At 36.3% G+C, this 72,089-nt stretch overlaps 4 protein-coding genes across 4 annotated transcripts; all 4 read right to left on the bottom strand.

The window, feature by feature from the left end:
- Positions 1–25,468: 25,468 nt before the first annotated feature.
- LOC122278811 (zinc finger protein ZAT5-like) lies at positions 25,469–26,892 on the bottom strand. Its single transcript, XM_043089013.1, has 2 exons — positions 26,620–26,892; positions 25,469–26,571 (listed from the first exon to the last, which is right to left on the bottom strand). The coding sequence occupies exon 2, from the start codon at positions 26,504–26,506 to the stop codon at positions 25,667–25,669; it is 840 nt and encodes a 279-aa protein (XP_042944947.1). The 5' UTR covers positions 26,507–26,571; positions 26,620–26,892; the 3' UTR covers positions 25,469–25,666.
- A 9,508-nt stretch (positions 26,893–36,400) lies between these two features.
- LOC122278602 lies at positions 36,401–37,513 on the bottom strand. Its single transcript, XM_043088782.1, has 3 exons — positions 36,968–37,513; positions 36,763–36,870; positions 36,401–36,604 (listed from the first exon to the last, which is right to left on the bottom strand). The coding sequence occupies exons 1-3, from the start codon at positions 37,511–37,513 to the stop codon at positions 36,401–36,403; spliced, it is 858 nt and encodes a 285-aa protein (XP_042944716.1).
- Positions 37,514–37,591: 78 nt separating this feature from the next.
- Positions 37,592–38,857, bottom strand: LOC122278601. Its single transcript, XM_043088781.1, has one exon. It carries the CDS (start codon positions 38,855–38,857, stop codon positions 37,592–37,594), a length of 1,266 nt encoding a protein of 421 aa, XP_042944715.1.
- Positions 38,858–44,666: 5,809 nt separating this feature from the next.
- LOC122278600 lies at positions 44,667–46,969 on the bottom strand. Its single transcript, XM_043088780.1, has 4 exons — positions 46,145–46,969; positions 45,849–46,016; positions 45,463–45,739; positions 44,667–45,304 (listed from the first exon to the last, which is right to left on the bottom strand). Exons 1-4 carry the CDS (start codon positions 46,967–46,969, stop codon positions 44,667–44,669), a joined length of 1,908 nt encoding a protein of 635 aa, XP_042944714.1.
- Between the last annotated feature and the right edge of the window lie 25,120 nt (positions 46,970–72,089).

Genomic DNA, 72,089 nt, shown 5'->3' with positions numbered 1-72,089 from the left:
CAGAGAATCACTTTACCCATGTGAAACTTGTGACAATGTGCTGCAGGAGTGACAGGGGGGACTCCTCAACCCATCCATGATGATCGACATACGGTAAGACTCAATACATGGAAACCACAATATCATCAATTTGCATTACTCAAACTCATCGTCTCAAAATCACAACATATAGGTAACCAAGAAACATGATAAAGAAGATAAACTATTTTCATGTAGAAAGAGGTAAGTTACATAATATTCAAAGTCTAATCTACGACATACTCATGAACATTTCGTAACGTCCTAAAAGAAATTTGACATACTTAGATGAATTTCTTTAAAGCATAGAAATGTCATGAAATCCCTAAAAGATTTTATGAATCGGGTGATCGATTAGGTCTTAGTTGGTTAGCATATTCAGATTTTTGATCCATTATGAAGACAAAATTACCTTTTTATTTAATTGAGGCATTTATGTCTATCATTTTATGAAATAAGTTGCACCATAAGAGTCATATGAATATTTAGGATTTTAAGGTGCAATAAAATTTTTAAAAGTTTTTGGTTGAATGATAACCCTTCGTAAGAGCGCCATGTGACATCTAATTCAAAAAACTCTCAAATCGCCATGTAGGATGTTCAAATCCACTTAGAATTACTAGAAAATATTTTAAACACATGGAAAATCTTAGCCATCAACTCAGAAATCATATGGACACTTGTCAAAAGGAGTACAAGTGTGTAAGTGATGGAGTGTAAATCAAGCCTTGTCATCATGATCTCTTATACTATTCATTATACCATCCACTCAAACACTATTTGGCCAACCAAAAGAGAATTTCAAGCCTAATAAAACCCCAAACCTAGTGGTGAAAATTGAAACCCCAAATGATTAAGTGAGTCGAAACCCTAAAAAACTATACACTCGATCTTGATCATATGATTCACTCTTGGTTTAAGCCACTTCCACAAGCAACAACCACTCAAGTACACACTATTACACCCTCATCTAATCCTTTACACCTTTTTACTTTTATTTTACTAATAAAAATTAGATTTGGACAAAACCGTAACCGAAACCCTCTTTAAATCCCAAATGGAGTGCATTTGGTCACACCTGCTTAGTCGAACTGAAACCATCTATTTGCATCAAGCTTCTTCAACAAACCTTTCACCCACTTGGTTGAACACACGAGGACTGACATTGTCCCTTCATTTCAGCCCAAATACTTCCACTTGTGGCAAGTCAAACACTCAAGATCAGCCCCCTCAATTTTACCCCACTTTGAAGCCAAGGTTCTAGCCTAATTTAGTAGATTTTCCTTCTCCCTTATGCAAGAAACCCTAACCTCAATGTGTCATAGATTCAACCACCAAATCAGCCCTCTATATACCTCCACTCCAACCTAACTTTTCCTTGCTTTCCTATAGAGAAATTGAGAGAGCTAGAGGTGAACATTTCTAGGCAGCTTGTGTTTCTTTGTTCCAGCCCTTTGTAAGTTATTTTCCTTAGCTCAAGCCTTTTCTATTTTTTTAAGTATTGAGTATAGTTTACTTGGGAGAGTATTGGTTAAAATTTCTTGGAGGTTTGATGGATGAAAGTTGGTGTTGATGTTGGAAGGGTTCAGTTTGGATGTTTGTTGATGAACCTTGGAAGTTTTCTGATGTTTGAATGAAAAATTTTGTTGATCTCTATTGTATGAAGTGTTGACATGATTTTTGTGTAATTTATGGTTTAATTTATAGCATGTTATGTTTTTATAAAATGGTTTTTACATGATCTATTAAGTGATAGAAACCAATGGATCAAAATGAGCTTTTTTTTGGTTTAGTTTGTCACTTTAGCCTTAGGATCTTGACTCTATGGTTTTATTTTTTTTCAATCTTGTTTTTAAAGCCAAACTATGGATTAAATTGGATTTTTGAATATTTATAATGTAGGTCTTCGTTGGATTGTTGATAAACATGCAAGAGTATGTTTTTAAGCATGGTTTTGTAGACTCTAGGATTTGATGTTTGTTTTGATGGATTATATGCTATGGAATGCTAGATTTTGTGCTTAGATCAAGTTAGAACTTGAATTTTTGATATATGGTTATATTATTCCAAGATTTATTGCATATAAATCAAGGATTTAGTCACTATGACTCAAGTCAAAAGCATGCATGTATTAGTTTCTAAGTTTTCCTTGTAAACTGATTTTAAGTTGTTCAGTCTTGTGATTTTTGTTATCAATCAAGCATGCTATTAACTAGCTTTGATAGATGAACATGTTATAAGTGAAATTTGTGGACTTTTAGAGTCGTTGGAGTTGAAATGAAAGCATTAGACCAAGACCACCAAGATTAGGTTCGATTTGAACTAATCTTGATATTTTTGGTACTATTCTTTGAAGTGGTGAGTATGAGATTTTGTAAAATGTATGATTTAGTGTCTTAGCATGATTTTAAACTAAGGATGTGGTATTTGAGGGTTGTTACTGGTTAAGCATGTTAGTGTGTTAAATGGTTAAGTAGCAAGCAAAATCATGGTTTTTAGCCTTTATATGAATGTGCCAAAAGGAGTTCTCATAGTAAGGATTAGTTTTTGAAAATTCCCATATTTGAATTTAAGATGAAATTTTCATGAGGTATATAAATTTTGGTAAGTTTCGGGATCCATTTGCAATTTCTCTAAGTTTGGGGGCTAATTTACAATTTCTCAAAATTTAAGGAGTAAATTTGCAAATTTAGCCCAAAGTTAGTAATTTTGTTTTTTTATAAGGATTAAGTGAGAAATTCTAACAATAGAACGGTTCCCATTTCAGCTTACACTACACTTACGTTACACGACATTCTGTAAGTTACTTGTAGCTTATGTATGTATGGTGTTAAGAGTCATGCAAATGTTATTCATATTTTTAATTATGTTTATTTAATTGAATCATATTATGTCAAGCCATGTTGTTATGTATATCAATCAAGAATATATGTTACATTTCATGACCATCATGTCATGAAGTATGCAAACATCTCACGAGATACTTTTACAAGTCAAGCATGAAGAGTCAAGTTTACACTATGGCAACCCCACAGGTTAAGACACCAGGGCAACCCCATGGAACAAGACACCATGGTAATCCTATGAGATAATATATTATGTGTAAGTCTATCTTAGTAGCAAGCATGCAATATTCTTCATAAGCAAGTCCATGTGTATCAAGCATTCATGTTATGTTATTATCAATTATGCTTATTTATGCTATTAGTAGTTTAGAAGTCATGAAGCTTATTTATACTATTAGTAGCTTAGAAGCATTACTTACTAATATTATAAATCTCATTATGGTAGTCTCAACTATCATTTCCCCTGATTTGTAGTGATGTGTCAGGGATCGAAGAACCCGTGCACCCCTAGCTAGATGACATCGAATAGTTAGAGAAGGATCCTCATCATAGATTTACCCCGCATTCCCAATATGGTCATAGGAGTTAATCTACCTGAATACTATTTCTATCACTATGGTAGCTGATGTGAACCCCACTCGACTTGCTTTGAGATCCAACAATAATACTGGAAAAACAACCCCAAGAAAGCCAAACTCAAGTCTATGGATGAGAATCTAGACCCGATGAGAACTCGTTCAAAGAACCTAGATTATATTAAAATCTAGACCTGTTGAAGAACCCATCTTAAGAACCTAGATTATAAAGGAGGAACGCCACAAAAGTTTTGATTTAGCTTTAATAAGTTCAAAAGTTCAATAAGAACAAGAGGAGATAACTCTACTCTCAATGACAATTCCATAGAGTCTGTCTCTCAAATGAGACTACAAGTGATTTAAATAGACAATCCCCAAAAATCCTAAGTAAACAATGCCTCAGGTACTGTAGAGTGAACAGTGCCACGAGCTACGCTATAGTAACTTCTGAAACCCTAGTGAGACATAAAATTATAACTTTCCAAATAAACCCTTGGCCAAAATACAAGGCCTTCCAAAAAAAAAAAAAAAAACCCTAGTCCATTAGAAATAAGACATATGTGGGCCAAGCATCCTCAAACCCACTTCTTCTAAACTAATAATAAAATACCTTTAAACAAATTGAAAACCTTAACAATAATAGGCACAATCTTTAAGTCATGTCTTCCATAGCTTGTATCAAGTGGATCAAAACTGGTTCTTCTACCTTCAAGCTTATCTTAAGTGTTGGGCTCTTCCTAGCTTCATCTCAACTGGATTGTACCAATCCTTACATTACTTGCTTGATCTTCTTGGCTCTTGATCTTGTAATTGGCCCATTGATTGAGCTGAATTATTGCATGTTTAATGCTTTTGAAACCAATATATATTAATTCTTTCATTACTTTATAATTGGTTTTATATGGAAAAATGAATAAATCAAAGTTGTGATTTTAATTGATTAAAAGCATAAATTTCTGCTCTAATTTTATCAACTGTTGATTAATATGGTTTATGGTACATATCGCTCGAGCGGCGGTTTCTGGCCGCTCGAGGAAACCGCCGCTCGAGCGAAGTCAGGCAGATTCAAAAGCTCGACTTCCGTTCGACAGTGGGTTCGAGCGAGTTGCTGGAAAAGAGATCGCTCGAGCGGAGGCATTTGGTCGCTCGAGCGAACTTAGGTAGAGTCGAATGCTCGATGTTCGCTCGATAGGCCGCTCAAGCGAACTTAGGCAGAGTCGAATGCTCGATGTTCGCTCGACACTCCGCTCGAGCGAATATCGGATTTTACAGATCAGAGTTTATTCCGCCGTTAGAGTATATAAATGATTTTTTACATCTTATGGCCGACCCTTGGCTAGGAAAAACTCGGTTTTGAGTAGAGAAACACTGAGAATTCATTTTTTCCATTGATTTTCATTCAGATTCAGAGAGGAGGATTCATACAATTAATCATTCACGCAGCTACACAATTTCCACTGGATCATTCGCTCACACTGCAGCAGATTGAAGAACTCCTTGAGGGGTCCAGTTGCCACCGCAGCTCAGGCTTCTCCATCGCTTCGAATCTTCATCTCCATTCAATTGGCTTGATCTTTTCAATTCCCTACTTGCTATTTCATTTCAGTTTTGAGTTTCTGAATTATTTTGGAGAATTTTGATTTAGACGTTTGAGTAATTTATTTGTTATTCATTTAATTCATGTTATTTATTTTTATCATTTCGTTAAGCTTTCATTTTAATAGTGATTACAATTACGGTGGTTTAATTTGAGAATTTGTGATTTGAATACAATGATGAAGCCTAGAACATTGATTTTGGGGCTTTTCAATTTTCAGTGCATGTTTTGTCAATTACTTCCTAATTTAGTTTAATTCTTAATTTAGTTTTATTAATTTATGAGTTTAATCTATTAGTCCTTTACATTCCGATCCGACAATCAAAATCCAAAAATATGAATCTAGTCCAAGACTAGTGTCCTCTCCCATCCATTGCACATACCATCATTTTATTTTCTCTTTGTGAAGTTTTTCACCTTTTTCAACGAGTTTGATTTCTAAGTAACTTTTCCTGAGGAGACGATCTAGGAATTTATTCCTAATTATTACACGACATCTTCCTACACTAGGGATAGCTTTAGTGCTACTCATTTTTGAGTGAGTCAAGTTTTTAGCACTGTTGCCGGGGAAAGTATTTTAGCTTAAATTTAAACTCGTTATTTTTGTTATGCTCTTTAAACTGAAGTTTCATGTCATGGGTGAGGGACAGTTCAAATAGGTTGCATAGAGTCACATCGAGTGTTGAGAGTAGTATACACAGTTTGGAGATAGATAACTCTTCTATCTTTTCTATTAGTGAGCCAGGTGAGGAAATTGAAATTGAACCAGAAAACATGGCTGCACCTACACCACGCACTCTTAAGGATTATTTGCAAACCACTCGCACCACTATACCTTCATGCATTGTTTTACCTGAAAATGCATCTAATTTCTCTATTAAGCATGGCATGATGTCAGTGATACCTCAGTTCCATGGGATGGATTTTGAGAGTCCTTACCAACACTTGACAGATTTTAAGTTGGCTTGCACTACTTTTATCACTAGGGCTATTACTGATGAATTCATTAGACTTCGTTTATTTCCTTTCTCTTTAAAGGATAAAGCGAAGATTTGGTTTAATTCTTTGAGGCCTAATTCTATTTCTAGTTGGTCTGATATGCAGTGTGAATTCTTACAAAAATTTTTTCCTTTTCAGAGAACTCAGTTTTTGCAAGAGCAAATCAGTCAGTTTAATTAGAGACCTGATGAGACCTTTCAGGCCAGTTCGAAAAAATTTAAGGATTTGATGAACATCTGTCCACATCATGGTTTTGAATCTTGGAGGTTGGTGAGCTATTTTTACACTGGTCTCACTCCAGAATGCAAGCAATTTGTTCAGACAATGTGCAATGGGGAGTTCTTCAATAAAGAACCTGATGAAGCACTATCATTTTTTGACTACCTTGCTGAGAGCGCACAACAGTGGAACACTCGTACTGATCGAGTTCCATTAGCAGCACAACCACTGAGGGCTATTTCTGGAGGGGGTAGATATGAGCTTAAAGAAGACACTGATGTTCAAGCCCAAATAGCTGCATTGACTAGAAGACTAGAGGTCATGGAAATAGAAAAAGTGAAGGCTGTGAAAGTAGTAGAGGCATGTTCTATATGTGTTGATTCAAACCATAAGACCCAAGACTGCCCGATTATGCCAGTATTTCAAGAAGGTGGGTCTGAGCAGATGCTTTTACTAGAATGCCTTTTGGTTTGTGTAATGCTCCAGCTACTTTTCAGAGATGCATGATTAGTATTTTTTCTGACATGATTGATGATATTTGTGAAATATTCATGGATGATTTCTTTGTTTTTGGAAAATCCTTTGAGAGTTGTTTGCATAATTTGGCACGTATTCTCGAGAGATGTGAGAAAAAAATCTTTTACTTAATTGGGAGAAATGCCAATTTATGGTTACTCAGGGCATTGTATTGGGGCATATTGTTTCTTCTGAGGGTATAAAGGTTGACAAGGCAAAGATTGAATTAATATCTAAACTTCCTATTCCTAGGACAGTTAGGGATATTCGTTCTTTTCTTGGTCATGCTGGCTTTTATAGGCGGTTTATTCAAGGGTTTAGTTCTATTGCAAAATCTTTGTGCACTCTTTTACAAAATGATATTGAATTTATTTGGACTGATGAGTGCAAAAAATCTTTTGATACCCTTAAGAAATTGCTTACCACTGCACCTATTGTGTAACCTCCGCAATGGGACCTTCCCTTTGAGATTATGACAGATGCTAGTGACTATGCCTTAGGAGCTGTTTTGGGGCAGCGGGTGGATAATAGGCCATTTGTGATTTATTATGCTAGTAGAACTTTGAATGATGCCCAGAAAAATTATACCACTACTGAAAAAGAATTGCTTGCAGTGGTTTTTGCATTTGATAAATTTCGAACTTATATTCTTGGTTCTCCTGTTACTATTTTCACTCACCACTCTGCTCTTAAGTATTTGTTGGCTAAGAAAGATGCAAAGCCACGCTTGATTCGCTGGATTCTATTACTTTAAGAGTTCAACATCAACATTAAGGACAAGAAAGGAGTTGAGAACGTGGTAGCTGACCACCTCTCTAGATTGTCATCATCTCCTTCTTCAAATGTCAGCCTTCCTCTTGATGATAGTTTCCTGGATGAGCAGCTGTTTGTGATTGATAGAGCTCCCTGGTATTCTGACATAGTAAATTATCTGGTGACTGAGCGAATGCCTTCTGAATGGTCCACCCAAGATAAGCGTCGGTTTCTCTTTGAGGTACGACACTTCTATTTTGATGATCCATATCTTTTTAAATATTGTTCGGACCAATTGATTCGAAGATGCATTCCTGATGATGAGTTTTCTTCGGTTTTGAGATTTTGTCATATGGGTGCATGTGGTGGTAATTTTTCAGCAAAGAAAACAGTTTCAAAATTTTGCAAAACGGTTTTTACTGGCCTTCCATGTTTAAAGATGCTTATAATTTTTGCAAGACTTGTGAGCCTTGTCAAAAATTGGGATCCATTAGCAAAATAGACATGATGCCTCTTTCCCCTATTCTTACTTTAGAAATTTTTGATTGTTGGGGAATAGACTTCATGGGACATTTTTCAGTTCCTTTTGAAAACACATATATTCTATTGGCAGTGGATTATGTTTCAAAATGGGTGGAGGTCATTGCTTGCAAAACAAATGACCATCATGTTGTCCTGAAATTTTTGCAATCTTTGTTTGCTCGTTTTGACATGCCAAAAGTTATTATAAGTGATGGGGGTTCTCATTTTTGCAATAAACCATTTTCTACATTTGTGAAGAAATATGGTATCACACACAGAGTTTCTACCCCTTATCACTCTCAAACAAATGGGCAAGTTGAATTGGCAAACAGAGAGATAAAAATTATTTTAGAGAAAACCATCAAGCCTAATAGGAAAGATTGGTCGGTTAAACTTTTTGATGCTTTGTGGGCTTATAGGACAGCTTTTAAAACAAATCTAGGGATGTCTTCTTATCGACTAGTTTATGGTAAAGTTTGTCATTTACCTGTTGATATTCAGCATCGAGCTCTTTGGGCCATAAAACATGTTAACATGTCGCTTGATGAAGCTTCAGGGTTGAGAACATTGCAGATCAATGAATTGGATGAAGCTCGTTGGAATGCTTATGACAACGCTCAGCTTGCAAGGGAACGCATGAAAATTCTGCATGATCAGAAAATTCATCCAAAGCATTTCACACTTGGCCAGGATGTTCTTCTTTACAACTCTCGCTTGCATATTTTTCCTGGATAATTGAAATCCCGATGGAGTGGGCCGTACATTGTAAAGATCGTTCATCCTCATGGTGCGGTAGACATTGTCAATCCGAAGAATGGTAATAGCTTCATTGTCAACGGACAACTCCTAAAGTCATTTCTGAAGGTCTTTGATCTACATGAAGAGATCTTGCTTGTGCAAGACCCCAGGGAAGTGTTTTGATTTGCTTCTCCTTCTTTACAGTTTTCTTTACTTGCTTTGTTTTTATTTGATCTTTTGCTTTGATTTTATATTTCATGTTGATTGTTTGTTTTGCTTGCTTAGTTCTGTGCACTTTCTTTTCTTTCGTTCGACTCATTGAGGACTATGTCTCTCACTAGTTGGGGGGTAGCATGTGTGCACAGTTTAAAATAAAAATAAAAATAAATAAATAAATAAATAAATAAGATTTGCGAAATTTGAGCATCTTGGTGGAGTAGTTGAGCGGGATCATTTGTGAAGATTTATTTTCAAGCTTAAACATAGAGCATGATTTTTGATGCATCATATTTTGTTGATATGTGGCTTGAAACACGGGGATGTTATGCTTATTGAGATGAAACTTGATAAAATTTTTGTAAAACGAAAGGCAAATTTTGAAGGACATTTTGCACATGCTTACGCTTGTAGTGTTCCTTATTTACCATTTATTAATTTAACACTGGAGAAGTAAACTGCAGGACTACCGAGCTATATCAAAAAGGAAAAACGAAAAAAGAGAAAAAAAAAAGAGAAAAAGAAAAGAAAAGAAAAGAAGAAAAAGAAAAACGAAAAAAGAGAAAAAAAAAAGAGAAAAAGAAAAGAAAAGAAAAGAAGAAAAAGAAAAAAAAAAGAGAGAGAAAAGGAATAAAGGCAACTTAGTGAACTTTCCTAAGTAAAAAGGGCTAGAAACAGTTACCCAAGACTTTGGGAGTTGAGTGTCCAACCTTTAAAAACAGAGCTAGCGTGAAAACTGCTAGTCCCTTGGGCTTTGAGGTAGTTAGAATCATCAATGATTAATCTTAAGGTTGAAAAATCCTATGGCAAATCATGGCTAGTAATGAGGAACACACAACCGGTCTAGCTCCACACACACATTTGAGTTCTGAGACATTTGCCTTAATTCTATGTGAAAGATTGTTGAGATAGTCTTGGTGGGTATAACCCTTGGGGGTTGAGTAGTAACGTGTCACTTTTGTGAGAATTCAGAATTGTGTTTGATTGTTTTTGTTTGAATTTCGATCTTTATGCAATATTTATCTCAATTAATTTTTACTATTTTGCTCAAGGATTAGCAAAATGCTAGTTGGGGGGTGTGATTGAGCTGAATTATTGCATGTTTAATGCTTTTGAAACCAATATATATTAATTCTTTCATTACTTTATCATTGGTTTTATATGAAAAAATGAATAAATCAAAGTTGTGATTTTCATTGATTAAAAGCATGAATTTATGCTCTAATTTTATCAACTGTATTAATATGGTTTATGGTACATATCGCTCGAGCGGCGGCTTCTGGTCGCTCAAGCAAAGTCAGGCAGATTCAAACGCTCGACTTCCGCTCGACAGTGGGCTCGAGCGAGTTGCTGGAAAAGAGATCGCTCGAGCAGAGGCATTTGGCCGCTCGAGCGAACTTAGGTAGAGTCGAAAGCTCGATGTTCACTCGATAGGCAGCTCGAACGAACTTAGGCAGAGTCGAACACTCGATGTTCGCTCGACACTCCGCTCGAGCGAATATCGTATTTTACAAATCTGGGTTTATTTCGCCGTCAAAGTATATAAATGATTTTTTACATCTTATGGCCGACCCTTGGCTGGGGAAAACTCGGTTTTGAGTAGAGAAACACTGAGAATTCATTTTTTCCATTGATTTTCATTCAGATTCGGAGAGGAGGATTTATATAATCAATTATTCATGCAGCTACACAATTTCTACTGGATCATTCGCTCACTCTGCAACAGATTGAAGAACTCCTTGAGGGGTCCAATTGCCACAGCAGCTCAGCCTCCTCCACTGCTTTGAATCTTCATCTCCATTCAATTGGCTTGATCTTTTCAATTCCTTACTTGCTGTTTCATTTCAGTTTTGAGTTTCTGAATTATTTTAGAGAATTTTGATTTAGACGTTTGAGTAATTTATTTGTTATTCATTTAATTCATGTTATTTATTTTTATCGTTTCGTTAAGATTTCATTTTAATAGTGATTACAATTACGGTGGTTTAATTTGAGAATTTGTGATTTGAATACAATGATGAACCCTAAAACATTGATTTTGGGGCTTTTTAATTTTCAGTGCATGTTTTGTCAATTACTTCCTAATTTAGTTTAATTCTTAACTTAGTTTTATTAATTTCTGAGTTTAATCTATTAGTCCTTTACATTCCGATCTGACAATCAAAATCCAAAAATATGAATCTAGTCCAAGACTAGTGTACTCTCCCATTCATTGCACATACCATCATTTTATTTTCTCTTTGTGAAGTTTTTCACCCTTTTCAATGAGTTTGATTTCTAAGTAACTTTCCCTGAGGAGACGATCTAGGAATTTATTCCTAATTATTACACGACATCCTCCTGCACTTGGGATAGCTTTAGTGCTACTCATTTTTGAGTGAGTCACCCATCGACCTTGAATCTTCACCTACATCAAAAGGAGAAAAATAAAAAATATTGAAAGTAGCAGAAACATTATATTCACTTGAAAGATCCACTTTATATGCATTGTCATTAATTTTCTCAAGAATTTGGAAAGGTCCATCTCCTCGAGGATGCAACTTAGTCCGTCTATGGGCTGGGAATCTTTCTTTGCACATGTGAACCCAAACCCAATCTCCTGGTTCAAAGATGACACACCGTTGCGCTTTATTGGCTTGGGAAGTAACCCTTTCATTCTTTTGGGCAATTTGAAGATGTACCCTCTCATGAAGTGACTTCACCAACTCCACCTTCTTTTCTCTATCCAAGCTACTCCTGCTATCAATAGGTAAAGGCATCAAATCTAAAGGAGTAAGTGGATTAAAACCATAAACAATTTCAAAAGGAGTAATCCATCCTCTCATAAGGGTCTCCCATGTGGCATTGGACCATACTTCTGAGATGAGACAATATGACCTGTAGGTTTGTAATCTTTTTTTCATAGGCTTAGTCCAAATGTGATATGTCTTATGGAGTATGGGCCTCTGTGTGGCATTGGACCACACATCTGAGATGAGACAATATGACCTGTAGGTTTGTAATCTTTTTTTCATAGGCTTAGTCCAGATGTGATATGTCTTATGGAGTATGGGCCTTTGTGTATAACACCTGATGCCTTTGAGCACCTTTGTGTCATCTTGGAGAGCTCTTAAGTTCGTATCGGTTTTGTCCTTCACCGTTGCTCACCCTTATACTGCGAGTCATCCTTTTCCAAAACTACTTACCTTTTTAACTCTTTGTTCTAGTCCTTGTACGATTGGCAAAGTGCCCACTTGGGGCATGGTGAAAAGTCCCTTATCACGCGGGGCTGGACCGTGCCAGCCAAGTACTTTACAACGTTCTGCTCGCCTTACTCTTAGTTTGTCCACACGTTGTCTACCCAATTGCCTCTTCTTTGATAGTCCTTTGTCTTTGTGAGAGGATTTCTTCACGTGCTTCGATGCAATCCTCAAGAGCTATAGCATAAATAAATGCATGTACAGTCATAGCATAAACAATGAAATTGAGAGGAGGAAGTGATGGTCTTTTAGACCCGAAGCAGTTCAAGCCTTCAAAAATGTGGGTGTTGTATAAATAGAGTATGAGGAGAGAAATAGAGTTTCAGTAGGATGGAAAAGGAGATAGTGTTTGAGAAACAAACAACCAAACCATTTAAGAGACTTTCTTGATGCATCAAGGAAGAGTTAAACTGATTTATTTGAAGGAGGTGTCATGCTTGGAGTGATTCGTGCCTATACAAAAGAGAAAAGGAAAAAACTTGTAATTATTTAAAATTTGTATAGGTATTTTCTCTCATTAATAGTCCTCTTTAAAATTGGGATTATGTTCCATACTCTTCGTGTAACAGCCTACTAAAAATTAAGTTGTAGAATTTCTATAGACTTTAAAAACCTCGTGAAAACTTCGTAAGTTTTCATGAGTCGACTAATCACAAAGGTTTTAGTTTGTCAAGATACATTCATTATAGTGTCAGAAATGCGATTTTAATTGTTTGAGGTAGTTAGAAGTGTCAGAATACGTTATGGTCTGTGCCACTAGACTCAGTTGAATATTTAAGATTTTATGGCTTAATAACTCATTTTCATAATTTTGGACGAAACGCCTGTTTAAAACTGTAAATTTATTTTTAGAGGCATTTCGGGGTTGAGTTTTAGTAAACGATTTTCACTGTAGGTTAATATGAATATTTAGGATTTTCCAATACTAAGTTTATTATGCATTTTTTTGGAGTGAATAGTAATCTCGATAAGCGTACTAATTGCAATATTTTCAAAATCAATGTGGATGTCCAAATTAGGTTAGAGAAGTTTTATTTGGACACTTGGCAAGATCTTAGCCATACATAGTAGAAAGTATTAGACACTTGGCACAAAGAGGAACCATTAGATGGATTTGTAAACGAAATCAAGGTGTAAGATCATGCCACCTAAGCAAAACGTTTTTCATCTGATCAACCAAATTGAGCCAAATCAAAGAGGGTTTCAACCCTAGTGAAACCCTAAATGGTTGGAATCCAATTGAAATCTCAAAATCTTGGTTGAAACCAAAACCTAAATAGTTTCCCCAAACCGGAAATTGGCTTTCAAACCCTTTTTGATCCAATTTCTAGCATTGTATTTAATCACTTAATTAAATCACTTTTACATACTATTATTTTCTCAGATCCTTGTTATGACATCATTATCCAACTTTTTAAACTTTGAAAATTTGATTGGGCCAAGAAAAATTGGATTTGGACTTGATAGCATATCAAACCCTAACCAAACCTCCTTTGAACCCCAAATTGAAGCCTACTTGGTTGAGGCCCACCAAGGCCCACGAATTTGGCCACGTTGGCAAAGATTTTTGAAGAAGTTTCCTCCCCCACATGGCAGACCATCCACTACCCTTGGCTACATCAAATAGTGTCTTGATGTGAGGAAGAAAACCACCTCATCAACCTCCATACCTCATAGCTTCTGCAAGCAGTCCTTGCCCCTCACTATTCTCCACTTTATGTCACATAGCTACCTCCAATCAAGGGTCATTCAAGCCCATATCTTCCCCCTCTAGAAGTCTAGAATTGTACAAGACACACTTCTTTCCCTTTAATCACTTCTTCATCCCGTTCTTAGAGAGAAACCCAAAAGAGTTTTCTCGGGCAGATTTATGAGTCTTTTTATGTGGAGATTTTTGACCATTTGTAAGTATTTTCACACGATGACTCCTTCATAAATGTTGTTTCTCTTTGAATATAGTTTCTGTAGATAGTATTATTCCATTGTCAATTTTTTGGTCAAAAGTATTTTTAAACATGGAAAGGTCATTCTGGACGTGAAACTGGAGAGTATGTTATGTTTTGGAGTTTTTGACCAAGTTATTGGACATATCTTGGTCCGAAAATTTTATATAGTGTTGTTAGCATATGTTTATGAGTTTCCATTAAGATATTGTTGTATGAATAAAATTTTTGATGACAGATTTTCTTAGAATAGAAACTTGAAAACTGGAAGTGGAAAAACAGTTTTTGTTTGGAGAAAGTTTGAATATTTTGTAGTTTTGTCTTACTCTAAAGGTTTTTATATTTTTATATGATGATCCTAAGTCTCTTATTTTTATGTTAGGATGTTATTTTGAAAATATTTAGTATTATTTTCAAAGATATGATTTTTCTCTGCAAGAGGATTTTGGTTAGGCCTAAGATTTGATGTTTTTGCATTAGATCCATGTTTTATTGATTTTTAGCCATGTGATTTTAATTTTTATGGTTTTATATTCTTTATTACACCTTTTTAAACCATTTGATGCTTTATTTAGAAGATTTCACATTCTTAAGCTATTGATAAAGAGATTTATCAAAGCTGGTTGGGAAAAAGTTTCTGTTTTTAGACTAAGTGTAAAACTAAAAACTCCAAGTGTTATTTTGTGATGTTGGTGACTTTAGTTTGATGATATAAAGTATGGTTGATCTTAGGATGATGTTATAAATATTTTAGAAATAAGATTTGATTTTTTGGAATTCTTGGAGATTTTTTGAACTAAGGTTAAAGCTTGTGATTCAAGTGGTTGGATCTTTTTACAAAAGGTTTGGTGTTGATTATTAGCCTTTTCTAAATGGATGTTTTAAGTATGGTTTTAAACTTAGAATAGGAAGATCCTTGTTGCAAAATTTTGGGTTAAGTATGAGTTTTGAAGTTTGATGGAATTGCAACAAAAATAAGAGAAATGTCCTATAAATGTTTTGGCTATAGTGTATGTTTTTATAGTTGTGATTTGTTTTAAATTTTTCTGAGTTGATTTTAGGACAAAATTTACATGAGGAATATAAATATTGAAATTTTTTGGAGTTAGGATGTGAAATCCTTAAGTTAGAGATAAAATGAACATTTTCTCACATGTAGAGGGTAAAATGGTAATTTTACTCTAAGTTATCTTGCTTTGATGTTTCTAATTGTTAGTAATTAAATTTTTAACTTTTAGAATACACTCTTACAGTTTCTCATGTTTCACATTTTATTCTCATAGAACGTGACGATTTTAGGTAAGTTAGCTCTTAACTTACAATTAGTTTATTATGTATGTGTGATGGGTAAGGGAACTATAGTTTATATATGTATGTTACCATATATGTCATGCCATGCCACGTCATTACATGTTTATCTGTTATGCATGATTTATTCTGTCATGAATATTTATCTGTTACACATTCTATTCTGTCATGTATTGATATATGTCATAAGTATGCCAAGTTAAGTATTTCATATGTTACATGTATGTTATATAATGTAATATTCACTATTGCAAGTATGTCATGTTAAGTATGATATCTGTTACATGTTTGATCATGTTACGAAATGTTTCCATCTCAAATAAGTCATGTCTTTCGAGTTATGTTCAAATCAGTTATATCTAAGATACTCGCGATGTAATCATTATGATTGTCCAATCTTCTCCATTTGTAATTCACACAAGGTACTTTTGGCAAAATTATTTTGATTGTCAGAATGCAGTTCAATTTCAGTTATGCAGATACTCCTAGTGTAATCATTCTGATTGCTAGGGTATGTGTTTTAAAATATTCGAGATAGAATCATTCTGATTATCAGAGTATTACTAGGTACTCCTGGTGTAATCATTCTAATTGCTAGGGTACGTATTTTAAAATACTCTTAATGGAATCATTCTGATTATCAGAATATTAATAGGTATTCTTGGTGTAATCATTCTGATTGCTAGGGTACGTGATTTTTTAAAATACTCATGATGGAATCATTTTGATTGTCTGAATATTTCTAATGGAATATGTTGGGCAGAATCATTCTGATTGTTCACTATTCCTGACGAAATGACTGATGGAATCATTTTGATTGTCAAAATTCAAGTCAAAGTTTATGTCAAGAAGTTAAGAATAAGCAATCATAATAACCTCATGAGATAAGAATACACCATCATGGTAATCCCATGAGGTAAGAATAAGCAATCATGGTGACCCCATGAGATAAAAATAAGCAATCATGGTGACCCAATGAGAGAAGAATAAGTTTCAGATCAAGTCCACGTTAAGTCAAGTTTTAGATCAAGTTCATGTTATGTTATGTTATGTTCACATACATGTTATGTTCATGTTTACGTTAAGTTTCAAGTTCATGTTCATATCATGTTATGTTCACATTTATGTTATGTTCAAGCTCACATTCATGTTATGTTATATTCATGTTCACGTTACGTTTCAAGTTTACATTCATGTCATGTTATGTTCAAGTTCACATTCATGTTATGTTATGTTCACGTTCATATTATGTCTCAAGTTCACGTTTATGTTAGGTCATGCTCAGGTTTATATTAAGTTCAAGTTCATGTTTATGTTATGTATGTTCATGTTTTTGCTATGTTTCAAGTCCATGTTATGTTTCAAGTTCACATTCATGTTATGTTGCTAATCCATGTTATGTTTTAAGTTCAAGTTAATGTCATGTTAAGTCAAGTTCAATTCACGTTTCAGTTCAAGTTATGTCAGTTACGCCATGCTATATGTCAAGTTATGATATGCTTACTTATAACTTCAAGCTTACTTATAACTTTAATTATACATTCATGCTTTTACTGTCATGCATGTATCATTAACCTGTGTGGGAATTTCCTGTTAACTTACTGAGATTTATAAACAAATCTCGTTATGGTAGTCTCAACTACCATTCCTCCCAAATGTTAGGCGGATGTGTCAGGATCAGAGCACAGAGTAGACACTGGTAGATTGACAGAGGTTGACTAGACGGCGTAGATACGATGCATAGCTTACATCTTTCATAGTTAGTTTTTGGACAGTATTCTGGCTTCATTAGTCGAGTTACATGAGTTACTTGACGAACTTCCTCAATAGTGTGTTTTGGTAATGTAAATATGGAATCTAGTCTCCCATGTTTTTGAGATTACAGTCTTCTAAGACTCATTTTGAAATCGTAGTTGTTTATTTTGTTAAGTATGCTTGGATTATGATTTAACTATTTGAGATATTATAAGTTTGATGCATAATATTACTTAAAAAAAATTATTCCTTAGGAATATTGCATAATGCTATATGCATGTTAGGAACATTGCATCTTATATGTCATGAACGGGGGTAGGTAACCTTGTGTTGCATGTCTCAACGCTTCAAATGTTCATCCGATCCCAAATAGAAATCTAGGGGTGTCACACTTCGGGATGACACATTTGAGAAAAAAAAACATCAAAATAATATATATATTTTTTTGAAATTTACACTAACAAATTTATTTTGGTTAGAATTTATACCCTATTTTCCGTGATTACTTTTTGTGGATAATGACTTTTCGTGACAACTTTTTCTTGATGTCAGAAAAGTAGTTTTTTTTGGAGTCGTATTTTCCATGATCTTGTCGTGACTAACTTTTGTGTAAAAAGACTTTTTTGCTACAATTTTAGGCATATGTTGTATTGGAATTTTTTAACTATTTAATATTAAAAAACACTTTAATATGTAACAGTAAAGCAAACTAATTTTATTGTAGAGCTTTTGAGATTATTTAAATATTTTTTAAGACACTTACCCCAAAACCAAACATGCTAATCTTTGTGGTTTTGGACTTCTTTGTTGTATGTAATGATTCATTTACTACTGTGTCAATATTGGTGACCACCTTCTCTTGTACTCTAAAATAGAAATGGCATTTTGAAGCATCCTTGACAAATCCATCTGCACAATGCCCACACAAACCTAGAAAGCTAGCCCAAAATCCTCATTGAAGAAATCTCCAAACAAACAATAATCAAAACAAGCTCCCAAATGGCAAAAAAAGACAACTTAAAAGAAAACCAAGAAAACACACCGTCAAAAGAACAAAACACAAAAATCCTCTGCCAAACTATAGATGAACACAAAAGAAGACATCCTTCAATGCAGATCAGGGCCTTGGTCGCAAGTGGAGATAAACCAAGGAAAATGACCTCTATCCATAGTTTTTTTAGAAAGAGAAAAAAGATGGAGAGTGAAATGAAGAAAGAGAGGTGCGAGAGAGATCGAGGAGAGAGACAAAGACTGAAATTGAAATACCCAAATTGAATTTGAAAATAAAACAAAGTCGAAAAGAAAAAAAAAGGCCAACGAATAAAACCATTCTAAGAAGGGAAAGGACGGCTTACCAATGTGTTGGAGCACGATGGTGGCATACGAGAGAGAGAATGTCGGGATGGAATTTGAACTACAAAATGAGGGAGAGAGAAAAAGAAACTGAGAAATGGACCCTGGGGCGGGGGGAAAGAAGAAGGATTTTTTGCATTTTTGTTTTTAAAATCTACCTTTTTGAGATGGTATAATATCATTTCAAATACTTAAATAGTTGTTGCAAATAGTTAAATACCATATAAACCATTTAGTGACAAATTGACATTGCCGTAAAACAAATCAAGGCGTTCGAATTAATTTTTCTATCCAAATTATTCTCGACAATAATTTTAATTTGGTTGCAAAAAGTTATTTTTAGCAACAACTTTTACTTGTCGGAAATAAAACGACGAGAAAACAAAAAAGTTGACCCTTTGTGATCAAATTAAAACTGTTGCAAGAAAACCAATTTTCTTGTTGTGGTTTTTGTGGCTATAAAAAAATGTTGTAAAAACTTAAAATTTCACTACAATAAAAAAATATACCATTGGAATCGCCTTATGGGCACACCATTTACGATGAAATTTAGTGTCAAGTTTAATTTCGCTGCAAATGATAATTTTTCGTATAATTTTAGGATAAAAAAAACTAATGTGGATGCAAAGGATTTCTATTGTAGTGCATGTATTGCTATGTGTCACGCAAAGTTGAAATTAACCTACTCGGGTTTTTCGATACCCAACCAAATGTGCACATAACAAACACAGGAAATTTTGGTTATGTATAAATATATTTATATACTAATCATAGCTTGTTCCACCTCGGCCTAGAAGAAATTGCTAAAAGGATGAAAGAACAATTAAGACAAATAAAACAAATAAAAAATGTTGAAATCCCCCTGATTATGCATACCCATGCGCAGTTACATCCTCATGTGTAGCCACCCACCCACCGAAAGTCCTTTGTACATATTAGGACACCCAAGTCTTTGACAACAATTTATAGTTATAAATTACTACATCTATTCTCTTGATCAACAATTGTTGGTGTTTGTCCCCTATGGCTTCTCCTATAAAAGGAGAGTTCTGATATGTAAGAGATGTGGGCAAAACAGAGAGATAGTGGACGTGAGAGAGAAATTATTGAGTGTTTGTAATCTCATACAAATTTAATGAATTTTGGCTCCAGTGGAAGTAGGCAATTTGCTGAACTACTTAAATATCGTCTTGTGTGATTTTAGACAGGCTAGAGAAACCATAATTGGTATCAGAGCTTTTTTTTGTGCTGTCCAAAAATCAAATTGATCGAAATCAACTTTTGACAACTCCAAGGTGTTCCTCACATCAAGAAGAATCTGTTCCCTCAAACGGAATCGAAAATGGAGGTTAGAGGAGCTCACACGCTCCCTAAGAAGCCGGAGAGTGAGTCCACGCGCCTCACTCGCTGGTGGAGATTGAAGACAATTGAGAAGCACACTCCCACATACCACATGCCAAGAGGTTGAAGACGCGTGAAGGACACACTCCCCACATGCCTTTGAGGCTCACTACGCGTGTAAGTCATGCACCTCACTAGCCTTGCTGCAGCACATGTATCTCACGCGCCTGACGATCAGCACCATCCATTTTTTAAATCCTTGTTGGGCTTGATCTAAGCTATTTGGAGTTCGATTTCAATGATCAAATAGTGCTTTCCAACTGTTTGGATCATTCCGAACTCATCTGTATGGTTAGAATTTTGAAATTTTTTATCCAAATTTTTTAAATTCATATGGAAGGTTCTAGAAGAGATAGAAGTTCTGGAAATGCCAGTAGCTTTGGGTGTCGGTCCACAGTTTCAAATGCTAAGTTTGAAGTTGAGAAGTTCGATGGAATAAGCAATTTCAGTATGTGGGAGTACGAAGTTATGGACGTTTTGATCCAACAAAAGTTGGATATTACGTTAGAAGAAAAACTAGATAATATGACTGAAAAGGATTGGAAGAAGCTTAATACCCAAGCTTGGAGTACAATCTGGTTATGTCTTACCAAAGAACAAAAGTACTTTGTCATGAAAGAGACAAATGCAAAGGAAATTCGGCAGAAATTGGAAGATAAGTTCATGAAAAAAAGCATTGAGAGCCGTTTTCACTTGAAAAAAAAGATCTTCAGATTCTAGTTTTGTGAAGGTATTTCTATGTCTGAACATCTAAATAGTTACAATCAAATTCTTGCTGTTTATTAAACTTGGATGTTCAAATCCAACATGAAGATAAGGCTTTACTTTTATTAAATTCATTGCCTGATACATACAAGCATTTAATTACTACACTATTTTATGGGAAAGGAAAGATCAGTTTTGACGATGTATCTAGTTCTTTAATTAGCAATGAGTACTGCAGAAAAGATAAGCAGGTATAACTAGATACATCAAGTAAAGCATTAACAGCAAGGAGGAGACTACAGTCAAGGTATCCGGGAAAGAAGAAAGGTTTTCAATAAAAAAAAACTCAGGCCACATCACGTGGTTCATCGGTCAGGAGAAAACTCACTATAGACGAATGTTCCTTTTGTTGCAACAAACGAAAATGGAAGAAGGATTGTTCCAAGCTGAAGGGATAACAACAGAATCAACCCACCACAGCCAATGTCGCGTACATAGATGAAGATTCAGATTTTGTCTTGACAAGTTCATCATCCATTTGTTATTCTGATGAATGGATTATATATTATGAATGTACCTATCACATGTGTCCCAATCAGGACTGGTTTGCTGACTTCACAAAGATTGAGGGTGGAACAGTACTTATGGGCAACGACAGTGCTTGTAAGACTTAGGAAATAGGAAGCATTCGGTTGAAACTACACGATGGTAGTGTCAAGACTCTGACAGAAGTTCGGTACGTTTCAGACTTATAGAAGAATCCCATCTCACTTGTATTTCTGGATTTAAAGGGATTCAAAATCACCATTGAAGATGGAACTCTCAAAGTCATGATGGAAGTTCAAGTGTCTATGAAGGATTTAAGACAAGGAAACTTATACTTCTTGCAATGAAGTATTGTTGATGGAAGAGCTTCCACATGCTGTGAGAAGCTTGATGAGACTAATGCTGACACCACCAGTCTTTGGCATATGCTTATGGGACACGCTGGAGAAAAAGTTTTGCAAACACTAGTGAAGCAAGGTTTACTCAAATTTGCCAAGACTAGTAAATTGTTTTTCTGTTTTCACTGTGTATTGAGGAAGCAGAGGCAGATTAAGTTTGGAACCGCTGTACACAATACACAATAGATAATTAACTATGTACACTTCAATGTTTGGAGACCTACCAAAAATGTATCTTTGAGAGGTAAGCATTGGTTTGTAACTTTTGTATATGATTATTCTCGTTGTGTGTAGGTATATACGATGAAGAATAAAGATGAAGTATTGAACATCTTCCTTGTTTGGAAGAAAATGATTGAGACTCAGACCGGCAGAAAAATCAAGCGGCTCAGATCTAATAATGGAGGTGAGTACACTTCAGACTCTTTCATGGAAGTATGCAGGAGAGAGGTAATTGTCAGACACTTTATGATACGAGGAATACCACAACAAAACAATGTGGCTGAATGGATGAATCATACTTTATTAGAGAAAGTGCGATGTATGTTACTAGATGCTGGATTCAGTAAATAATTTTGAGCTAAAGCTGTGACATATACTTGTCATCTCATCAACCGACTACCCGTAGCTGCTAATAACGGGAAGACACCCATTGAAATGTGGAAAGGTATACATGCTACTGATTATGACTCTTTACAGATTTTTAAAGGTACACATGCTACTGATTATGACTCTTTACACGTTTTCAAATGTCCTGCTTACTATCATGCTAAAGAAAGTAAGCTTGATCGTAGAGCCAAGAAAGCAAAATTCTTAGGTTTTAGTATTGGTGTAAAAGGGTATAAACTCTGGTACATAGAGTGTAAAAAGGTAATCATCAGTAGAGATGTTACATTCAACGAATCTGAGATACTTAAGTTACATAAGTATAAAGATTCCAATGAAGGCAGCCATGATGGTGAAATACTAGATGATTCATAGAATGTGAAGTTTACTACTGCAAAGAATTTGGGAGAGCATGGTCAAGATAAGGTTGATAGTTCAGTCAAAGTACCTCCACGTCAACCTGAATCAATAGCAGCCAATAGTTGGGATGAGAGAAACGTGTACCGACATGTTTTGTAGAGTATATGACATATGCACTGCAAGCTAAAGGGGGTGAGATCCCAACCACTTACAAAAAAGCCATATAGTCCAGTGAACAAGTTGAATGGACAAATGTAATGAATGAAGAGATGCAGTCTCATCACAAAAGCCAGACTTGGGAGCTTATGCTGCTTCCATGAAAAAAGAAGTTAATTGGTTGTAAGTGAGTCTTTAATCAAAAAGATGATCAAGCTGCTAAAAATGGAGTACTATACAAAGCTAGATTGGTAGCCAAGGGCTACGCTCAGACAAAGGGAATTGACTGCAGTGAAGTATTGTCTCTTGTTGTGAAGCATTCATCCATTTAGATATTGTTAGCTTTGGTTGCACAATATAATCTTGAGTTAATGTGGAGACAACTTTCTTACATGGTAATTCAGAGGAGGAGATCTATCTGCCTCAACTAGAAGGTTTTAAAGAAGCTAGAAAAGAAAATTGGGTCTACAGTCTTAAGAAGTCACTTTATGGCTTGAAGCAGTCACTTCGGCAATTGTACAAGCGTTTCGATCACTTTATGATGAATCGGAAATAGACTCGTTGCCAATACGATCACTGTGTATATTTAAGAAAACTTGCAAATGAATCTTTTATTTATGTGCTTTTATATGTAGATGATATGTTAATTGCATGTAAAAGTAAGGGGGAGATAAATCGTTTAAAAACTTAGTTGAGTCATGAGTTTGAAGTGAAAGATCTGGAAGAAGCACGAAGAATATTGGGGATGGAGATCAGTAGAGATAGGGTGAAAAGTATAGTTCACCTTACTCAGAAGCAATATCTGAAGAGAATACCGCAATGCTTTAACATGGACTCGAAGACAAAGCTGGTGAGTACTACAATGGCCCCATATTTCAAACTCAGTGCATTGCAGTCTTCTAAAGATGATGAAGAGCGGGAATACATGAGGAATGTCCCATATGCAAGTATTGTTGGAAGTTTAATATATGCCATGGTGTGTACATGACTTGATATCTCCCAGGCCGTTAGCTTAGTTAGTCGCTATATGCATAATCCAGGAAAGGCCCATTGGCATGTGGCTAAATGGATTCTACGGTATATTTTAAGAAACGTAGATATTAGTTTGAAGTTTGAAAAGAGTAGAAATAGTCTAGTAACTGGATATGTTGACTCAGACTGTGCAGGTGATCTTAACAGATGCCGATCGACAATTGGATATGTGTTCACTATGGCTGGAGGACCAGTTAGTTAGAGATCAAATTTGTAATTTATAATTGCACTATCATCCACTGTGGCTGAATATATGGTTGTAACAGAAGTTGTGAAAGAAGCCATTTGGTTATAGGAACTGGTAACAGACTTGGGGTTTAAGCAGTAAGAGGTTACCGTTTATTGTGACAGTTAAAGTACAATTCATTTGGCCAAAAATCAAGTGTATCACTCTCGAACAAAATACACAGATGCCCGATTTCACTTTATACGTGACATATTAGAAGAAGAGGACATCAAACTTCAGAAGATTGGAGCTGAAGATAATCCATTAAATATATTGACGAAAGTCGTCATAGGTATTAAGTTTCAATACTGTTTGGACTTGATCAATATTGTACACTGCTGAACAGTCTCGGGTGCATTGAAGCACATTCGATAGTGGAAGTCTCTCATATCAAAGAAGGATATGTATTCATTTGAAGAATGAATCAGTTTATAAGGAGCCTAGTATGACATACTTGGGTGGAGGGGGTGATTATTGAAATCCCCCCAAGTATGCATACCCATGCACAGCTACCTCCTCATATGTAGCCACCCACCCACCGAAAGTCCTTTGTCCATATTAGGACACTCAATTCTCTGGCAGCAATTTATATTGCACCGATTCACTTGGTAAAGAATTGTGGGTGTTTGTTCCCTATGACTTCTCCTATAAAATGAGAGTTCTGATATGTAAGAGATGGGGCAAAAAAGAGAGATAATGGATGTGAGATAGAAATTATTGAGTGTATGTAATCTCAAACAAACTTAATGAATTTTGGCTCCAGTGGATATAGGCAATTTGCTGAACCACTTAAATATCGTTTTATGTGATTTTGGACAGGTTAGAGGCGCAACAAAAATAGGTATATATATATATATATGAGATTCTAGCTTGTTTCCTCTTTCATCTCATGCATACATATAAGATTGAAATGAAATCGATCATTTCTTATACGAGTATACCACTAAATAAAAGAAGTCGATATTCTGTAACTTTTTATAAGCAGTAATGAAAGATTCGTACGATCGAAGACATGCACGAGGATTATAGTGACATCATGAGATTATTATAAAGTTGAGAAATAAAAAGTCTCCCAAAAACAAAACGGATGCGTGCAGCATATCACTTTCTAAACAAATATAAAGCTGATCCATAAAAGAAGGCCGTTAGCTTCCGGCATTGCTTGCCACCCGTTTGTTTTTGTCAGTTTAATGAAACAGACAGAAAGAGAGAGACTTACTTTTCTTGCAAACGAAACAAGCTAGGGAACTTTGCTAACCCATGCATCACTTTCGGTTGGGGTTTCCGTGGTGGCAATCTCGTGCCAAGTCCCTGCCCTCTTTTGCACGCCTTGCACACGTACGTAAATACAGTGTCTCCGTCTTTCAAATTTCTCATATGCCTCTAATTACGTACACATGAAGAAAAGGAACCGCATGTTTACAGGAACAAAGAAAAAGGCTTGAAGTGAAAATAATTAAGCCTTTTGTAAACCAAATTCAACCGGAAAATGCACAAGCCAGTTACCCAAAGATGGGAAATATTTCGAGTATTTTGTCAACATATACAGTAGGATAGAATTTGAAGAATGATAAGTCACAATTGTACTAGGGTGAGATTATATATAACTAAATCCATAAAAAGAAGATGGACTTGCACTTTAGTAATGGCAATCCACCAAAGCAGAAGTACTGGAGAAGAAGAGCACTGGCTCTTTTGAAACCAAGGAAAAACTACTGGAATCTCTGTGCAGATGATCATGGTCTTCGGGGGCTGGAAGATTAAGATCCAATTGTAGAATGTTTCTTTTTTTGCTGGCTTTGTGCGACTCAGGAGGATTACTCAAAGTATTTCCCGCACTAGGGACAGTTGTTGCAGTGCTCATAAACGTTCTGTGCCGCCTCATATGTCCCCCCAAGGCTTGGCCGGACGAGAACTCAGCGCCACATATCGAACAGTCATGAACCTTGGATTTGTTGTTACTACTATACAGATGATCCCTATTACCTAATTGCAATGAAAGGGTTGTGCTAGTGTTGTCAAATCGATAATCCTGTACGCCGAGAAGAGTTAAGGGTTTCTTCTCATCAGTATTAATATCAGCCCTAGGTTTCTTGTGACTGGCTCTGTGTCCACCCAGCGCTTGGAACGAAGCGAAGCGCCGGCTACAGGTCTTGCACTGGTACGCCGTTGATAACGCAGCCTGTTCTTGTACTTTTCGGCTATGGCGGCCTTGAGCCAAGAGAATCAAACAGTTGGCCATGTCCTCCTCCTCTTCTTCTTCTGCAATAGTACTGTCCGTGAGTTCTGCCGAGGGTGTAGGAGAGGGCGCTGCACGATGAGGATCAGGTGCGCCAGAATGATCACTAGATGAGGTAGAAGCCAGAGTTAGCCCTAGCTGTGACTGCAGCCCATGACGCTTTGTGCGTTTGGCTCTTGTTATCTCTGTGTGATCTTTATTATAATGCCCCACGACTTCCTCTTTCGATGGTTTCATCATCTTCTATCGATCTCAGCAGCGCCAAAAGGGAATAATGAGAGAGAGAGAGAGAGAGAGAGAGAGAGAGAGAGAGAGAGAGAGAGAGAGAGAGAGAGAGAGAGAGAGAGAGAGAGGTATGGCGGAAGAAGCGATTGCAAAGAGATGGAGTGGGAGCAAATAATATAGTGAATGGTGTGAGGGTTTTGGAGTAGTACTAGAGTTAAAAAGCTGTAAAGAATATGGCCCCGTGAACAGTAACCGTGAATTTAATTTGCTGTGCCAGTCTTGCGTTTCCAACCTTAGAAGTTATGGACACATATACATATAGTGTTATAAAATTCAGGTGTGCGCTGTAAGAGATCAGAGGGAGAGAGAAAGAATTAAGCAATATTATTGCAAGTATGAGGAGGCGAGCAAACGAGTGAGATTCGGTTGGCTTTGAAGCAAACCCATTACTTTTCCCCAACGATTCCTCCTGGCCTGGAGATTGATCAGGATTGGTTTGCAAGTCTGGAACCACAGATATTGCGCTACCTTCTCTCCATCCTTTTCTGTTTTTGGCTACTTTATTTGCTTTCCTTGCTGGTCTGGTTTAGGAAGCTAGAATTGGATCTAATTTAAATTTTTAATTTTTTTTTTTTAAATTCATGTAGATTATATAAAAGTTACTAAGTACCATTTGGTCCCATAATTTAAAAAAAAAAAATTCGGTGTCTAAAAATTATCTGTATAGTCATTTTTATGTATTTTTTTACACTATATTAATGTGATTAGTCGCATTATTTTTTTAATATAAAATAACTGCTTTAACCAATCACATTAATGAAGTGCGCGCGTAAAAAGTATGTAAAAGTGACTGTATGTAGTATAATTTTTTGGAGTCAGGTTTTGAACTCATCTCAACCTATTTTATACATTTTGATACATATTTCACTATAAAAAAAATGATCATTTATAAATTATATGCGACAAAAATGATTATTTGCGATCCAAACAGATTTATTTTGACATAAAATAATCATTTTCACAATAAATAATTAAACGCAATTGAGCAATTTTATGTAATGTTTCAATTCATTTATATCCAAAACATTTTAATAAAATTTATAAAATATTATGTATAGCATCCAAACGCAACTTAAGCGTCTGTTGGGCACGTAAGAACTCACTCCGGATTTCATGGGCAGTTGATCCACATGCACACTCCACGATCACATTAATTATGTGCTGTTCACTTTTTCGATGGAGAATAATTAACCCATAATATATGCGGACAATATGATTATCTAATTATTTGATGAGAAAATCCAAAAATTCTCTTGCTAATAATTAATCACGTCGCTCCTAGCTAGCTAAGGGTTGGCAGGGTTGCGGACTGCTCAATTCAGTTCTAATTTGATAAGGGATTAAATATAGTGCATGATGCAATATATGGATCAGATTAGATCCCCAAGTTCCAACATCCCAACTAGCTCGATCGTTAGACTTTAGAGAATATGAATATATTACGGGTGCTACCAGCACCATACGGTGCGGGGTAGGCACCCCCCCGCCCCCCCCCCCCCCCCCCCCGCATGGGGCGGATGGAAAAAATCCCCCCCGTCCCCCGCCTCCGGTGTGCGGGGGCGGGGTACCCCGTCCAGCATGACGGGGTACGGGATGGGGGGGCAGTTCGTCCGGCCCCCCGCACCCCCCTTCTGGGCGTGCGTCCGGCGTGGCAGAGAGAGGAGGGACGGCGTGGCAGAGGGAGGAGGGACGGCGTGCGTCCGGCGTGGCAGAGGCAGAGCACGGCGTGGGGAGGGACTCGGGAGAAACTTTCTGGGTATGGGTTTCGGGGTCTCGGACGCGGGGGGGGGGGGGGGGGGGGGAAGGGGTATAAGTCACTTGCCGGCGTGGCAGAGCACGGCGAGTTCGCGAGCCTTCTTCATCAGCCCGCCCTTCCGCTTCGAGAACGTCACTTGCCGGATGGACTGGGGGGCAGTCCTCGTTTCTTCGTTTCTGATATTCCTCTGTGATGCGGGATGGGGTGGGGGGGCAGTCCTCGTTTCTTCGTTTCATCTTCATAAGAAACAAAGCCTAAACTTGAGAGTGGCACACAGATCGAAGAGTGTTGAGAGATTAACCGAGAAAGAGAGGAGTCAAATGGGCAGAGTGTTTATTCGAATCTGAAATCGTTTACAGAGGAACTTACGGGGGAACGGAGGCGATGGAATAGGCGGGGGGCCGGTTGTTGGTCCAAGATGCAGCTCGGAGATCCAACGAGGAAGAACTGCTGTGAGGGGCAATTGGGGACGAACCCGCCTACTTTCCCTTCACCTATCTCCGGCTTAAATAGTTAAACTTATATATATATAATATATATTATATATTATATATATTATATATGATACGGGGCGGGGGAAAAACGGACCGGGGGGGGTCCGTCCCCATCCCCCGCCCCTGCTGGATTACAGCTTACGGGCCGGGGGGCTCCGCCCCGGCCCTGACGGTGTGGATGCCCCGTCCCCGCATAGTCGGGGCGGGGCAGCGGGTAACGGGGCCCCGCTGCCCACCCCTAGAATATATCGAATGGTACCATCGCTGGACTTGGATTCATGCATGCATGTATGGTCACTGCATATATATATATACACACTAGTGGAGGCCAAACGTGCTTTGCACGTTTGCTTAGTTGTGTTTTTTAATTGTCTTATAAAAAAATTTATTCATAGTAAATTTGAACAACAAAATAGAAATACAAACAGAATTTTATTTTTTATTTATTTTTTGTTCATGATCATTGTAATTCTCAGTTATATTGCACATGGCCAATAGAGAGAACATTGAAATTTTTGTGTTGTTGCTGATTGAATATTTCTGAATCTACAGCAAGTTGAATCATCTACTTTTTTTTTGAAACTTGTACTGCAATAGTCTCTATAAACTTACTCCTATATGTTAAGTATTTAATGAAATTAGAGAATGAATAAATTTGTAAATAATTAATTTACAAAAAAAGCAAAATAAAAAAATAATTAGTATGCTCCTATATGATATATATTTAATGAGATTAGAGAATGAATAAATGTGTAAATAATTAATTTACAAAAAAAGTAAAATAAAAAATAATTAGTATTTTATTATAATTTAAAGTTGAAATGTTTCATGTATACTATAGAAACTGTATGAATGAAAAAATTTATTTTATGAATTTTAAGTTGTGAAATTTATTTTGATGTGTTTTATTGATATTAATTATTGTTTTGCATTTAAATTGATCTTTACTTTAAATTAGTTTAATGTTGAACTTTAATTATTTTATTTTATTAACATTGAGTCATAGTATTTTTATTTGGCTCTTATTTATTTTTTTATTGTGCATTTTTCTTTTGTTGAACTCTTCTATTTTCGGATTAGGCTTGGAGAGTGTATTTTATTTTTCTTTTAGGCGCAGCCTAACCCGTGAGCCTTCAACCCAGCCCACTAAATTCCTCCCAAACGGAGTCGTTTGATCCAGCCATAGGGCTTCTTCTTTTCTTCTCCTTCTTTCTGCTGCGCGCCGTTGTTCTTCTCCACCTCATTTCCGTTAAAATTAAAACAAGTTTGTTGTTTTAATTTTAACGTGTTTTTCATTGTATTATTTTATAATTGATAAGTTATACAATTTATTTTAATGTTCTTTCTTGATATTAATTATTATTTTGTATTTAAATTACTCTTTACATTAAATTATTTTATTATTGGGTTTAATTATTTTATTTTATTAATATTGAGTTGTAGTGTTTTTATTTAATTTTTATTTATTATTTTGTATTTAAATTACTCTTTAATTTAAATTATTTTATTATTGGGTTTAATTATTTTATTTTATTAATATTAAGCTGTAGTGTTTTATTTAATTTTTATTTATTTTTATTATACTTTTTTACCTTATCAGACTTATATTTTCGGATGGGCTCTGCTTTAGTGGATTTTTCCTTTATTTTTGGGTCAAGCCCTTTCAGTTTTCGGGCCCAACCCTTGTACCTTAAGTCCAGGCCCTTATTCCCTTAAACGGCGCCGTTTTGGTCCATGCCCCTTAGGGTTTAATTCTTTCTTCTTCCTCCTCCTGGCGCTGACTGCTTCTCCTCCATTTTTATTTTTTCTTCCTCTCTTTTCTATGTGCTGCTACTTCTGCTTCTCTTCGGTTCTTCTTCCTCTCATTTTCTAGCAATTAGCCGTGCGCGCCCAGCTACCCAACCTCCACTGAAAGCCACAGCAGCCCAGCAACGCCGCACAGCTCTCCACACGGCAACAAACATGCTTGTTGCTAGCTGCTCCATTCTTCTTCTTCATCTGGTATGGTTTTTTTTCTCTCTCTATCTTTGATTTTCTTCTTCTTCTAATACGAAACCTTGCCTTCTCTTCTTTTCTATTATTTTATTTTTCATTTCTTTTTTCTCCATTTGTAGGTCTGATGTGAGCCTCCATGCCTGCCTCGTTTTGTCTTCATCGTTCCCTTAGCATTTCCGAATGCAAGCTTGTGAAACTCCCTTTGTATTTCCACTTTTTCTTCCCCAAATCCGGCTGCCTTGAGTTCAGTTTTGCTCTATTTTTCAGCCCCTAAACCATGAGGTTCGTTTGATTTGCTTGGTTCTGGGCTGTGATTTTGAGCAACCAAACAGAGGCTTTGAGGAGGTGAGGCTGTGACGATGAAAATGGGTCTGGGTGGAGGTGAAGCTTGGCTTCGGTCTTGGTTGAGCTTGGTGGCAGCAACTTTCGGTTTGCCTTTTGGTTTGAGTAGGCCACAAGTGTGAAGCTCTACAACCGAGCAACTACCAAGCGTATGATCTTGCACGGACAGCTTGCATAAAAAAAAAAATAAACACTGAAACGGAATTAGAAAGTACTGTTCATTACTATAACTGTGTTATAGCCACTTATTATTATAGATAGATATTATATATATTTCTGGTATACTTATGAATATATAGTAGTAAGATTGTGATGACCCGCTTTCGCTTGTATTTTCGCTGAAATGGTTGTTTTTATTTTAATTAATATATTAGTTATTTATTTTAATTTACTGAGTTTTAAAATTAGTTTTTAATTTAATTGATGTTGTGTTTTATTTCTTTTAGTTGTTTTGTGGTTTTTAATCTCGTTTCGGTGGTTTAGTTTTGTTTTCCGGAATGAGGATTAGACCTCATCTTTTTTCCCTACACCTCTTTTCCTTTTTCCTTTTCTTTTTCCTTTTTTTCTCTTTTTTTTCTTCTTTCTTTTTCCTTTCTTTTTCTCTTTTTTCTTTCTTTTCTTTTTTTTCCTCTCTCCCCGCGTCGACCCCCCCGGTCTCTCTCTCTCTCTCTTCTCTCTCTCTCTCTCTCTCTCTCTCTCTCTCTCTCTCTCTCTCTCTCTCTCTCTCTCTCTCTCACGCCGGAGCCTTCAACCCTTCGAACCGCCACCGTCCGGCCACCGTGCGGCTCACCGCCGGCACCGTTCGACTCCCCTCCCTCCGGCGCACCTTCCCACCAAAACCCACCCCCATCCGGTCGGCCGTTTGGCCGGAAAAGCCATCCAAAGGCTGCACGGTTTTTGCTCCGATCCGCCGCCGTCGCTCCACCTCCGGCTACCATTTCTTCACCACTTCATCACCGGTCCCTTGCCGTCCTAACCCACCTATTTTCGGCCTCCAACGACCACCGAAACAGCTCCCACGAGCTAGCTTTCCTTTTTGGGAGATCCGGCCTCTTTCCGGCGTTTTCGCCGCCACCCACGGCCAACCACCACTTCCAATAACTTCACAATCATCCCTAGACCATTCCCTATCGATCCCAAGCCCTGGTTTGTCCCCGTTCAAAAGTGGGTATTTCACAACCCACGGCCACAGTGATTTTTCACTGTAACGTTGCTTTTTCTTCGCCGTTTGCAACGCCGGGTGTTTTCTAAAATTACCGTATAGCGCTGTAAGTATTTTTCAAACCCTATTTTCAGATTTAAATATATATCGCTCTTTCAATAATTTATCTACTGATTGGTTGATTCCGGACTGAGTCCGAGGAGTTTGGAGGTCGGATGGATGGAGGACGGAGTTGCTTGATTTATTGTTTTATGATTTATTGTTTTATGGTTGATTGTTTGTTTTGTGCATTGATAATTGCATTTGCATGGTGCATGCACGTGTATTTTATTTTTATTTGAGAAATCCTGTTTTGCTGGCGTGAATGGATTTTCGGGTGCGTGTGTCTCACGAGCCCAAGCCGGGATGGGTTATTATCTCAGTGGAGCTCCTCTGGTCATTCGGGAGTGGATAATACTGAGTGACGTCCCCTGAGTTGTCGCTGGGCGACGACGGGAACGGCGCTAGAGGATGGCCCAGCCAGGTACGCGCGGGGCGCGAGTCTGGGCATCGCTCTACTCACCAACTCCGTGGCCCTTCGCTGGCGAGGGCTAGAGGATGGCCTGGCCAGGTACGCACGGGGCGCGAGTCTGGGCATCGCTCGTTTAGGTGTCACATGCGTAGTCGTTACCTGCGGTGTGGCACAGAGCCAGGGTGTGCGGATGATCCCTAGGGGAGATCATGGTGCATGCATAACCGGTTTGTTTTTATGGTTTTCGGATGTGGCCATTTTCTGGGAAAATGGCGATGTTGGTTTTTCGAGGCTTTTGATCCATTTTCTGAGAAAATGGTGGTTTGGGCCATTATCTGGGATAATGGCGAGGCGTGGTTTTTAATGATATGTTTTTATTGGGCCAAATGGGTTTTTGGCGTGCGTGGTAAAAATGTGGTTTTGCGGGACATGTGCATTGGCTTTTCTTGCATCCATGTTGTTTGAGTTCTATATGTTTTTATCTGGTGGTGTTTGGTTTTGCTTACCTGCGGTACCATTTTTGGTTCCGTAGCTTTTGGTGCAGAGTTCGAGGATGAGGAGGAGGAGGCTGAGCCCGAGGATGCGGCTCCGCCGGGTTGCTGATATTATGCTTTGTATTTGATATTATATTATATGCGTGTTAAATAATATTTTATTTATGTGTGTTTTGGAATAGCTTTGTATTAAACAAGAAAAATTCTGGTACTTAGTTATTGACTTGCTTTTCGCTGCGTTCTTCTCGTGCACTTTGTTGGCTTTGCACACACTTGGCACACGTCGTTAGGGTGGTGACCCGTGATGTCATCATCCGGACGTCTCGATTTTCCCATGTCCATGCGTGGGGATTTGGAGGCGTCACAAAGATAGTTTATGAATAGTAATGAAATAGTTTGAGTTAAAATATTTTATGGAATTTTGAAAAATAAGAGAGAAAATATTTAATAAAAATATTAGAAAAATTAAAATATTGTTATAATATTATTTTTATTTTAAAATTTAGAAAAGTTGATTTTTTTTTTTTTTGTGTTTTGTTTGGAAGTTTGTAATAATTAAATAATAATTAGATGAATAAGTTGAAAATTTGAAATTAAAAAATATTTATATTTATGATATTTAAATATTAAAAACAAACGGGATGAGATGGAATTAAGATGAAAGCATCTCTATATCCCATAATCCATCTATACGAATCATGAATTGACCTTTTAAGTTTGTATAGTAAAATTTTAATATATTTATAAATACCTTTTTTTTTAATTAATATTGGACGATGATCAAAGATCAGATCACCGTAAAAGAAATTAAAGAGAGAAAGTAGACTGAATGATTAGATGAAGGAAAAGACAGGGACAGTACTATCTTCGATAGAAAAACAAAGACGGGGTTAATTTGTTCAAATACTTTTTTTTCGATGGAATTTGTTCAAATACTAGGTAAGCTACTTCCTAGAAATACATGTTAACTTTTCCTATTTACTAGTTGTCGACGGTCCAATGTACGGAAATTATTAATTAAGAGCTACATAAGATGGGTAAAGAGCTAACAAGGGGACTGGTCTTTTTATTATTATTATTATTATTATTATTATTATTATTATCTGTTTAATTGAAAAATTAAAGTCTTTTTTTTCTTCTTTTTTATTGAGATTTTTTTATTGCATAAATAAAAAATAATATTTATAGTCATTAATGTACAAGTACTATATAATTATTCAAAAAAATAAAGACGAGACTCACGTGAAAAGAAATTAATTTTTTAATAATAAATTTTAATTTTTTTAAATGACTATTTGATATTTATATCTTTTATAAAAATATAAAACATTATTTATAAATAAAAAAATAAATCAATAGATAGAAATACTTGACATGGCAGCATCGATCTAATTAACAATCTAGACATTGATGTCACAAGCATTGTACTGTATCTTCTACAAACCTGCCATGTTGTGCAAGTAAGTCATGATGAGACGTCATAATTATATAAGGGAATTTCCAGGTTGGCAAAATGAAAGTTGGGTCATGCATGCATCTTGCTCTGTATTTACGTGCATGCGATCAATGATTGCGAAAGAAAAGATAGTCAAATTCAATGAATTAGTAATAATAAATTCTTGACAAAGATAATTAATACTGTTTGATGGGTTTCCTCTTCATATACGGTTAGGAGTGATCTGGAATGATTCTTGGAGTAAGGATTTAATATATATGGGAAGGGATTGTACCGAGGAACAAGTAATTAAGGAGTCAAAGCTGCAAGCATCGCCAATGCGCATATATGGTTGGCTAGCGACCCCAAGTAAAGAATCGAATTCAAGTGTATATATACTAATTAGGAAAATACTTAATTATCATGCGGATGGTTGGTGAAATGACACTGATTTTCATTTTTTTTTCTAAATACTTTATATTTTAATATTAATATTAGGAAAATACTTGGGAGACCGATAAACTAACCCTCCAAATATATTAATATTTTTTTTACTTAATGGTTAAGAAAGTATTTATTAACGAATTGGTATAGTGTATTCGATCTTTTAAAAAAATATGTTTAAATATATTTTAAAATACATGAAAAAAATTATAGTGATCAGTCCAAACTATTGATACCCTTTATCGGTACCGGTAGCAAGATCCTTAATATTAATAAAGAGAAATAATTTGTACAAGTCCTAATAGATAAGTCTTGTATAATCTCTTTGTAAAAAAGTATACTCCACTTCAAAAAAAATATATATATATATATATATATTCTTTCTAGTGAAATCTAAATTTTTATTGAAAATTTATATAAAATTTATATATTTAAAACTTGTAACAAACATTAACTCGTTAATAAAAGGGGAGAAGGAGAACCCCAATAAGCACCTCATGTGAAAAAATCAAAAAAGAAACCGTATGAATGATCTCTGTTATATGCATAGACCCAAGTGAAAAGAAAATTAATTTTTTAATAGGAGATCTCAATCTTTTTTAAAGTGACTGCACGACGTTTATATAATTCACGACTGTATATATGTAACATTACTCTTGGGGTATTAATGCTCATCCAATAGACAAAACCCACTGATTGTTTTTTTTTTTAAAGAGTCATGTTATATATAATCACTTTTGTATACTTATTACGCACTCCACTGATGTGATTGATTATATTAATTTTTTTTAACACTCAATTAATCATATCAGTGGAGTGTGTAAAAGAGTACATAAAAGTGATTGCATATTGAATTTTTGTTTTTTTAGTGATTAAAGAAGTGTTTTTTTAAATAATGTTATGAACTTTTTTAAAAAAGTATTTAAAGATATAAAAAATGTTTGAATAAAAAGAAACGAAAAACTTTAGCCTATTCGATGGCCATCCTCGAAACTTTTGTCTATAGCTATGGTAGGATTATATCTATTATGACATCGGATCTATCTATACTCTTTGGCCATCAGCTCTTATATATGTTCGTACAAATAACATTCTTAAGTGAAAAAGAAAAAACGATGATTTTAATAGTTTATGCGCTCACCTATATATCATGGTACAAATCGTATATAAATTAATTACTAGTATTGGTTTTTTTTTTAATTGGAATTTGGATTCATTAAACTGACATTACAAAGCTAGGCAAGTCCGATACAACAGCTGGGAGGACCTCAGTTGGTACCTCCTCCATCCACACACACTCGGTACTTAAGGAGAGAGCTAACTTCGCAACTGCATGTGCTCCTCTATTGCCATCTCTTCCCTTAAAAGTCACAGACCACCCTGGCTGGGCGTGCACCACAGCTTTGATGTCCTCTATCACCTGTCCATCCCACGAGGAGTTGTATGAACTGGAATTGATTGCTTCCATACCACTTTTGCATCACCTTCCACCTGCACCTATCTGAGTCCTAGTTCACTGCACAGAAGAGTTGCACGAAGCATGGCCAGACTCTCAACTGCACTAGCACTCTTAGTTACCTGTATGGGGGCAGCAACTACCACATGGACCTCTCCTCTGAAGTCCCTCACTACAACACCAATTCCCACCTTTCCTCTCTTGGAATCCATGGATGCATCCACATTTACCTTCAGATAGCCAGGACTTGGGGGGTTTCCACACTGTTCTTATCATCTCTGTAGGACTTGTTTGATTCTCTCTTGGCTTTTCTTGAGCCAATATGACCGTCTCTACTTCTTGCACTGCCTGCTGGATCAGAACACAAGGCCCCTTGAATTTTCCTTCAAAAACCATGTCATTTCTTCTCTTCCACAAGTCGTACAACACCTCAGCTACTATGTGGAGCTTTCCTTCCTCTAACTTAGACTGTAAATTTGACCACAGTGTCGTGAAATCAGCATAGTTTCTTCCCCACTTTCTGACTGGACTACAATCCTCACCACATACATCTACTGAAGCAGGACAATCCCAAAGCACATGTATGTCTGTTTCTTCTTCTCTGTTGCACACAGGACATGTTGAGTTATCAATAATCCTTCTCTTGAAAAGAATGCTCCTTGTGGGTAATATTCCATTGAGAGCTTCCCACAGAAATTGTTTTACCTTACCTGAGTTTGTTAATCTCCACACCTTCCTCCACAGCCTTTCATTTTGATCTCCATTGGATGTTTCTCCTGTCTTTTGATTCTTGGTCTCCAAATCTGCATAATAAGCACTCTTTACTGAAAATTTCCCTTTCTCTGACAGTCCCCAAATTACTTTGTCACCCATCCCTTTTACACTAATAGGGATACTACAGATACTCTTGACTTCCTCTTGACTGAATATTGCTTGCACCAGTTCTTGTTTCTAGGTTTTGCTTTCATCATCAATAAGCTCACTAACAGTTACATTACAGTCCAATATCTTGTTAAGTGATTGAATTTGAAATGTAGAAGGTATAGGCACCCATTTGTCTTTCCACACTCTAATGCTCCTTCTGTTGCCAACTCTCCACACGAGCCCAGTCTTTACCAGATCCATTACTGACATTAGGCTCCTCCAGATTTGAGATGGACAGTAGCCTACTTGTGCCTTCATCAGGTTGCTTGACTTGAAATATTTTTCTTTGAATACTTGAGCCACCAGTGAAGCAGGTTCTTGTAAAATTCTCCACCCTAGCTTGGCTAAGAGAGCTTTATTGAAACAGTTAAGGTCTCGAAATCCTAGTCCCCCCTTACCCTTTGTTGCTCCAAGTTTGTTCCAACTTTTCCAATGAATGCCCCTACCTTCCTTTCTGTGGTTCCACCAGAATTTGGCAATCATAGATTCAATTTCTTTGAGAAGCATACTTGGCATCTTGAATACACTCATTGTGTATGCTGGTATGGCTTGCAAGACACTTTTGATCATGACTTCCTTCCCTGCAGAAGACAGAAAGGAGTTCTTCCAGCTATTAATCCTTTTCCATATCTTTTCTTTTAGGCCTCTGAATGTGTTATACTTGGATTTTCCTATCATGGTGGGCAATCCTAGATACTTGTTGTAATTATCACACACTACACCTTCAGCATGTTGGACAATGTATTCTTTTGCCTCAGTACTAGTGTTTGAGATAAATAGAATGGAAGTTTTTTGTCTGTTCAAGGTCTGTCCATATGCTTCCTCATAGAATTTTAGCAAGTGGACTAAGACTGTCCATTCCTCTATCTTAGACCTACAAAACATCACACAATCATCAGCAAACAAAAGGTGATTGATTCTTTTGCCCCCCCTGGTGACAGCTACTCCTTTAATACGACCTCTTGCTTCAGCTTCCTTCAAAAGGGTACTCAATCCTTCTGCACAGAGAAGGAAAAGGTAAGGGGAAAGAGGGTCCCTTTGCCTTAAGCCTCTTGTAGGCCATATGATGTCTCCAGGGGTCCCATTCACTACTACTGAGTAGGAAACAGATTTTACACATGCCATAACCAGCTTCCTCCACTTGTCACCAAAACCTAACTTAGATAGCATTGTTTGCAGAAAACCCCACCCCACTCTATCATATGCCTTTGACATATCCAACTTGATAGCCATGCTGTCTTCTCTTCCTTTTTGCCTAGCTTGCATAGTATGCAGGAGCTCGTAAGCAACCATTATGTTATCAGTGATCAGTCTGCCTGGTAGGAATGCACTCTGATTCCAAGATATGAAATCTTGCAGCACTGGTTTCAACCTATTTGCCAAAACTTTCGAAATTACTAGTATTGTTGAAACTTGAAAGCCTTTCACGATAAATCTAATGGTTGAATCTTTAGTTTAAATACTAAGTACTTGGAGTAAATCTAGAGATTAGTTGTGAACACAAACCACGAGGTTCATTCTATTTAATATAGGTTATCCATTAATGACTCATTTATATTGTATCATTATTATTGCAGAGAGGCGTTTGGTAATCAGCATCCTAAGAAAATATTTTAAAATAAGAAAATGATAATACTATTTCGTCTAGTTTGTTCTTTCAATTTGACCCTTCACATATTTTATTTTTTAATTTTTTTTATTTAATAGTTAAAAAAGTGAATTCTTAAGAACTTTGATAGTTGTAGATATTAGACTTGTTGTGTGCTGGATAGTTGATAATAAGATGTTTGTGTGCTGTTGTATATCAGGAAAATGATGGCAACGGTGGAAGGATGTTTGCTATATGGAAAGAGCAGAGTCCATGCCAGATGTATGAAGAAATGATGGAAAGAAAAATCAAATGGATAGCTATGGGAGTACTTCGAGGGCTTCCAAACCTCTTTACAAAATTCTTCTACTAAAAATTCCAAATGTTCCCCATGATCCTTCCCACTCATCTTCCCTTGCCTTAAGACACTTACCATCTTAACAGAATTGAGAATAAACTAGACTGACCTTGACAGCAGACACAAAATAATAGATGAACGCACGTTTTGGTATCAATACCAAACACTACGTTTACATACTCAATAAAATGACCCACTCACATAGTGCGTAGCACCCCAAACTTCTTAACACTAAAACGGTGTGTAGGACCAGACCTGCCTTATTTTATTAACTTTATAACCAAACAGTGCATTTCATTTCTCTTTTACGACGTCGTCTCTTGTGTTTAGTCTTCGAACTTCTTCCAGCTTCTATACTTCTCCTACTTGACAATTCCTTCAAGTCTCTTTTCAGTTCAACTTGTCGGAACCCTAACATTCTCCCCTTCTTCACAAAACCTTGTCCCCAAGGTGTGGATAAAGGTCTTGAAGCTTCCACAAGTTCTCCCAGCTACTTTCTTCCGTCGGCAACCCATTCATTAACGCCTTAGTCACTGCTCGATCTCCTTGCCTCTTCATCCTTCAGTCCAAAATCAGCTTCGGCTCTAGCTGAATCTCCCCAAACGAATCAATGGGTGGAAGATTTGGGAGGATAGGAACCTGCGAACCCAACTTTCTTTTTGGAGAGGACACATGAAAAGTGGGATTTATCTTTGAAGACTTAGGTAGCTTTAGTCGATAGGCCATAGATCTGACCTAGGCCTGCAACCTGATGAAGACAAGCCGGGTCTGACCTGATCCGATTAGCAAAACGCGCCAACCCGACCCTACCCATCCGTACATGCAGGTCCGTACGGACGGATATTTTATTTATTTATTTATTTTTAAGTTGAGTTCATTTTTGTTTTGAGGAAATTCTGCACCCACTCTATCTGTTTGGTTTCTTTTCCATACAAATCAATATCATTTCTTTATTAAGGAATGAGCAAAATACTAGTACAAAGCTATCAAGAGAAAAACTGCAAAATAAACATATTTTTCTATACAACTACTGTTAAAACCATTAAAACCCCTACCAAACTATTAAAACCAATTCCAAAATTTGTTGAGAAGGCAGCAACAAAATTCCCTTGCATCTCCTATAATTCAAAAACCTCACCTCATCCTTGGGTTTCCAAAGCTATTACCTACATTCCATTTTAATCCACCATTTTGCAAGTGAATCTACGAATCCAATATCAAAGGTTTAGAAACTAAGATTAGGGAAAATCCAATATAAAATTGGTACAATAAAGGAAAGCTTCCAAGTACAATAAAAATTCAGATCTGTACAATAAATCTGATCAAACAACAATAAGGGGATAAGCCCAAACAATACAAAAAGGATAAGCCCAGAAATAAACAAATAATCTAAAATGTTATTGGTTAATTTTAAATTGTCAGATCAACTATATGGATTGTAAGGGGAATCAAAATATCTTCTGAACAAAGCTGGAAGATCTGACGTGATTTGAAACCCATCAAGGATTACTTTCAATTCAAATAGTCACCACAGATCAGCTGGAGTATCTACAAGCTATGAGGATGGATACTCTTGTATTGTTTCAAGCAATCATGCTGCATCTGCAATTCATATTTGTTAGCCCCTGTTGAACTAAGACAGGTTTTGAAAAGGAGGTTCTGAGAGTAGGTTCTGAAGGTGCTCAAGTATTGTGTGAACTTGGGAATAAAATGGATGGGGTCCTATAGACATGCGTAATGAAGTACATGGGGCTGCAAAAGAGTTGCAAAAGAATGTGACCAGAATTTTCTATTCGAGAGCTGGGAAATTAGAAATGGACAGGAGTTGGAAGATTCCCAACTCCCAATACTATATAGAAGGATAATAATCTTGTTGACTCATTTGAAGAATAATTGATAAAGCAAAGTTGAAGGATCCTGTGGAGCAACCAACAGCAGCAGGGCCTGGTGGGTCTTGTAAGAGATTCCTAACTGGCTAAAGCATTCAAACTTGATATGTCTTGTATTGAGTTTAAATCATTCAAAATGGATGGCATTATTACTCTTTGCACCATCATTTGAAACTGAAATACATTGAAGACATTGTGCTATTTTTCTTGAAAGATGAATATACTTAAAAGAGTCAACAAGATTATTATCTTGTTATTCTGACAAACCATGTTTTTTGTTCTTTGACTATGACTGGAATTAGGATCTACTTAAAAGGATATTAAAGAACTATGCTTAATGCTTCATCTCTATTCGTTGTCTTGTCAGTTTTGCTTGTATTGGAAAGTAAAAATTAGGTGGGATGTATTGGAATAAAAGATTCTATGCCACCTTTTCACAAATAGAATGAGGGCACTCGGCATGACACTACATCAAGCAATAGAGGACAACTGCAGAGCGATCGTGATTTATAACAAAAGGGTACCACGGGTACCACTCAACAACAGAGCACAGCACAACTGAATACAAGTTCTAGAAATGCAAGCACGCATGCATGCGCAAACGCACTAGAAAAGAAACACGTGAAGCCAGCAAAGCTGCACACTTGCTTGATAAGGTCATAGACTCATATGCATGCCACAGAAAGGAAAGTCTTGTTCTTCTCACGAAGCCAGAACAATGGTATTTCATCAAATGCTTATTATTGACAAAAAGGGGACCAAAATGGTCACCAACATGGGTGAAAATAAGAAAAAAAAAAGATCTCAAAAAAATATATTCGGATCTTAAAAAAACAAATCATTCGTATTAGTTAGAAAAAAAAAATGCAGATCTGAACTAAGAAACTAACGTACCCAAGCACTTATCCTTCCTACTATCCACCATTAAAGAACTTTAAAACCAAAGCCAATTGCAAAACCCAACAAAGCACCATCGCCCAGTTCAAAAACTCCAACCAAAACCTCTAACCAAAACCAACACAAAATCAAACCCACTTCAACCAAATCCTCATCTTGAAGAGAAATACAATCATCGTTCATCCTTTAAGCAAAACCCAGCACAAAATCACAAAGATAAATCACACGAAGCAAAACCAAGTAGAAAATCATATTTTCAATTTTCAGTTTTGGGGGAAATACGTTAAATAGAGGGACTCACTGGCTTAAATGGTGAAGACGACGGTGACGACGAACAGCGATTCCCAACAGTGACAATGAACGGCGATGCCCAATGGAGTGGTGCACTGGTGGCTAGGGTTTGTGAAACGAAGGGAAGAGGTTTGCCTTGGTTCAAAACGCACTAGACAGTATCGGTTTCGACTGATATTAACTTGGTTCAACCCGCTAGTGACGTGAATCCGAATAACTCAACTTTTGTCGGGTGGGCTCAAGCCGGTTCTTGCGGATGGATCGGCCCAGTGCATTTTATGCACAAGCCTAATCTGACCTTTTCCTCCACCTGGAAGGGCCTATAGAACCTGGGTGACAGCTTAAGATTTTGTCTCAAAGCTAGGGTTTTTTTACTATATGGCTAAAGCTTCAGGTAAACCCAGTCCCCTTTCTCAAATACACGCTTGGTTCTCTGTCGATCTGCATAATACTTCATCCTCTATTGGCCTCTATTAAGTTTTGTTTTAGCAAGTTTATTATCTGATCCCTGTCATTGAGAAATTGATTTGCTGATTCATTTGTAACTGTACCTAGAATGTATACCATAAGAGAGGGTGGGGGGTAGCCATAGACAGCTTGATAGGGACTCATTTTTGTCGTGGAATGATAGGTGGTATTATACCACCATTTGGCCATTCGAAGCCAGTAAGACCAACCTTTAGGTTTATAACTTGTATAACAACATAAATAACCTTCCACACACTTATTCACGGCTTCAGTTTGGCCATCTGATTGAGGATGATAAGCCGAACTAAAGTCAAGTGAAGACCCTTGTGCATTAAAAACAACCTTCCAAAAAGTGCTCAGAAAAATGGGGTCTCTATCTGACACCACAGACCTAGGAACCCCATGGAGCTTAAAAATATTTTTCATACATTCCTTTGCTACTACCTGGGCCGTATAGGGATGGGCCAAGGGTATGAAATGCTCGTATTTAGAGAGTCGATCAACCACCACTAATATTACAATATACCCTCTTGAAACTGGTAGACCTTCCACAAAATCAAGTGATATATCAGTCCAGGGCTGATTGGGAATGGGAAGGGGCTGGAGTAATCCAGCTAGGTGTACAGTCTCATTTTTCATAGTTTGGAAGGTATCACATTCCCTTACTAGCTTCTTGATATCTTTCTTCATACCCTTCCAATAGAAATCTAGTTTAGCCCTCTTATATGTTTTTAAGTATCCCAAGTGGCCTGCTTGAGGGTTGTCATGAACAAACTGCAATACCTTCCTTTTGAAATTAGAGTTTCCAGCCAATACAATTCTCCCCTTCTTGAGAATCACCCTTGCCTTAGTGAGAACCCCTTAGGTACATTCTGGTTTGACTGAAGTTGGTCCAATAATTCAACCAACTCACTAGACTCTTGGTAGCTCTTTTTTAACTCATCTAGCAACAAGGGAGTAGGGAAAGACAGTATAGCTGCACATTCAACCCTGTTCGAATCCTCCACTCTCCTTGAGAGTGCGTCCGCCACTCTATTTTCCTTCCCCTTTTTGTATTCAATAGGGAATTGATAGCCCATCAATTTTGCCACCCACTTGTGTTGCATCTCAATTCCTACCCGCTGTTCAAGGAAAAACTTGAGGGCCTGTTGGTCGGTCCCAATTATGAAAGATTGACCAAGGAGGCAAGGCCTCCATTTTGGACAACCGTCTTGAGAGCTAGTAATTCCTTCTCATAGATCGATGAGAGTAAGGCCTTGCCCTTAATGGCCTTACTAAGATAAGCAATAGGCTGCCCCAATTGCATTAAAATTGCTTCCAGACCGATCCCGCTAGCATCACACTCAATAATAAAGGGCTTGCTGAAATCTGGTAACCTTAAAACCGGAGGGTGTGCAACAATCTGTTTCAAGGCTATAAACGCCTTCCTTATTTCGTCACTCCAAGAGAAAGCATTTTTCTTCAACAAATCAGTGAGAGGGGTTGCAATACTCCCATAATTTTGGATGAACTTCCGATAATACCCCGTTAACCCTAGGAATCCCCTTAGAGACTTCACGTTCTTAGGTTTAGGCCACTCTAGTATAGCAGCCACTTTAGAAGCATCTGCCATCACCCATCTGCATTAATCACATGACCTAAGTAGTCAATTTCTCCAATAGCAAATTTACACTTAGATCTTTTGGCATATAGGCTTTTTTGCTGCAGTAAGGATAGAACCTTCCTTAGATGCTCTAAATGTTCAACTCGACTCTTGCTATAGACCAATGTGTCATCAAAAAATACAAGTACAAATTTCCTTAGATAAGGCTTAAAGACATCATTCATTAACCCTTGAAATGTGGCTGGGGCATTAGTTAGGCCAAAGGGCATTACTAAAAACTCATATTGCCCATCATGAGTGCGAAACGCTATTTTGGGTACATCTTCCTCAACTACCCTCACTTGGTGGTAACCTAACCTTAAATCGAGTTTAGAAAAAACAACCGAGCCAAATAATTCATCCAACAGCTCATCAATCACCAGAATGGGAAATTTTGCCTTCACCGTCTCCTTGTTTAATGCCCTATAGTCCAGACATAATCTCCAACTCCCATCATCCTTGCAGACTAGCAGAACAGGAGATGAAAAAGGGCTGGAGCTAGGCTGTACCACCCTTGATTTCAAGAGCTCAATCACTATTTTCTCTAATTCTATTTTTTGGTAGTAAGGATACCGGTAAGGCCTATTAGCCTGGGCTGGGTACCCTCCTTGAGAATTATTTGGTGATCATGGGAACGAGATGGTGGTAGCCCCTTAGGTTCATTAAAAACCCCTTGAAATTCTTCCAAGACTTGAATAACATCACCATGCATAAGTTTCTATTCTTCCACTTCCCCCTCCACAGCCATAATTTGTAACAAAATACCCTTGCCCTTTAGCATCTTGCGACCATCATCCACCATTGAGGGTTTCAGCTTTAACCCTTGTAATTCAGTCAATTTTCCCTCATGTTTAAAACTCATCAGTAGTTTAGAGAAATCCCAAGTAATGGGGCCCAAGGTCTCTAACCCTTGGACTCCTAACACAAAATCACACCCCGCAAGATCAAGTACATAAAGAGAGGGTTTAAATGAAGTACCTTGCACCTTCAAATTCACATCATTACACATTCCTCTGCTCTGTAGGCATTGCCTATTTGCCACCTAGCTTTGGAACCAAGGTTGAATCTATGAAGTTATGAGAGTTGCCCGAGTCCACTAGAATCACCAATTCCTTGCCCTTGATGCTGCCCACCAGCCTCATTGTACTTACTGTAGGAGTGCCCGCAATTGCAGCCAATGAAATTTCAGGTACCTCTACCTTGTCATCAGCCTTGCTATCCTCATCCACCTTTTTAGCGACCTTTGTAGGGATGTTCTCCTCCTTTTCCTCTATGTTGTCATCCTTAGCTTGGATGAAATAAACCCTCGGTTTACTGCACTTATGGTTAGGGTTCCATTTATCATTGCAATGGTAACACAACCATTTTTTACATTTCTTATCCATCTAGGCTGAGAGAACTGGTCTGGTGGCACCCATAGGTCCAGACCTATTATTGTTGCTACTACCCGAGTAAGACCCTTGGGAAAAACCCCAAAAGTTTCACTAGACTTCTCTCGTGTATGCTTGCTGGATTTTTTTACACTTAAGAGGTATTCCTCTTGTATTCTTGCTAACCCATATGTTGCATTCATATTGATAGGATCAAACATTTTTATGGGAAGATGGATTTCATCTTTCAGCCAACTAATGAAACAACACAACTTGTGTTCATCTGAAAGGCCCATCAACCGATTAGCCACGGTTTCAAATTGTGTAATGTAAGCCACAATAGAGCTGGATTGTTTCAACTGAGTTAGTGCCCCCATGGGACTATTGTAAGACGTTGGCCCGAAGCAGAGAATCATAGACCTGGTGAACGCGTCCCAGTCATGGAAATGGCCTCTCTCTGAAGACTCTTGATAATACACAAGAGCCTCCCCCTCCATGTGGTAGGATGGCATGAGCATGCAGTGTGGCAAGGGAGTCTGATGAAATTTAAAGTACTGGCGTGCTTTGAAAATCCATGAGACTGGATGGTCTCCTTGAAAATGTGGAAAGTCTAAGCGCATGCCTCTTAAGTTGCCTCTTCTTGGTTCTAGTGGTTCTTGGTCGTCATACTGCAGCTGGCGCCGTTCGTGGTACTGGTGCTGATTGTTTTGCTGGTGTTGATGTTGCTGATTTTGTTGTTGGTGTTGCTGGATGATTGTGCGCATCATATCATTTAGTGTGTCCATGTTAGTCTTGAATTCTTGCATAGTCTGCTGTGTCTGGCCATTTTGTTGTTTAAGTTCAAGAATTTGTTGTTGTAATTCCTTGTTTTGATGATGCCTGGACCTTGTGTTTTCTGCCATAGGATCGTTGGATGCTGATACAACTGTTAAGAACTTTGATAGTTGTGGATATTAGGTTTATTGTGTGCTAGATAGTTATGGATAATAGGGTGTTTGTGTGCTGCTGTATATCAAGAAAATGATGGCAACAGTGGAAGGATGTTTGCTATATGGAAAGAGCATAGTGCATGCCAGATGTATGAAGAAATGATGGAAAGAAAAATCAAATGGATAGCTATGGGAGTGCTTCGAGGGCTCCCAAACCTCCTTACAAAATTCTTCTACTAAAAATTTCAAATGTTTCAGATGATCTGATGTAAACCTCAATCGACTTGCTTTGAGACCCAACAACAATATTGGAAAAACAAACCCAAGAAAGCTAATATCAAGTCTATGGATGGAGAATCTAGATCCGTTGAGAACCCATTTCAAGAACCTAGATTATATTAAAATCTAGACCCGTTGAAGAACCAGTCTCAAGAACCCAGATTATAGAGGAGAAACACCACGAAGGTTATGATTTACCTTTGATAAGTTCAGAAGTTCAATCAAGAACAAGAGGAGATAAACTCAACTCCAAATGAATAAAATTCATCAATTTCAATAATGTCTAACCTTCTCAAATAAGGCTACAATTGGTTTAAATAAACAATCCCCTAAAACCCTAAGTGGGCCGCGGGTACTGTAGCGTGAACAGTGTCGTGCTACATTAACTTCTAAAACCCTAGTTCACATAAAATAATAACTTTCCAAATAAGCCCTTGGCCAAAATACAAAGTCTTCCCAAAAATCATAGTTCATTAGAAATAAGACATATGTGTGGGCTGACATCCTCAAGCCCACTTATTCTAAAATAATAAAATAAGCTATTTTAATGAAATATATAAGTCCAAGCCCTTTAATAACAATAGGCCCAAGTCGTGTCTTCCGTAGCGTATCATATGGATTAGAATTGGACCTCCTCCTTTCAAGCCCATCTTAAATGTTGGACTCTTGCTAAACACATCTCAAGTGGATTTTATCCATCCTTGCATAAGTTTCCTTGATTTTCCTAGCTCTTGATCTTATAATTGCCCCAACTAAAACTTGCAAATGATCTTTACGACTTGGTCCCTCTTGGGGCCCATCATGATCCTTCCCACTCACCTTCCCTTGCCTTAAGACACTGACCATCCTAACAGAATTGAGAATAAACTAGAGCAGACACAAAATAACAGATGAACGCACCATTTGGTATCAATACCAAACGCCGCGTTTACAAACTCAATAAAAGGACCCACTCACACGGTGTGTGGCACCCCAAACTTCTTAACACTAAAACGGTGCGCAGGACGAGACTTGCCTTATTGTATTAACTTCATAACCAAACAGTGCACTTCATTTCTCTTTTACGACGTCGTCTCTTGTCTTTTAGTCTTTAAACTTCTTCCAGCTTTTGTACTTCTCCTACTCGATAGTTCCTTCAAGTTTCTCTTCAGTTCAACTTAGTTCCAACCTATAGGAACCCTAACATGAATATTAGTGTATTAATATATATTTTTTATTTTTAAAAAATATTTAAATATATTTAAAAATATTTAAAAGAAAAAAAATACAATTTATGTTAAGGAAGACACTCAATGGTCAAACTTAGGTGGCAAAGTAGCATATCCCTTTAAAATATTACCAAAATCAACATGATAGATATACACTCTTATCTCAAAGTCTATTCCTAATGCGACATCCACTTTCGTGAAATCTTAGTACACATTTTTATGTTATTATAGGGAAACTTAGATATAATTTTTCTATGCTTCTGTCCATTTAAGATTTTCTTTGTGATATTAAATAATTTGGATCAAATCATTCCGGCACATTTTTTATCAATCTCAGTTAATAGATAGGAGAGGATGAAACATCTTGAGAGGCCCAAATAAGCTTGGGCTGTTAGTTTGACCCTTGGCCCATAAGATTTCGGACTGATTTCAAAGGACCAGTCCATCTCTGATGTCGATGGATAACCATCTAAGGATTATATTGGATAAGAAAGGTTACCATTTGACTTAAATATCAAATGGGCCCTTTATCCACAGCTTGAATCCCAAATAACAGATAAGTCAACTATCACATGAACAATAGATTTGTTACAAGCCTTATATATATGGAGGATCCAAGTATGTAAGGATATATCTAATTTATTGGTATTGAAAAGAGTGGATTCATTAAGATCACTGATTTAGACATTGAAGGCGTTCCACGAACCGCCAAGCCATATTATTCTTTGGTTGTAGGTGGTAGAACATAGGTGGTGGTGAAACACATCAATAACATAGATGACACGTATTATCCCGTTTGTCCATCCGGTATCAAATTATTTTTTTCTTATTTTAAATTGAGGACAAAAATAAATTGTATAGAAATTAATTGTCAGCCTTGACTTCTCAAATTAATCTTAGAAGTAACTAATGAGAATTAATTGGACATGAATTTAATTCGCGGCAATAGTTTCTTTCCAAACTCCTTAATTGATCTTATGGAAATCTAGGCAGCAAACTTAATTTGATCGTACGGAAAATAACCGGAGAGGAAGTAATGGCCGATATCGACACCTCAAAATCCAAGGAGTAGAGTATTGATTTGAATTCATGAAAAGGGAAACCTAACTTGCTCTTAAGAATTCACTGTACCGTGGCTTTTCGAAGTTGCATTGATTTGGATAAAGATGAGAAGATCAAAAAGAGATGAAAAACGGGATCAAAAGAAGACCAAGTGAAGGATAAAGTTTATTAGGTCAGATTTACTACATAAACGCTTATGTGGAAATATATCAAACAAAAAAGTTGCTACACCTTTTATACGTTATTCTACTCATTGTCCCTACAATACTTGTTAAGGAAAAAAATAAAAACAAAATAAAAATAGATATATAATATAAAGATGATGAGTAAAATTTTTCAACTTTTATACATGTAATAAATAATAAATTACATAATTGAGCATTTAATGGATATCTATGGGTAATTCAAGAAATCTCAAATCTCCTCTTGTAGGACAATTCCATGGATCCTAATCTTCCCAATTAATGAATGAAGTTTGTTAATAAAATTGATTCAAACTTAGATGCCTTTATTATTATAAACAGCGATGGCCTTATAATTTGCAAAGACTAACAAAAGGTATTTAGATAAACAAAATACTACCTCATAAAAGACTCCTAATATTAATCAATTTCCTAATTTAGATAATATAAAGTCCTAAAAAATATTTATTAATTATCCATTGCATACATAAACATAACATAACAAAGGGAGGCATTGGGACTAGACGTAGTGTGTATATAGAATTTACACTCTCCAGTTGGGATGTGACACATGCTATCTCGTATAATTATGGTACAACTGACTACATGGAAAAAAAAATCAGTGAAACTCTCTCTCCCCCAGTCTCTCTCTCTCTCTCTCTCTCTCTCTCTCTCTCTCTCTCTCTCTCTCTCCTCAAGCCAAAGCTCTCTTATTTTCTCCACCTCTCAGTCACTCTCTCTCTCTCTTGAAGCAATTGCCAAGTTCTCTTTCTCTCAAGCCTGACTCTCCCTTTCTCACCCCTCAGTAGCTAGGGGTGCTACACGCACCATATGGTGCGGGATAGCCCTCTCCCAGCATTGTACGGGGGTGGGATTTTCTCCTCCGCCGCACGCCCCGGCATCCAGGGGTAGGGGTAAGGCAGGGTACCCGAGCGGATACCCAATTTGCATCACCTCATTTTCACTTCAAATATAAACTACCTTTCACTATTTTTAAAAATTATTTCTACATCCAAAAGTGATCAAAAATATATTTTTAGATCCAAATTGTAAATTTAAATTTTGTAAATATGACTATAATTTAAAAATTATGTAGTTTTTAAATTTGTTAGTACATATTTTGTATGAGTTGTAGTGTAGTAGTTTTAAATTTTATAATTTTTAAATTTACTAATGCATATTTTGTAAACAAGTCTAACAAATTATAATATATATATTTATATATACACAATTTATAAAATATAAATATATATTTATGTTTATATATATAAACATATATTTATGTTTTTGTATATATATAAATATTTACGTTTATATATATATAATATATATATGGGCGTGGAGGGGGAAATGCGGGATGGGGTTGCCCCCCTCCCCCCTGGCGCCCTAGCTAGGGGGACTAGATCTAGATGCAGGATGGGGTGAATGGGTGTGGGGCCCCGTTGCCCACCTCTATCAGTAGCTCTCCCTCTTTCTCCCATAAAGCCATTGCTGGGCTCTCTCTCTCTCTCTCTCTGAATTTGTACTGACCCACATCTTTCTCAAAGAAACAAAGGCCTAAAAATGAAATATATAAATAGAAGAACTAGGAAACTTTAAACCTGGATTAGCTTTTTTTATCAAGATGGTATTGAATTGATATTCTTCTATATGTTTTCTTTATTTCTAAGTCGAAAGCCCCAAGTTCCAATCCAAGAATGTCGAAAGGCTAAAAAACTTGAATCCCAAGAAACTGTTTGAACCAAAATTTTGAATATCGTTCCAGTGACTGTTTCAGTATCCCGTTTCGAGATTAATTATATATATAAATATATATATAAACTAACAACTAATACAATAAATAAATAAATATATATATATATATATGTAAGTGTGTATCATGTATATGTATATATATGGAAGAATTGAAAATTTATAAAATGAATATATATTGAAAAAATCACAAACTTGAGTTGAGATACAAAATAAAGGAAAAAGAAAAAATTAGATAAATTATTAAAAATAATGATATTTAAAAAAGAAAGAATGATGGGACATATTTAAAGTTGCAAAAAAAATGAACTTTATGTAAATATATTTTATATTCTAGAATTAATTAAATACCATTTGAATTTAAAATTTACAAAAATGCCATCTAAGTATAAAAAAATTACAAAAATAGTCCGAAATAGAATGGGGACCGAAATGCTAATTCCAACCAAAATGGCCAGAATTTGACTAGAATGACTGCAACGAACCAGAATGGCCGGAATTTGGAGCGAAATGGAATGGAGTGCAGGTATATTGTACCATACACTATATCGGAATGGAAAATTTTGACCATACTAGCTGATACAGAATAAAATTAAAAACGTTGGTTTGAACCACCTCTAAATCCATTGAACCATCTTCAAGTCTCCGGATTTCTTTCTCAATTGAATTCCTGGATGAGACGAATTTCATCTCCACTAGCCCAAACCCCAGACGGAGAAAGATGGAGAAATGGAGATAGATATAGATAAAGCATGAAAGCCTGAATTTGAGTTCTTGTCAAGCAATTTAAGTAACCAAACAATGTTAACTGCATGTGAACTTTTCTTTGATGGGAAGCTCCTTCCCTTTTGACAAATGAAGAATGCAAAGAAGCTAGGTAGCTCAACAAGATCAGTCTCGCGAAAGGCACATATGAAGAAGAGGAGTAGGGTGGGTTGGTTCACAACAGAGATCTGTCAATCTATTGAGTAGAGAGAGCAAGAGCTAATAATGGGGGAGAAATGTGACACCTCCAGATTCTGCTTGGGATTTGGCAAAGCTTGAAGTGTTGGGACATATAACACAAGGTTACATGCCATTATTCATGAAAATAAAGATGCAATATACCTAGCATGAATCTAGACAATATGTAATATTCGTAATAGATAAATTGTTTTTCTTTGAACAATACTATGTATCAGATAATACATATCTCAAAACACTAAAAACATACTTCATAACGTAAGATATCAAGTGATCAAAAGTTACAGTATTAGTCCAAAAGGCCTGTAACATCATGAGTACTGGAGACAACGCTCCTTAAGTGCATAACACACTAATATAACTACTAAACTAGCTCATTGAGTAGCTTGTGCAACTCGGTTCAAGATAGTCATAATCCTCGTCATTGCATTGCGGCCTGATCGATATACTCCGAGCGATCATCTGTTGATACGCTTGTTCCTGGCACTTGATCTATCATTTTGGGGGGAATGATAGTTGTGACTATCTAGTGAGATTTAATTATAAATTTCAGCAAGTTAACAATAAACTTAAACTAATAGTATAAAGTTGCATGCCATGACCGTAAAAGACATGAATGTTAATGTGAACATGAATAAATGTGACATGACTTAGCAAATAGCATGACATGTACTAACATGGACTTGCACTCAATTGACATAACTTGAAACTGAATATGACTGAACATGAATTGAAACTAACATGAACTGAATGTGAAACTGAATATGAAGTAAATGTGAAACTGAACATAAATTGAACATGAAACTAAACATGAAACTAAACTTGAAATTGAACTTGAACATGAACTAAACATGAACTTGGAATATTGTTCATAAATAACCGATTAATTAAATATGAAATGTAAATGGCATGAATGTGACATGAACTGAATGTGAAACTAAACATGAACTTTGACAATCAGAGTGATTTTGCCAGCTATTTCATCAGGAATAGTGAACAATCATAATGATTCCACCCAACGTATTTTTTCAGAGATACTCAGACAATCAAATTGATTATGCCATAGTATTTTAAATGAGATATCCTAATAATCAGAATGATTACACCATAAGTACCTAGTAATAGATTTAATGAATATTCTCTGATAATCAGAATGATTTCGCCATGAGCATTTTGGTAGAGGTACTCTAACAATCAGAATGATTATAATAGAAGTACTTTACGTGAATTATCAATGGAATATTTGAACAATCATAGAGATTACGCCACGAGTAGCTCACGCATGACTAACTGAGAAAATACTACTTTTCGTAATAACTGTACGCATGGGACAATGACGTGACATGAAATGAAATGATAGATGACATAACATAACGTAATGTAACATGTATGCGTGATGAATAACATGACATAATATGAAACAAATAAACATTTTGTGACATGACGTAACGTGTAATAGATAAACATTTAATGACATGAAGTAACGTGTAACAGATAAAAATTTTGTGACATAACATTATCTAACATGTATAAGATCATAAAGAACTTGAATGATGGTTTTCTTACCACTACACATACACAATATCCTGAAAGTAAGTTAGATACTAACTTACAATGAGCGTAGTGTGACGAATTTAATACACGAATAAACAAAACTGTAAGAAGGTATTTCTAAACATTGTAAGCTTCTCATTAACAAACTTAGAAACATAAAAATACTAACTTAAAGTAATCATTTTACTACTCTACATGTGAAAAAAATGTCATTTTACTCCTAATTTAAGGATTTCACATCCTAACTTCAAAACTAACCAAAATTTACATTCCTCATATAAATTTTGTCTTAAATCCAAATATCTAATTAGAAAAATTTAAAATATAATATAGATAGGTGAACCAAGCATAGGTAGAAATATGAAACATGCTAAACTCTTGATTTTTGTTACAATTCTTTGAAGCCATATCTTTTTTGCTAAAACTGAAACATACAACATACAACATTCAAAATCATATCCTTTGCTTTAATAAAATGCTAGAATAAACATAAAAAACTTACATCATAAAAATAACAACTTCCTTTCATATCGAAACTTCAAGAATTTTGACCCAAAAAAACAGCCCCTGATGTTCATAGTCTATTCCTTTTCAAACAACTCCAAAAATTCCAAAAGTTCAATAACATACTCTCAATATGCTCATAAACATTCCTAAGGACTATATGGCTTTGAATAATTAAACTAAACCACAAAAAGTCACAAAATCATACTCAACACAATTGGTATGCACATATTCTCTAAACCGAGAACTATATGATTTGGTTTTTTTATCAAACGATTAGTTCCGAAACTTCCATGAAGTAAATCATCAAGAAATAATCTTATATGCTTAATTTTCAAGTCTTAAAACAGATCAAAGCATCAAACCTAAGATTACAAAGCAAAAATTGCATAAAAACATAGATCAATCCGTGAGCCTCACATACATGACCTAACCAGACCTTTGCATACATAAAAATTTATATCTTCATGATCAACACCATAAATCTTCAATATGACATTCTAAAACACAGATAAAAGTCCTAAAATCAATATATGTGAATATCAAAGTCATTAGAGCATGCTTTCATAACAAAATACGTAAGCTTTCCCAAACTAGAAACTATTTTCATACTCCTAGCTTTCAACTCTTTAGATCTATGCAAAACTCTTATAAAAACCTTATCATATGCATCAAGTCTTCATAAAATTTGTATATCAACAAGTTAAATATAATACAAGAACCTAATAAAAAACATAAATAATTCATGCACTATCTAGACTATCGTTCATAATGACTTTTGCATGCTTAAACAGAATTTTAACACACCAACATCCATGAGAATTTACCCATAATATACCAACAGAAACTAAACTCAAAGAGGAACAACTTATGTGAAGAGATCTTTGGGAGAATCCACTTACAAAAGCTTTAAACAATTCGATCAAGAATGACCAAAAAAGTTGTTTGAGAGTTCCTCTGGATTTCTCTCCAAGAAATTGTTTTTAAAATGACAAAAGACTAATGAAATGACCATGGACGAGACTTATATTACAGAAGGGTTGAGAGGAGATGTGAAATTAAATTTTGGGTGATGTGGTGTCAGGAAAACTAAAAGCAAAACCAGGTGCCACAGCCCATGGTTTTTCAGCCTACTGCTGTCGTGTGAGAGGAAGTTGGTAAGGTGGCACTTGGCCTTCCCGTCAACCACTATTTTGGGCTGACTTGAGCAATGAAAGGACTCTCTTGGCAGGGGAAACTTCCTGTACAAGCCCTGCCTTGGTGGTGCAATTTCGTGGGTCTTAACCGAATGGGCAACATTTAGGGTTTCAATAGGGTTTGGTTTGGGGTTTGGGTTTCTAACAAGTCCAAATCTAATTTTTCTTGGCCCAATTAAAATGCTATGGTATAAAAGAATGGATACAGGTGTAATGACATGAATTTGAATGATTAATAGCATGTAAAAGTGATTTACTCAAGTGATTTTCACTAAGCTAAAAGCAGCTATCATTTGGGGTTTGGGAAAACTGTTTAGAGTTTCGATTTTAATCAAGATTTTGGGGTTTCAGTTGAATCTCAAGTATTTAGGGTTTAACTAGTGTTGAAACCCTTTTTGGTTTGGCACAAAAATGAATGGTTGGATGGAATAGTATTTGGTTAGGTGGCATGATTTTGTCCTATTTTTCCTTCATTTCCTTCACATTTCTATCTCATAGTTCCTCTTGGTGCCAATTGCCTATACTATTCACCAAGTGCAGCTAAGATCTTGCCAAGTGTCTGAATAAAACTTCTCTAGACTGTTTTAGACATTTCACACTATGATTTGAAAACAACTAGACTGCATGCTAACATTGGTGTTACTATTCACTATCAAAATGGTGAAAATAAATTTACACCATAAAATCCTAAATAATCATACAAAACTGGGAGCGTACATGGGTTGGAAAAATTCATCTCCTAAGGTAGTGTCTTGAACAAATCAAAACGTGTTTTCAAACAAATGTTGTCCGAAAAATAAACAATTATTTTATTGCGCCATAAAATTCTAAATATTTATTTGAGACTAATAGCGTAGACCATTTATCATTCTCACTTTCCTAAGAACCTCAAATAGATAAAATTGTGTTTATGATAACTAAGTGGATTAGAAACTAACTATGCTAACAGATTCAATCCTAAGCGATTGCTTGATTTGTGAGACATTTTCAGAATTTTTACAATGTTACTAAAGTTTAAAAAAAATTCATCAACTAAAATTCTAGTGAGCCGTTGCAAAAAAACTCATCTTATCTCATCTCAACTCATCATTACAACTTTTTCAAATTTCAATATAAAATATAATAAACAGTTTAATATTTTCAAATTTCAATACAAAATTAATATTAAAAAATTATATTATAATAATATTTTATTTATTACTATTTAAAACATCTCATCTCATCTCATCTCATCTATGTAACAGGAGACAACAGGAGAATGATTCCTCATAGACTGAAATTGATACAACCGTGTTCTGCATAAATCTCTTACGTATCCGCTAGCTATTGTAGGATGTAAAATCAACTTTACACCAAATCCGATTTGAAGACTTGTTCCATTACAAATCAACCCTACTTATTATCCCCACGGATCAATCAAATATTGAACTTCCTTGTGAATTGTTCCTTTTACGCCAAACTTCAATTGCGCCTTTTATTTGCATCACCCTCTCCTTCAACTAAGTAAAAGAAAGAAAAAAAACATTCTCGATTCATCCTAAATAACTTTAAAAAAGATGCTTCAACTTTTAGATATCTAATAGATGGTGTCACGGGTTGCTACAAATAAAAGAAAGAAAATTTTAACTGTCACGGATGGAGTGGCTAAAGGCAACAGGCTGGACATATAATTAGGTTGCGTGGTTTTATTTTAAATCAAGGGAAAATACTTTGGTGTAATTTTATCTTGGGTATTTTGTTTATTATAATAAATTAAGTTTACATTGGGTACCATGGGCCCAATAAAACTCATAGGGCTTTTCAAATTTTCTTGGGTCCGTATGCCCAGCAAATTATTTTTATTCTAGTCCTGTTAAAGTTGGGACCAGATGTTACACTCTTTGAACATAGTATTGTATTAGCAAATAAAATTTTTATATGTAGTCATTTTTATGTATTATTTGTAAACTATATATATTATTATATTTTTTGAATTAGTATATTCTCACACATGATAATCGAGTATTTAAATTCAATACTTAATGCTTTCTTTATAAGATCCAAATTGCATAAACTTATGGTCAACCCAATAGTCGTGGTTTGAAAAAACATTTTAGTGTTGTATAATCCACAAACCCTAACCATATAATTGTATGTTGAACCTAAGATTTCAATTTTTATGTAATTATATACATGCACATGAATTTTGATGATAACAAATGAATTCAAAAAATAAAGGAGTCTCAAAATCAAGTTATCTATACAATGGAGTCAAGCACATCAGGGAACTAAGCATAAGTAAGAAGGGAACAAGTTTAGATTAAAGTCATAGAATAATGTTGTAAATCTCTTAAAAATTCGAAATTAGGATTAAGGCTCAAAATTAATATTTTATCATAAAATATTAAAATATATTTTCCACATGTGCGTTAATATTTTGAAAATTAAATTTGAAAAATTTGAAATATGATTAATTGTCATCTTTCACATGTGCATGACATGATTAAATGTTTAAATTTTGAAAATATTAAAAATGATTGATTGTTATCTTTCATGTGTGCATGTTTTATTTAAATATTTTAAAAAATGTTTGATGCTCTTTTTGACTTATGTATAAAGTAGATGATTTTGTTTGAAAATTTTAAAAATATTAAAGATGATTAATTGTCATATTTCACATGTGCATACTTTATATGAATATTTTCAAAAGTGATTGAGCTCTTTTTGACTTATGCAAAAGGTAGATGATTTTATTTGAAAAATTTGAAAAGTAAAGTGTACTCCTTTTGTCATATGCCAAAAGTAAAAAATTAGTTTTGAAATTTTTAAAAAGTGAATAATGTTGTCTTTGACATGTGAATCTTTTTAAATTTGAATATGAAGTCTCATATGCCTATAAATAGATCATTTGAGAGCTTCAAATTCATAACACCAAGAGCATACAACATTCATTCAAAACTTTCATTCTCTATTCTCTAAGTATTGAGTCTTAAACCTTGTTCATTTTGAAAGAGATATAGTTTACACTATATTGTTCTTATTTCACTTATTGAGAAGTGTTTTATCATAACCTACCCACTATTAGCTCTTGTATCAATAAAAGGGTGTGTATAACCCTTGTGCGTGTAAAAAGTGTTCTACACAGGGAATAGTTGAATCACCACATGTAAGGTGATTGTAAGTCTAGAGGGTATTTTGCACGGATCCTTTATAGCGGTGTTGTTCAAATGTGTAATAAGTTTCTATCTCTACCTGAAGGAGGTTGAATAGTGAGTTTGGAGATCCTTAAGTGATAGCTTGAGGCGAGGACGTAGGCAGTGGGGCTGAATCTCGTTAACATACTGAGTTTGCTTCTCTCTTACTCGTACTCTTTATATTTATTGCTGATTCGTATTTTATTTATATTTTATATTGTGTATTTGGTTTATAATTGTTAATTTTTTAAATACAACTCAATTCACCCCCTCTTATATTAGTCATCTGGGCAACAATTGGTATCAGAGCAATGACTTTGTTATAAGATTAATTATCTTTTGATTTATGTTATTATGGCTAACACTGCAGTTTTATTTGATAAAAGTCAATCTAGCAGTCGGTCTCCACTCTTTTGTGGAGACAATTACTCATTCTGGAAAGTTATAATGAGAATATTCCTTTAGGCTCAACGTCTAGAAATCTGGAAATGTATTGTAAATGAATCTTACATTCCAACAAAAGTGGCTGATAGAGTAAATGTCAAAAAGGAAGAAGAAGAGTTTGATCGTGAAGACGATAGACTTTATACATTGAATTTAACTATTATGAATATATAATGCTTGTGACGCCCCCAAAATCCCCACGCCCGAACACGGGGAATTCGAGACGTCCGGATGGTGACAACCCGGATCACCATCCTATCGACGGGTGCCAAGTGTGTGCAAAGGCAACAAATGTGCACAAGAAAAACGCAGCGGATAACGAAAGTCATATAACTAAGTACCAGAATTTTTCTTAACATAATACAAGCTATTTAAAACGTACATAGATAAAATATTACAAAACACAAATACAGTTTTAAACAAATAAAAAGATAACATCTGCAACCCGGCGGAGCCGCATCCTCGGGCTCAGCCTCCTCCTCTTCATCCTCTAACTCTGCACCAAAAGCTACGGAACCACGAATGGTACCGCAGGTAAGTAAAATCCAAACACTACCAGATAAAAACACATATAACTCAAACAAGATGCATGAATCATGCCCAATGCACAAAGCCCATAAAACACAGTTTTCCACACACTCCAAAAAAAACCCATTTGGCCCAAAAACACATCCTTTCCGAAAAACACGCCAAAGGTCACATTTGGCCCAATATCTCGCCGGAAGTCCATCCGGCCCAATATCTCGCCAGAAGTCCATCTGGCCCACGCCAAAAGTCCCATTTGGCCTCACAAACCATTATCCAATTTTTAACCGTATGCACCATGACCTCCCCTAGGGGTCATCCGCACACCCTGGCTCCAGTGTCACACCGCAGAGTACCACCACGCATGTGACACCTAACAAGCGATGCCCAGTTCCGCGCCCCGCGCGTGCGTAGCCAAGCATCCTCTAGCCCTCGCCAGCAAAGGGCCACGGAGTCGGTGAGTAGGGCGATGCCCGGTTCCGCGCCCGGCGCGTTCGTAGCCAAGCATCCCCTAGCCCTGCTCCCGTCATCTCTCTCGACAACTCAGGGGACATCACTCAGTTTATTCCGCTCCCGAGTGACCAGAGGAGCTCCACCGAGATAATAACCCATCCCGGCTTGGGCTCGTGATACACACGCACCCGTAAAACCACTCACGCCAATACACAGGCTTTTCACACAAATCCCACAAACACATGTGCATGCACCATGAAATGCCATATCAATGCATAATAAAATAATCCAACAACATAAATCAATAAAACAGACAACTCCGTCCTCCATCCATCCGACCCCCGAAACTCCTCGGACTCAGTCCGGAATCAACAACCAACAACAAATATTTATTGAATGAGCAATATATATTTAAATCTGTAAATAGGGTTTGGAAAATACTTACAGCGCTATACGGTATTTTTAGAAAGCTCGCGGCGTTGCAAACGGCGGAGGAAAAGCAACGTAACAGTGTAATTTACACTGTGTCCGTGGGTAATAAATTACCCATTTTTGAACGGGGACAAACCAGGGCTTAGGATTGATAGGGAATGGTTTAGGGATGATTGTGAAGCTATTGGAAGTGGTGGTTGGCCGTGGGTGGCGGCGAAAACGCCGGAAATAGGCCGGAAAACTCAAATCGGAAAGCAAGCTCGTAGGAGCTGTTCCGGTGGTCGTTGGAGGCCGGAAATAGGTGGGTTAGGACGGCAAGGAGTCGGTGATGAAGTAGTGAAGAAATGGTGGCCGGAGGTGGAGAGACGGCGGCGGATCGGAGTAAAATCCGTGGGGAAAGAAATGGCTCTTCCGGCCAAACGGCCGGCCGGATGGGGGAGATATTTGGTGGGAAGGTGCGCCAGAGGGAGGGGGTTCGAACGAGACCGGCGGCGAGCCAAACGGTGGCCGGACGGCGGCGGTCTGGGCAGAAAACAGTTCCGGCGACAGGGGCAAAAACAGAGCAGGTGCAGCCACTTCCGGCGGCTCTCGAAAGCAAACGGCTGGTCCGATGGCTCTGAAAATTGGTGGGGATGATCTATGGTGGAAGGGGAAGAGAATGGTGGTGACGGTGCATCAAACGGTGGCCGGACGGCGGAGAACCGGCCGGTCAAAGGGGCAGCGACGGGATGGAGAGAAAAAGGGGCTGCTGCGTACGCGGGAGAGGAGGAAGAAGAAAGAAGAAGAAAAAAAAGAAAAAGAAAGAAAAAGAAGGAAAAGGAAAAAGAAAAAGGAAAAAGAGAAAAGAAAAAGAAAAGATGAGGGAAAAGAAATGAGGTCCAGTCCTCACTCCGGAAACCAAAACTGATCCGCCGAAAACGATTTTAAAAACCGTAAAACGACTAAATAAAATAAACACATCAAATAAATAAAAAACCAATTTAAAACACATTAATTCAAAATAAATAAACTAATATATTAATTAAATTAAAAACAATCCTTCAGTGAAAATACACGTAAAAGCGGGTCATCACATCCTCCCCCCCTTAAAACAAATTTCGTCCTCGAAATTTGCGAGATCAAACCTCAGCACCAAGCAGGATACCATAAACAACTCCGATTATACTTGAGAAAATCATACCATCATCCATTTCCACACAAGAATGAAGAACGCGCTTCCCAAAAATACTCCTATAAGCAACTCCATCATATTCGCACTAATCTCCCAGAAATGCATCACGTCTAGAACTCTTAAAGCGGCCACGTAAACCGAAATCACCATATCCACAAGAACTTCAAAACCGCACCCAAGCAAATTTCAACAATTAGTACTTCTTATTAGAATGAACTGTATTAATCTCAATCAACTCTTATGCTATATTATCAAAACTTTCATTGTATACCATATCTTGGTAATCTAATAGTCACTTCCAAAATAAACCATCAATAATCATCATATGCACAACTAAAATATTACTCTCCAATTACAAGTACCTGCTTGAAATTTCGAGTCGTCACTAATTACCCAAATTCAGCACAAAATTTAAATACCTAATTATCTCCAAAATATCACGCTTCCGTGCACACTCTGATAACTCGCCAAAATGTAAAAAGACTATATCCTCATAAAATAACACCCTTGAGTACAAGCTAACTCTAACACCTGGAAGCAAGAAAATCCTTTACCACACTTTGATAGAAAATAAAATCTCCCAAAATCGTGAATCATCACTCCTATCCCTCAATTATCTCTAGCTACCTTAATCAAATCAAAATCATCCCCTAAATTCTGAATATCGTCTAAATTTAGAGATGACTAAACACACTACGAACCACGATTGAATTCACCATAACCTTAATAAACCCTTCTTATAAACTCACTTACCTACTTCTATTCTCATAACCCTAATATTAGCACGACTATTTCCTTCAATTGCATACAAAATTAAATCTCAAGATAGGCCATGCTATTCAAACCTCCAATCCATCAAAACTATGGCACTACTCTCCTGACTTCTACTGCTTATTACCTTACGTACCTGTTTAGGTTAATCACCGCTGATTCCCAAACTTCCACTTTCAAGATTTTATTATCCACTACACCTGGCGACTCAACAATCTCTCTTCTAGTTAAATAAAATGTATATAATTCTCCCAATTGGACACTCAAAACTCCAAAAGAAAGTATAGTCTCAAAATTTAAATTCCTGTGTGACCTCAAGTCACAATTAATTCTCTAAGATAGTCTCCACAATAAATGCCAACTATCACTCCAATTGGTAACCCACTTCAACTGTACACTCCGATCAACTCACTAAGAACTCGAAGTTAAAATCTATTGAATTTAATACTATCACATCTAATCCATTTTCAGTACTCACCAAAGCCATTTCTCTCAAGCCCAAAAAGAGACTAGGATTTGTACTCTCCGAAATCCATACACCCTCACCACCACTATAAATGGATCTCATGTATCCTTAGCTAAGATCAATAATCATTCTAACGTATAAGTGATCCATCACTTCCATTTCCAACATCCGTACCTTATCCTCAAAATAAACAAAATTTCATTTCCCAAAACTGCATCATCTATTATCCTCAACTCGGTATGAATTAATCCTAAAACTTGTCACTATAACCTCGAGCTATAACAATTATTGCCAACCCACATTCCATTGAGTAACACGCTTCGACTGAACGCCCCAATCGATTTACCACTATCACGTGTCAATCTTATACGTCCTTAGCCGAAACCAATAGTCATTCCAACACACAAATAGTCTACTACCACTATTTCCACCATCTCGACTTATATCCGCAAATCAACATGACTCATTCCTATATCTGCTTAACTTATACCCTTAATATCAGTAAATAGTTATCGCTTAAAGCTTTGTACTGAAAATGACCTTAAACCTGCTAATAATCCGTTCCCAAAAGTTTATAGAACATAAGGTCTCAACTTCAATCGAATTCAATACCAACAATTAAACTATTGCTTCCAAAACCTCAATGGATCTATTTCTTCCGAACCGACAAAAATCATTTCCTAAAATCGATTACTACAACCTCGAGTTAACAATAGTCATTTTCTGAACTAAGTCAATATCTACAATCCTCAAAGAAGTATATGAGCTAAATCATTACCTTCCATTCTCAAAGAAATGTACCCCAGAAAAATTTCATATTATTAACTAAACTCTGATCAACCCCATTTTAATGGTTGCAAACTAATCACTCTCCAGAGTGGAACAAGCTAGCACCCCAAGTCTGTAAAATTAAGAACTCAACTCTTATTATAAATTGGTCCTTCAACTCTGCAATTCTAAAACCTTAAATCAAATAAGAATAATTTCTAAAATTTCTAAGATCAATGAGCTTACACCCCATAATAGAACAATCGGCTCCCAAAACCTTTAAAATCTAATACATTAACGGATAATAAGTCATTTTCTGAAATCCTCGAGATTGATAGCTTTAATCCAAAACATTCACCTTAAAACTTGTAAATTTTTAAAACCCCAATTGCCACCAAATTGTTCATCCGAATAAGCGAAATTTAAAACTTGAAATTTAATTATTTCCCCCAAAGCTTGTCGAACCTAAAACCTTAATTACCAAAATCTTATTTCCTAAAATCTATAAGGCCTCAAACCTTAGATAAAATTTTCTTAAACCAATCCTTAAAGTTCGTTGAACCTACACTCTCCTATTCTATAGCTTCATTACATAATTTCTACAAAACCTAAGACCTCAACCGTCTTAAGCGACTTAAAGCTAACTCCCCTCCTTAGTTGCAACTTACATTCCTACTCCCAAGAAATTGCCTAATCCATGTCGTTCCCTTCTAGCCACAATATTATGAAAGTAACCCACCTTTATAAAAATTCAACCCTACTTCACTAAGTTTTTTTTTTTTTTTTTCAACAACATTCTCAATAGTACCGTCCTCCTGTCATAGCACAATCCTCAATCCCACTTTAACACCGGACAAAACAAAACAAAACAACTTAAAACAAAATAAACAAAACAAATAAACAACATACTTGCAATTTAAATAAAATCAAATCAAGTTAAAGAAAAACAAATAAAACCATCGTAAAACCAAAAACCAAAACCAACATCACACAGCAAGAAACAAAAGAAACCAGCATGCAAAAACATAACCAAATAAATAAAAACAAGCAAACAAGTTCAAACAAATAAAACAAATCAAATAACAACTTTACTTAACATAATTTTTGAAACACAACCTTTAAAAACATTCTGGTACTACCTACGGGACATGTGGTTTTACCCAGAGCCAAACCGCTCTGATACCACCTGTGACGCCCCCAAAATCCCCACGCCCGAACATGGGGAATTCGAGACGTCCGGATGGTGACAACCCGGATCACCATCCTATCGACGGGTGCCAAGTGTGTGCAAAGGCAACAAATGTGCACAAGAAAAACGCAGCGGATAACGAAAGTCATATAACTAAGTACCAGAATTTTTCTTAACATAATACAAGCTATTTAAAACGTACATAGATAAAATATTACAAAACACAAATACAGTTTTAAACAAATAAAAAGATAACATCTGCAACCCGGCGGAGCCGCATCCTCGGGCTCAGCCTCCTCCTCTTCATCCTCTAACTCTGCACCAAAAGCTACGGAACCACGAATGGTACCGCAGGTAAGTAAAATCCAAACACTACCAGATAAAAACACATATAACTCAAACAAGATGCATGAATCATGCCCAATGCACAAAGCCCATAAAACACAGTTTTCCACACACTCCAAAAAAAACCCATTTGGCCCAAAAACACATCCTTTCCGAAAAACACGCCAAAGGTCACATTTGGCCCAATATCTCGCCGGAAGTCCATCCGGCCCAATATCTCGCCAGAAGTCCATCTGGCCCACGCCAAAAGTCCCATTTGGCCTCACAAACCATTATCCAATTTTTAACCGTATGCACCATGACCTCCCCTAGGGGTCATCCGCACACCCTGGCTCCAGTGTCACACCGCAGAGTACCACCACGCATGTGACACCTAACAAGCGATGCCCAGTTCCGCGCCCCGCGCGTGCGTAGCCAAGCATCCTCTAGCCCTCGCCAGCAAAGGGCCACGGAGTCGGTGAGTAGGGTGATGCCCGGTTCCGCGCCCGGCGCGTTCGTAGCCAAGCATCCCCTAGCCCCGCTCCCGTCATCTCTCTCGACAACTCAGGGGACATCACTCAGTTTATTCCGCTCCCGAGTGACCAGAGGAGCTCCACCGAGATAATAACCCATCCCGGCTTGGGCTCGTGATACACACGCACCCGTAAAACCACTCACGCCAATACACAGGCTTTTCACACAAATCCCACAAACACATGTGCATGCACCATGAAATGCCATATCAATGCATAATAAAATAATCCAACAACATAAATCAATAAAACAGACAACTCCGTCCTCCATCCATCCGACCCCCGAAACTCCTCGGACTCAGTCCGGAATCAACAACCAACAACAAATATTTATTGAATGAGCAATATATATTTAAATCTGTAAATAGGGTTTGGAAAATACTTACAGCGCTATACGGTATTTTTAGAAAGCTTGCGGCGTTGCAAACGGCGGAGGAAAAGCAACGTAACAGTGTAATTTACACTGTGTCCGTGGGTAATAAATTACCCATTTTTGAACGGGGACAAACCAGGGCTTAGGATTGATAGGGAATGGTTTAGGGATGATTGTGAAGCTATTGGAAGTGGTGGTTGGCCGTGGGTGGCGGCGAAAACGCCGGAAATAGGCCGGAAAACTCAAATCGGAAAGCAAGCTCGTAGGAGCTGTTCCGGTGGTCGTTGGAGGCCGGAAATAGGTGGGTTAGGACGGCAAGGAGTCGGTGATGAAGTGGTGAAGAAATGGTGGCCGGAGGTGGAGAGACGGCGGCGGATCGGAGTAAAATCCGTGGGGAAAGAAATGGCTCTTCCGGCCAAACGGCCGGCCGGATGGGGGAGATATTTGGTGGGAAGGTGCGCCGGAGGGAGGGGGTTCGAACGAGACCGGCGGCGAGCCAAACGGTGGCCGGACGGCGGCGGTCTGGGCAGAAAACAGTTCCGGCGACAGGGGCAAAAACAGAGCAGGTGCAGCCACTTCCGGCGGCTCTCGAAAGCAAACGGCTGGTCCGATGGCTCTGAAAATTGGTGGGGATGATCTATGGTGGAAGGGGAAGAGAATGGTGGTGACGGTGCATCAAACGGTGGCCGGACGGCGGAGAACCGGCCGGTCAAAGGGGCAGCGACGGGATGGAGAGAAAAAGGGGCTGCTGCGTACGCGGGAGAGGAGGAAGAAGAAAGAAGAAGAAAAAAAAAGAAAAAAAAAGAAAAAGAAGGAAAAGGAAAAAGAAAAAGGAAAAAGAGAAAAGAAAAATAAAAGATGAGGGAAAAGAAATGAGGTCCAGTCCTCACTCCGGAAACCAAAACTGATCCGCCGAAAACGATTTTAAAAACCGTAAAACGACTAAATAAAATAAACATATCAAATAAATAAAAAACCAATTTAAAACACATTAATTCAAAATAAATAAACTAATATATTAATTAAATTAAAAACAACCCTTCAGTGAAAATACACGTAAAAGCGGGTCATCACAATGCTTTCAGTGGAAATAAGTTTAATAAAATAATGACTTGCGCTATGGCAAATGAAATTTAGAATAACTTGGAATTTACTTATGAAGGAATCTCGCAAGTTAAGGAATCAAAAATTTATATTCTTACTCATGAATATGAAATGTTTAAGATGCATGATGATGAATCTATTTCTAGTATGTACACTCATTTTACTAACATCATAAACAGGTTGACAGCTCTTGGCAAAGTTTATTCCAAGGTAGAGATAGTAAGAAAAATTCTCAAATCTTAACCAAAACGTTGGGAATCAAAAGTGACAGCAATTCTTGAAGCTAGAGGCATCAAGAAGCTCGAAGTAAATGAACTCATCGGGTTACTTACCATTCATGAGTACACATTGAAAATAGTAGAAGAAGAAGGAAAGCCAAAGAAGAGATTTGCATTTAAAGCTGTTCCTCATGAAAGTGAAAGTAATGAAGATGAAAAAAATAACGACAAAGATGAAGAAGTTGCAATGATAACAAGAAGAATTAAGAGGTTCTTAAAGAAAAATAAAACTCTTTCGAAGAAATCTTTCAAAAAGTTTTCTAAGAAAGATTCAGGTAAAAATGACACTTTAATTTGCTATAAATGTAATAAACTTGGTCATATCAAGACAGATTGTCCTCTGCTAAAAAAAGATCGAAACAAGGGCAAGAAAACAATGAAAGTTATATGAGATGATGATTCAAGTAGCTCAGATAGTAAAGCAAGTAATGAAGAATCAGCAAATTTTTGCCTTATGATTAAAGTGACATTGAGGTAACAAATCTTGATAATATTGAAGATCTTTCATATGAAGAATTATAAAATGTTTTAGACGAGGTATATAAGGAATTTGAAAAATTGGGTATCAAATATATTGCTTTGAAAAAGAAAAATTCTTCTTTAACAAACAAAATTGATGTTTTAAGAAAAGAAAGCATCATTTTGAAATATGAAAACTTTGAGTTGAAGAAGAAGAAAACTGATTTAGAAAATAATGTTGAAAACTCTACGAATGGAAAAAGAAATTTTGAAAAAATTATTGGTAGTCAAAGATGTGTTTTTAACAAGACAGGCTTGGGATAAATGCCAAAACCAAAATACAAATCTTATAAAAACTTTTTTTGGTAATCCTTCTACATCAAAGTTTCGTATTCAAAATTTTTTTTATAAAAATAATTTTATCAAAGAAAGATATTATTATAATCACTCAAGTTATTCATATACGCAACATGGTATTTGTAATTTTTGAAATGGAAATGGTCATAATTATCATACTTATCCTATTAGAAAAAAGCATACAATGACAATTAGGGTCATATGGGTACCTAAAAATCTTGTTTATTCTAATACTAATAAATGAAGGACCCAAAGAACTTGGGTACCAAGAAAAATCATTTTAATTGTTTTTATAGGTATGCATGAAGTCATCCACAAGTAAAAACAAATAGTTTTTAAATAGTGGATGTTCAAGATACATGACGGGAGACAAGACTAAGTTATTTGATCTTAAATCTAAAGAAGAAGGACATGTGACATTTGGAGACAACTCAAAAGGGAATATTGTGGGAATAGAAATCCATTGATGAAAAAACAAGAGATATAAATAAAATGAAAACTCTCAATCTTAATAAGGAGAACACAATAGAGGAAGTCCAACATAGAGATATCAGGAAAGATTATCAAAATTTAATACAAAATGCAACTAAACAATGAAAATTTGTAAAAGATCATCTAATGGAACAAATTCTGGGAGAACCTTCACGAGATGTAAGTACTCGGTCATCTTTTAGAAATATTTGCAATCATACTGATTTTCTATCTCATATTGAACCCAAAAATACTAATGAAGTACTTCTTGATGAATCTTGGATTCTAGTTATGGAAGAAGAGCTGAATCAATTTGAAAAAAATGATGTTTGGACACTTGTTCTTAAACTTAAAAATCATACTATTATTGGAACAAAATGGATTTTTAGAAACAAGAAAGATGAGTCCGGAGTCATTACTAAAAATAAGGCTCGACTTGTAGTCTAATGTTTCAATCAAGAAGAATGAATCGATTATAATGAGATATATGCACCAGTCGCAAATTAGAAACTATTCGAATGCTACGTGCATATACTTGTTATAAAGATTTCAAACTTTTTCAAATGAATGTTAAAAGTAATTTGTTAAATGGTTTTATAAATCAAAAGGTATATGTTGAGTAACCTCCAGGTTTTGAAAATCATATTTCTCCAAATCATGTTTTCAAACTCACAAAAATATTATATGGATTCAAACAAGCTCTTAGAACTTGGTACGAGAGACTCAGTGGTTTCTTGATTGAAAAATATTTTTTAAGAAAAAAAATCGACACAACTCTTTTTATTAAACATGAAAATGATGATTTTTTTATTCAAATTTATGTTGATGATATAATATTCGGTACTACTAATGAAAATATATACCAAGTTTTTGCTAAAACTATGCATGAAGAATCTGAAATGAGCATAATGAGAGAACTTATATTCTTTCTCGGATTGCAAATTAAGCAAGCAAAAAATGGAATATTGATCAATCAATCAAAATATATTAAGGAATTACTTAAGAAGTTTGGGATGTTAAGGAAATTGGAACACCTATGAGCCCATCCACTAAACTTGATAAAGATGAAACTGGTAAACCAGTTGACTCAAAGGTATATCGAGGTATGATTGGTAGCTTATTATATTTGATAGCCAGTAGATCAGATATTATGTTTAGTGTGTGCTTATGTGCATGCTTTCCATCATCTCCAAAAGAATCTCATTTAATTGCAATTAAGTGCATTTTTAGATATCTTAGTGGTACAATTGACTTAGGGTTATGATACCTTAAGTACACATCTTTCAATCTAATCAGCTACACAGATGCAGATTATGCTAGTTGCAAAATTGATCAAAAAAACACTAGTGGAGCATGTTATTTCTTAGGTCATGCACTAGTCTCCTGATTTAGTAAAAAGTAAAATTCTGTTGTATTATCTAGTTTTGAGGTAGAATATGTTGTTGGGTAGTTGTTGTGCCCAAGTTCTTTACATGAAGCAACAACTTGAAGATTTTAAACTCATGTATAATCACATTCCAATCAAATGTGATAATACAAGTGCTATAAATGTTTCAAAGAACTCAATACAACATTCTAAAACTAAGCATATTGAAATAAGATATCATTTTTTTTGAAATCATGTGTAAAAAGGCGATATAGGACTAGAGTTCACAAACAAACACGATCAGTTAGCAGATATTTTTACAAAACCTTTAGCTATGCATGATTAGAAGAAGAATAGGTATAATGCATGCTATGAATATCTCTTAAAAGATATACCAAAGTCAATAAAAATATAGATATTTTTACATAAACTTGAGATTCTTAGTCTCATGTTTGAGACGCTCATTCTCTTCACACAACTTCATACCATCCCTATCCATGGGTGGCAAGTGGAATGAAGAATCCAATAGGGATTTCAACTGTTTATTCTTTTGCCGAAGAATTCATTCCCTTGTGTGAGACTCTTGAACAATTTGTTCAAGTACAACAATTTTTTTTTAAACTTTTCAACCCCATGATTTCTGACTTGTAGTTGCTAGGAAAAGTCAACTATAGAGGAGGAGTAGCGAGTCCCGAGACTCACCAAGTCGTAGATAGCATCGAAATCTGACTAATTAGCCAAATTATTATTTTCTTGCTGCAACATTACACCAATGGTAGCTGCAGAAATGATAGGAGATTGAGGTGTAGAATACCTCGTGGATGAATGCAGAGGAATGTTAGAAGAATGAGCCATTGAGGAAAGAATTGTAAGTTTAAAGCTAGAATGTTAAAGGAATGCAGATGAGTTATAGAGATCAGAAGAAAATTTGATGCGGATTAGATGAACTTTAAAACTGATTTTATAGATATAGCATAAAGAATAAGACAAGCTATCATCAAAGTCAAGGAGCAATGTGATTTCTTTTTGGTATCTAATGGATGAAAATAATCATTTTTTCAACAACATCAGACGATTTTTTAAAATCTCCAACCACACTTATCAAGTCACGGGCAGCTCCAATTTTTTAACTATCTGCAGTATCTATTAACACACCGTTTTTTTCTTCAGTCCATATACTTACTGCGGATCCTTTTTAATGATTCCAAAAGTGAGAGATATTTTAGACTAGAACATTAACATTGTTTGAATTGTTAAACTTGTTATATATGTTTGAAATTATATTTATACTTTTGCTTGAAAAATCAACGCAGATTCTCAGGGGGAGCTTAAGTATTAATACAGGTTTCAAATTCTATCAAGTATTTGTTATCATCAAAAAGGGGGAGATTGTTGAACCAAAGGTTTCAAGTTTTGTGTAATTACATATTTGCACATAGATTTTGATGATAATAGATTAATTCAAAGAATAAAGGAGTCTCAAGATCAAATTATCTATACAATGGAGTTAAGCATATCAAAGAACCAAGCATAAGTAAGAAGGGAATAAGTTCACATTAAAATAATAGAGTAATGTTGTAAATCTCTTAAAATTTTGAAATTATGATTAAGGTTCAAAATTAATATTTTATCATAAAATATTAAAATATATTTTCCACGTGTACATTAATATTTTGAAAATTAAATTTGAAACATTTGAAAGATGATTGATTGTCATCTTTCACATGTATATAACA

Source organism: Carya illinoinensis, chromosome 10 (genome assembly GCF_018687715.1).
Source record: "Carya illinoinensis cultivar Pawnee chromosome 10, C.illinoinensisPawnee_v1, whole genome shotgun sequence".
NCBI lineage: Eukaryota > Viridiplantae > Streptophyta > Magnoliopsida > Fagales > Juglandaceae > Carya > Carya illinoinensis.
This window is presented reverse-complemented; position numbering and strand designations above follow the sequence as displayed.

Bases quoted from the DNA above. Each gene is read 5' to 3' on its own strand.
- LOC122278601 (XM_043088781.1), bottom strand. From the start codon at position 38,857: ATGGTTGCTTACGAGCTCCTGCATACTATGCAAGCTAGGCAAAAAGGA.
- LOC122278602 (XM_043088782.1), bottom strand. From the start codon at position 37,513: ATGGGTGACAAAGTAATTTGGGGACTGTCAGAGAAAGGGAAATTTTCA. The intron at 36,871-36,967 runs GTCATATTGGCT...GGCTATCTGAAG, and splicing joins CAGTGCAAGAAGTAGAGACG to GTAAATGTGGATGCATCCAT. The intron at 36,605-36,762 runs GTAACTAAGAGT...TGGGATGGACAG, and splicing joins TAGTTGCTGCCCCCATACAG to GTGATAGAGGACATCAAAGC.
- LOC122278811 (XM_043089013.1), bottom strand. From the start codon at position 26,506: ATGATGAAACCATCGAAAGAGGAAGTCGTGGGGCATTATAATAAAGAT.
- LOC122278600 (XM_043088780.1), bottom strand. From the start codon at position 46,969: ATGGCAGAAAACACAAGGTCCAGGCATCATCAAAACAAGGAATTACAA. The intron at 46,017-46,144 runs GTAGTAGCAACA...CCTAACCATAAG, and splicing joins TTCCCAAGGGTCTTACTCGG to TGCAGTAAACCGAGGGTTTA. The intron at 45,740-45,848 runs GTAAGTACAATG...TTCCAAAGCTAG, and splicing joins CAATTGCGGGCACTCCTACA to GTGGCAAATAGGCAATGCCT.